This window comes from Pelobates fuscus, chromosome 13 (genome assembly GCF_036172605.1).
Source record: "Pelobates fuscus isolate aPelFus1 chromosome 13, aPelFus1.pri, whole genome shotgun sequence".
Lineage (NCBI taxonomy): Eukaryota > Metazoa > Chordata > Amphibia > Anura > Pelobatidae > Pelobates > Pelobates fuscus.
Genome location: NC_086329.1, coordinates 93,600,171 through 93,672,259, shown reverse-complemented (window position 1 = coordinate 93,672,259; position 72,089 = coordinate 93,600,171). Strand labels below are relative to the sequence as shown.

Below are 72,089 nucleotides of genomic sequence, written 5' to 3'. Positions count from 1 at the left end.
AACCATCATTAGCCAGTTGCACATGTTGGCGTATACAACAGCAAAATGTGGCTCTACTACTGCTTTTTCAAATATGACTTCTACAACACTTTTTAGTTGATACTCTGTGTCTACAGAGAGCTCTTTCACTTGCTTAATTAGGTGCTGGAATGTCTGAGGTGTAATTTTATTTAGAATACTGCGAACTTTGCGAACCAATTCTTGAGCCTTGGCCATAGTCGGATCTTCGTTTGTCCTTTTAATGGGAGGTTTCCAAGCCTTTTCAGATGTATGCGGTTTTACATTCTCAGTTACATGAAGGATTTTGCGAGGTTCCTTACCAGGACCCTGCTGAGACCTCATTTGGCCCATTCCACATGGCAATCTGTAATTATCCTTAGCAGGGTGGATGAAATTTCCAGTTAGAGGTGTACATTTCATGCTGGTAAATCGTGGTCGAAGGTGAGGTCTAATGAGCATTCCTTGGTACAGTTTAGCAATTTCAGACAAGTCCCTTGGCTCCTGTGTAATAGATTTAAATTTAAGTAAAGAATCCCTGTCATAGTGTATCCTTTCTACCTTTGTTTTAATATTTGTCTTCTCTTGGAGTACAGGTACTGGAAGGTCTTGGCTTTTCTTTTGAACGATATCAGCCTCAGCAGGAGGTTCTTTTTGTTTTTCTTCTGACAATGGCTGCTCTTCATGGTCACTGCTCAGACTCGCATGTGTTCCTGGCTGATTATTCTTCATCTCATTTTGTTCTTCCTCAGGGGTGCCCTCTTGAATAATTAGAAGCAACTCCTCTGGCTGAACAGTGGGGCAATCCAAAGTAGTTCCGGAGTGATAAATCACAGTGTCAGAGCTTACTGGCAGCTCCTCTAACATTTTACCAGTGCTTGATTTGGCAGGACAAACTGGGCCCACTAGAAGAATACCTGGATCTTGATCCTTGACAGCTTCCCGAGAATGTAGATTCATAGGCTCAGGTTGACAATCCAAAGTGGACTGTGGCTGACCAAGGTTTACTGGCAGCTCCTCTGTCAATCCACTTGTATGAGGTTCGATAGTAGAAACAGGATATTCTAGAGTAGTGTTGTCTTCTAGATGTTTGATAACCACTGAAGGCTCTAGAGAGGTAGGCTGTAGTAAAATAGGTGTAACTGGGTTCTGAGAATCTAGATTTGCAGGCTCATGTGGAGAATGTAAAGTGGACTGTGGCTGACCAAGGTTCACTGGCAACTCCTCTGTCAATATACTTGTATGAGGTTCGATAGTAGTAACAGGGCATTTTAGAGAAGTGTTGTCTTCTAGATGTGTGATAACCTCTGTAGGCTCTAGAAAGGTAGGCTGTAGTAAAATATCTGTAACTGGGTTCTGAGAATCTAGATTCATAGGCTCAGGTGGAAAATCTAAAGTGGACTGTGGCTGACCAAGGTTTACTGGCAGCTCCTCTGTCAATCCACTTGTATGAGGTTCGATAGTAGAAACAGGGTATTCTAGAGTAGTGTTGTCTTCTAGATGTGTGATAACCACTGTAGGCTCTAGAGAGGTAGGCTGTAGTAAAATAGGTGTAACTGGGTTCTGAGAATCTAGATTTGCAGGCTCATGTGGACAATGTAAAGTGGACTGTGGCTGACCAAGGTTAACTGGCAACTCCTCTGTCAATATACTTGTATGAGGCTCGATAGTAGTAACAGGGCATTCTAGAGAAGTGTTGTCTTCTAGATGTGTGATAACCTCTGTAGGCTCTACAGAGGTAGGCTGTAGTAAAATAACTGTAACTGGGTTCTGAGAATATAGATTTGCAGGCTCAGGTGAACAATGTAAAGTGGACTGTGGCTGACCAAGGTTTACTGGCAACTCCTCTGGCAATCCACTTGTATGAGGTTCAATAGTAGAAACAGAGCATTCTAGAGAAGTGTTGTCTTCTAGATGTGTGATAATCTCTGTAGGCTCTAGAGACCTTGCCTGCAGCAAGTGACAGGGAATATCCTCTAGACCTGTGACCGGTTCAGGCTGTGGAATAATATTGTGTTTATAATACTCTGCAGAATATTTTTTTTCATTTTCCAGTTCTTTTTTGTCCACTTCTTTTTCTTGGACATTAGTAGCCATTTTAGTTGTTTTATATTTCTTTGGGCGTAATGTAGGCTTTACGTTAGATAAAATGAATGGGTCCCTGCAATTAAAAAATAGTAAAAGTTAAAATACGGTCGTAACAATTATGTCCTTTTCTCCCTTTCCATCCATCAGCCCATTCTGTCACTTATCTTATTCCTCTTCAGTTTTCCTCTCACTTTCAGTCCATCGGCTACCCTATCACTCGTTATCTATCAGTCAGTATTGCACAGCTTGTAGTGACACTACCAGATCATTTATGTTACATATATTACATTCTGGTTACACTAATTCCAGTAAATAGTTTACTTTGTACCATTAAAGCTTCTGTTTATATTAAAATACATATTTTATAGAAATTAGGTAATACCTGGTAAGTCACTTGCTGTAGTGCTCCCCAGTGATTTGTGATGTTGGCTCAGAAAGACCATTGACATCTTTCTTTATCTGTGGATCTTCTCTCATTGGTTTCCTGTGTACACAGGCAGCCAGTGAGAGAACCAGGGTATTGGATTACTGAGGACACTGCAGTTTTATTTGGATAACCTTTTTGGATTATGGTTGGTCATTCTGTGTCTCATTAAACACCTAGGTGGCCGAGCATATGTCATTAGATTGTTGGTTTCCCTAGGAGTCACCCTAATATAGTATGGTACATCGAGAATCTTCTCCTCTTTTCCATATCTGACATAGTTATTATAATGTGTAAAGCTTTTGAAGAAAAACACACAAAAAAAACAAAAGGTCAGACTAATTCTTCCAGCACCCAGTGGAGAGGCTAAAATCTCAATTTGTTAAAACAAACATCAACAATAGAAAAAAAAGAAGATGTCTCCCCTTTGATTAATGTGATCACACAGTATTTACCTTTTATCAGGCACAGCAAATTTAGATGTAAGAGAAGGGGGAAGGCAAAGTCTCTTTGTGCGTTTTTGGCAACATTTTTGACTTTCTTCCACAAACCCCTCATTCTGTTCCCGTGGCTCCGATCTCTTCCCTTTCTCAGGATCTGGAGAGATATCCAGATTAGGTGATACCTGGGGGAATATCTGGGGCTCTGCTTTAAGAGGTAGCCTGTTTAGGAAAGAAAGAGTGATTATTGGAGTTTCATATTTCACACGTTTGATGTTATATTTCTGGAATAACTGAGTGTGTTTAGGAAATGATAGAAAAAGCCATTATATATTATAGGTTATTATTTGGGTCATATTGTAATGATTAAATATTCCAATTTGAGATTTGTGATGTTGGCTCAGAAAGAGCATTGACATCTTTCTCTATCTGTGGTTCTTCTCTCATTGGTTTCCTGTGTACACAGACAGCCAGTGAGAGAACCAGGGTATTGGATTACTGAGGACACTGAAGGTTTATTTGGATAACGTTATAGGATTATGGTCGGTCATTCTGTGTCTCATGATACACTTACCTAGGTGGTCGAGCATTTGTCATTAGTTGGTTAGTTTCTCTTGGAGTCACCCGAATATAGTATGGTACATCGGGAATCTTCTCCTCTTTTCCAAATCTGACATAGTTATTATAATGTCTAAAGATTTTGAAGAAAAACACACCAGAAAACAAAGAACTCATTAATAAATTGATGTTATATCTCTGGAATAACAGAATGTGTTTAGGAAATGATAGAAAAAGCCATTATATATTATAGGTTATTATTTGGGTCATATTGTAATGATTAAATATTCCAATTTGAGATTTGTGATGTTGGCTCAGAAAGAGCATTGACATCTTTCTCTATCTGTGGTTCTTCTCTCATTGGTTTCCTGTGTACACAGACAGCCAGTGAGAGAACCAGGGTATTGGATTACTGAGGACACTGAAGGTTTATTTGGATAACGTTATAGGATTATGGTCGGTCATTCTGTGTCTCATGATACACTTACCTAGGTGGTCGAGCATTTGTCATTAGTTGGTTAGTTTCTCTTGGAGTCACCCGAATATAGTATGGTACATCGGGAATCTTCTCCTCTTTTCCAAATCTGACATAGTTATTATAATGTCTAAAGATTTTGAAGAAAAACACACCAGAAAACAAAGAGCTCATTAATAAACTGATGTTATATCTCTGGAATAACAGAATGTGTTTAGGAAATGATAGAAAAAGCCATTATATATTATAGGTTATTATTTGGGTCATATTGTAATGATTAAATATTCCAATTTGAGATTTGTGATGTTGGCTCAGAAAGAGCATTGACATCTTTCTCTATCTGTGGTTCTTCTCTCATTGGTTTCCTGTGTACACAGACAGCCAGTGAGAGAACCAGGGTATTGGATTACTGAGGACACTGAAGGTTTATTTGGATAACGTTATAGGATTATGGTCGGTCATTCTGTGTCTCATGATACACTTACCTAGGTGGTCGAGCATTTGTCATTAGTTGGTTAGTTTCTCTTGGAGTCACCCGAATATAGTATGGTACATCGGGAATCTTCTCCTCTTTTCCAAATCTGACATAGTTATTATAATGTCTAAAGATTTTGAAGAAAAACACACCAGAAAACAAAGAACTCATTAATAAATTGATGTTATATCACTGGAATAACAGAGTGTGTTTAGGAGATGATACAAGAAACCATTAGATATTATGCATTTCTATTTGGGTTGTATTGTAATGATTAAATAATTCAATTTGATGTGTAAAACCTTTGACACGTCTGGACTAATTACATACTGCATTTCATCCCAGGATGGTGCTGTCTATTTGGGGTCTCAAAACACATATGGGGCATTTTTGTGTCAGAAAAACAAATATGTATTCCTGACACTATAGTTCTAATATCACTATTTAGGGCCTCAGCCCCCCTTAAGTAAAGGTTAAATCTCACCTTTTTCCAGCTCCACGCAGGGCTCCTCACATCTGACCCCACCCCCGATCTGCCTTCTTAGTTGACATAATCAGAATTGATGATCTCAGCCAATCCAATGCTTTACCTTAAGAAAGCATTGGATTGACTGAGTTAGTCAATTTTGATTATCTCAGCCAAGGAGGCAGGCTGGGGGCAATGCTGCCATGGCCAATCATAAATTGATGCATCTTGAAGAGGAATGTTCAGTGTCTTCATGCAGAGAGTGGAGACGCTGAATGTCAGTGCTACACACTCTGCAGCACTGCCACAGGAAACACCTATAGTGGCTGTCTGAGTGAATGCCACTAGAGGTGTCCCTAAGGAGCAATGTAAAGACATTTTATACACTAAAAAACCTGCAGGGAAAGACTATAGACACCAGAACCACTACATTAAGCTGTAGTTGTTCTGGTAACTATGGTGTCCCTTTAATTGCAATATATTTTACTTTTTTTTTTAACACCCCTGTATATCATGCCTGCTTATTTATTTAAATTTCCATCACTACAAATGTGCTAGGCTGCACACATTCATGGATTTGTTCATTTTATTATCTCATCTGTTTAGAAAAAATAACTAAAAGGTGAAACTCAAATTCAATTTTAAGCATTTTACCGCTTAGATTACTACCATTCATTTAAAGATAACATTATTAAATCTACTGGGAAGTTCTGTTTACAGAAATGATGCCCATTAACAAACCAAACTTTAATTTAATCTCCATCGAACTCTGATCCCTATCTTCCAATAACCCCATCTAACATACCTGCAGCAACTGTCCACTTACCTGTCCGTAGAAGGCTGTCTTGTGACAGGTTCAGGTTGTAGAATATTATCCTGTTTATGACACTCTGCACAATAATTTCCACTTTCAGCCTTTTTAGTTGTTTTGTATTGTTTTGGAAGTAATTTAGGCTTCACCTTAGAGAATATGAATGGGTCCCTGCAATTACAATAGGAAAAGTTAAAATACGGTTGTAACAATTATGTCCTTTTCTACCTTTCCATCCATCAGCCCATTTTGTCACTTATCTTATTCCTCTTCAGCTTTCCTCTTACTTTCAGTCCATCAGCTACCCTATCACTCGTTATCTATTAGTCATTATTGCACAGCTTGTAGTGACACTATCAGATCATTTATGTTACATATATTACATTCTGGTTACAGTAATTCCAGTAAATAGTTTACTTTGTACCATTAAAGCTTCTGTTTATATTAAAATGCATATCTTATAGAAATTAGGTAATGCCTGGTAAGTCACTTGCTGTAGTGCTCCCCAGTGATTTGTGATGTTGGCTCAGAAAGACCATTGACATCTTTCTCTATCTGTGGTTCTTCTCTCATTGGTTTCCTGTGTACACAGACAGCCAGTGAGAGAACCAGAATATTGCAGTTGTATTTGGATAACCTTATAAGATTATGGTTGGTCATTCTGTGTCTCGTGATACACTTACCTAGGTGGTCGAGCATAACGAATTTCCAAGTTGGATTTTTTTGGAGTCACCCGAATATAGTATGGTACATCGGGTTTCTTCTCCTCTTTTCTATATCTGTCATAGTAGAAAGTATCATAATGCCTAAAGCTTTTGAAGAAAAACACAAAAACAAAAAAGGTCAGGCTAATTCTTACAGCACCAGCCTAGAGGTTATTATCGCAATTTGTTAATGTGATCATATAGTATTTACCTTTTGTCAAGCACAGCAAATTTAGAATAAACAGAAGGGGGAAGGCGACGTCTCTCTGTGCCTTGTTGGCAACATTTTAGAGTTTCTTCCACAAACCCACCATTCTGCTCCCGTGGCTCCCATCTCTTCCCCTTCTCAGTTTCTGGAGAAATATCCAGATTAGTTGATAATTGGGGGAATGTCTGGGGCTCTGCTTTAAGAGGTAGCCTAGTTAGGAAAGAAAAAGTGATTAGTGAAGTCATTTGATGTTTTGTGTTTGAAATAACTGAGCGTGTTTAGGAGATGATAAAGTAAGTCATTATATATTATGCATTGTTATTTGGGTTATATTGTAATGGTTAAATAATTTGATTTAATGTGTAAAACCTGTGAAACTCTTCAAGCAGTGGCGTACATACCGGGGTCGCAGGGGTCGCGGCTGCGACCGGGCCCGGCCCACCAGGGGGCCCGGCCGCCCTGCGACTCGGTATGTATGTCACTGGGCCAGCCTCTTCTCCTGGGGGGCCCAGGAGCCGGCCACCTCCGGGCCCCCCGAGGCTGGCCCTGCTGTCATCCGGCTGGCCGGTACTGCGGGCGCGCGAGGGAGCACTGTCTCCTGGGTGCTTCCTCTTCAGCTCCCTCGCGCACCGCACTGATACCGGAGCCGGAAGATGACGTCATCTTCCGGCTCCGGCATCAGTACGCGGCGCGCGAGGGAGCTGAAGAGGAAGCACTCAGGAGACAGTGCTCCCTCGCGCGCGCGCCAGCCTGCCTGCCCACCGGGTGACCGGCCCCCCAGGAGCCCAGCAGCACCACTGGACCCCAGGGAATCCCCGCAGCTCTCCCACAGGTAAGGAGGCTGGGGGGATTTAAAAAAAAATGTGTTTGTGAGTGTTAGTGTTAGTGAGTGTGTGTTAGAGTGTGAGTGTGTGTTTGTGAGTGTGAGTGTATGTTAGTGAGTATGTGTTAGAGTGTGAGTGTGTGTTAGAGTGTGTTAGTGAGTGTGTGTTAGGGTGTGAGTGTGTGTTTGTGAGTGTGAGTGTATGTTAGTGTTAGTGAGTGTCTGTTAGAGCACGAGTGTGTTTGTGAGTGTGAGTGTATGTTAGTGAGTGTGTGTTTGTGAGTGTATGTTAGTGTTAGTGAGTGTATGTTAATGTGTGTTTGTGAGTGTGAGTGTATGTTAGTGTTAGCGAGTGTGTGTTTTGTGAGTGTGAGTGTATGTTAGTGTGTGTGAGTGTATGTTAGTGTGTGTGAGTGTGTGTGTTAGAGTGTGTGTTAGTGTGTGTGTCTGTTACTGAGTATGTTTGTGTGCATCTGTTAGTGAGTGTGTATGTATGTCACTGAGTGTGTGTCTGTCAGTAAATGTGTGCGTCTGTTCATGAGAGTCTGTGTGTGTGTCTTAAGCACTTACCTTTCTCCAGCGCCGGACTCCCTTGGCGCTGGGAATCTCTCCGCCTCTCAGCTCCGAATACGCATGCGTGGCAAGAGCCACGCGCGCATTCAAACCGCCCATAGGAAAGCATTATTCAATGCTTTCCTATGGACGTTCAGCGTCTTCTCACTGTGATTTTCACAGTGAGAATCGCAGAAAATCCTCTAGCGGCTGTCAATGAGACAGCCACTAGAGGCTGGATTAACCCTCAGTGAAACATAGCCGTTTGTCTGAAACGGCTATGTTTTCAGCTGCAGGGTTAAAACTAGAGACCTGGCACCCAGACCACTTCATTGAGCTGATGTGATCTGGGTGTCTGTAGTGGTCCTTAAAGTGTATGTGTTTATGCATGCACTGGCGTACATACCGCGGTCACACAGGTCGCAGCCCTGCGACCCGGTGCCCGCCGCCATGTGTTGCGGCCCAAGCCCGCATAGCGTAAGCGCGCGCTCGGGGGGGGCCCACGGATCAGTTTTCGCACCGGGGCCCCATGGGTTGTGTGTACGCCACTGTCTTCAAGACTCATTTCATCCCAGGATGGTGCTGTCTGATTATGGACTTAAAACACCTTTATTAATTCCTATATATTTTCCTTTTTTTTTTTGCGCCCCTGTATATAATGCCTGCTTATTTTATATCAATCACTACAAATGTGCTAAGCTAAACACATTCATTGTTGTGTTCATTTTTTTTATCTCATTTGTTAAGAAAATAACTGAAAGGTGAAACTCAAATTCACATTTTAAGGATTTTACTCCTATTCATATAATGACAGAACAATTCAATCTACAGGAAAACTATGTGATTTATAGAAATGATGCCCATTAATAAACCATCCTTTATTCTACTCTTTATCAAACTCTGACCCCCATCTTCTAATATACCTGCAGCCGCTGACCACTTACCTGTCCGTAGAAGGCTGGATGTTTGGCTGTTTTCTGAATTCTTTTTTAGTAGAATTCCTGGGTGGGGGTTGAATACCCCCCAGCCATGAAACCAGGGGACGTTCAATCGTAGAAATAACGTTACCCATTGTCTCTGTAAATCATCTCACTGCAATGAAGCTGCTTGTGAAATGCCAGTATGACCAGCAGTAACAGGATTATGTGTTATCTGGTCAGTGACATCACAATGTGTTATCTGCTCAGTGACATCACAATAGAACCTGATGATCTATGATGTAGGAAAAATGGCTGACTGCATTATGTCTATGGAAATGAAATACAATTGAAAACTAAAATAGCATTTAAATGACAGGCAAATAAACAACCTAATTTTCCAAGATGTGGTTGTGGTTTTAAAGGGATACTCCGGCCACCATAACACCTTCATCACAATGATGTTGTTATGGTGTGATGAGGTCCATGGCACATCTCACTTTAATGTGTTAAACTATTTATAGTTTAACACAAAACACTTTCTCTAACAGTCTGAAGCCTTGGACTGGGTGCGGCTGACAGGGCTAGCGGCCACCTTAGTGTACATCGGCCCAGGGATGCAACCTTAGTGTACATCGGCCACCTTAGTGTACATCGGCCCAGGGATGCAAATTTCCGGATGACCTGTAGGAGTAAAACGCACAGCGCTCTTCTCCTGCCACTCATTTTATGTAGCATGGCCGAGTTCCAGACTCGGGGCATGGGATCGACAGAGCCTGTCTGGCTCCTAGTGGGTCGGCTTTTCTCTAGCGCCGACTTAGGGCGAAGGGTGATGATCCACAGCCACCTGAGTAGTGGGAGTTGGAATTTCTCCATCCTACTATGAGAGCGTTACTGTGCATTGCCATGGCAACGCTCTGATCCTTTCCACTGCGGCGGCGGAAGGAGCTGTCTGCACCTCCTGTGGATGCAGACAAAGAAGCACGCCTTCCACCGAACCACCCGGGAACAGGATGGTAAGCCACAGGGAGTGTTAGATTGTGTGCCTTTTATGTCTGTATGCAGTGGCGTACATATTGAGATTGCAGGAGTCACAGCAGCGACCGGGCCTGTCACTCCAGGGAGCCCGGCCGCCCTGCAGACCCCTGTGACCAGGTACCAGCCACCATGTTTTGTGGCCCCAGCCCGCGCAGCAAACTGCCGGGGCCTCCGTTCAAGGGGTCCATCAGGTGGCCCATGCTATTAGGGCCACCCGATGGATCTGGATTTTCAGGGGGGCCCGGTCTGCGCTGCAGCACTTTAACAGCGCGACCGGGCACCCTGTGATAAGATCACTGCTGGGAGCAAGTGACTGCCTGTCCCTCCAAGCATACACAGAGCCCACGCGGGAGGAAGCAGAGGAGGGAGTCGGAGTGGGAACTCTGACTCCCATCAACCTGAGCCACCACTGGACCCCAGGGAAAGTCCCCCTCTGCACCTAAAAGGTAGGAAACAGGAGGGTGACAAACATTTTGTGTATGTGTGTGTGTGTGTGTGTCTGTATGTATGTATGTGTGCCTTCCTGTTTGTATGTATGTATGTATGTGTCTTGTGTATGTATTTGTGTATCTGTATGTATCTGTCTTTTTGTATGTGTGTGTGCTGTGTGTCTGTCTGTATGTATGCGTGCCTGTCTGTTCGTATGTATGTATATGTCTTTGTATGTATGTGTGTCTTGTGTGTGTGTGCCTGTGTGTATGTGTCTATCTGTATGTGTCTGTGTGTGTGTCTGCCCAGGACATACTTGAAAATGAGAGAAATCTCAATGTATCTTTCCTAGCTAAATATTATGTAAATAAATAATGTGTGCCTTATTGTTTGTATGTATGTGTGTCTTGTGTGTGTGTCTGTCTGTCTGTATGTGTCTGTATGTATGTATTGTATTTTTGCCTGTCTGTTTGTATGTATGTGTCTTTGCATGTATGTGTGTGTCTGAGTTTGTGTCGGTCTGTATGTATGTGTGTCTTGTCTGTATGCATGTATATGTCTGTCTGTATATGTCTATGTGTGTGTGAGTGTCTCTGTGTATGTGTGTGTGCATGTGTCTGTTGGGGGGAGAGGGGGAGAATAAGTGGGGGAATGGGGGGCCCCATGGATCAGTTTCGCACCGGGGCCCCATGGATTGTGTGTACGCCATTGTCTGTATGCCTTTATGGTTGTGTGTCTGATTGTTTGTGTCTATGCGCATGTATGTATTTTTGCCTGTATATCTATGCCTATATGTAAGAGACACAGAAAAGGGACTGGGGAGGGTAAGGCGGGCCGGGCCGCCGAGCAGAGCGGTCGCAGGGAAGATCAGCTCCCGCAATCAAAGACCCTATGAGCCTGCCAACTAGAGTTTACCCACCTACCTTACCCATCACTGCGACGCTCGATGGAAGAGGGCTGCCGGAACCGGGGAGTGGCTTGCTCCCTGAGTTTTAGTCCCCCAGAAGGGAGATCTCAGCCACAACGGACGGGAGCTTTCTTGGCGATGAGATGAGTGGACGGCCGCCGCTCCGCTATCCCCCTTTCCGTTGCCCGACAGACACGCGGCACTGGCGCGGACCCAGCCCTGGTCCCCCCATGGGCCGGGGGGTGATCCCGGCCCCCACCCCAAGGCCGCACCCGGAGACCACGCTGTACCCGGCAGCGGAGAGGGCCCAAAGCCTGAATCTAAGATGGCGGAAGCAGTGTGTGAGGGCGTCGACTCACAGAGCCTGACGCAGACCACTGATCCCTGCCGGACACCTAACAGTGAGTAAGCAGTAAGTGGCCCTCAAGAGACACCTACCCCAAGTGGCAGATGGGAGGAAGGGGGGGAGATGCACAGCGAATAGAAGCACCACAACTACCGACACCGGCACCATGCGCCGAGCTACCACCCCTTTTCTCACAGCCTTGGGGCCAAGCCCTAGACAAAACTCTGCGTCCCCCCCCAGCCACCTAAACAACCTACCAACCAGCACCTCTTGCTAAGCAGCAACCCAAGACCAGCCACAGCAGGACAAACAGCAAGACAATGAAAAACCCATAAAAGAAGCACAACGAGATGCAGCCCACAGCCCCACTCACACAAGCAACTGTCACTGCAAGATGGAACGACAGAGCACTATCTACCACCTGCATACCAACCACCCGGAGCATACCCAGGTTATGGCAGCTTACCGGCTCAATCTTAAGGACTTCCCTATGCCCGACCGAGTCCCTGAGGCCATATCTACCGACACCAGCGGTCATGGGCTGACTAAGAGACACTCGGAGACACTATCCGCACTTTCATCGCCACAGTGTTTATGTCTCCCATGCTATGCTGGGGTAACTGAGCACTCGAGGACTGATATTGCTGGCTTCTGACGACCTCTGCCAAACCCTCATGCAATAAACATGTCTTCCCACATGCACACAACCTGGGGGGTCACGCTTGCACCAAAACGCCTACACGAGGTCCTACACAGGCACACGACACAGCACAAGCCTTGACCACTCTTTGGGACTGAGGGAAGTATGAGACACACAAGGGGGTGTAAGACACACTAAAGGGAAGATGAAACACACTAAAGGGGGTTTAGGACACACAAAAGCTTAAAAGGGGTCAGACATTTAAGAGGGGGGGAAACACTAAAGGAAGTAAGAAATGCAAAAGGGTGGTTAACAAGACACAGAAGCAAAGATGCCTTGATCAGCTCTGACCACTGCAAGGCTGAGAGCGCTAGCATAAACAAAGTGATTTGACTGCTAAATGGCAGAGAATTGAACAGTTACACTGCAGGGACGTGATACACACCAAAACTGCTTCTTTAAGCTAACTTTGTTTTGGTGCCTATAGTATCCCTTTAACTTCAGAAACAATAAAACATGTCTGTTCTGAAAAATGGTGCAAACGTGGTAACGGGGCAGAGTCACCAATACAATGTGCCTGATGGTTTCACTGCTTTCCATAGTGACTGCCCCACTTCTAGTTCTTTAAATCACATTTCAGAACACAACATGATTATACTTTGTTCTGGTTTCCTCTAGTCCAGGCATAGGTAACCTTCGGCACTGCAGATGTTTTGGACTACACCTTCCATGATGCTTTGCCAGCATCATGTGTGTAAGAGCATTATGGGGGATGTAGTCCACAACATCTGGAGAGCCGAAGGTTGCCTATCCCTGCTCTAGTCCAAAGCATTGTGTGCCGTGCTTCGATTGTGTTGAATGTTATTGCCTTTGTTAAATATTTAATAAACATTTAAAAGGAAATGCAGCATGTCACGAACGTGGGCTATTGACCCAGTCGAGACAGTGGGGAGAGAGTGGAAATGAAAGGGTTAATGACACCAGACCCCTGGTTACCTTTTGCTAGTCCCAGCAACCACTAAATTAACGCCTGCAATCCCTTTTACACTACCACTCTAGTACACACTTTACTGCCACCACCAAGACTTTATATCCAGGCGTCTTAGGTTACCCCACACACAGTAGAATTATAGTATCACAACCTTACTTACTGATCAGACATACATAATAAACCCTTTTGGTAACGTGTTTACCTGAGCTTTCCTCGTAAGAGTGAGCTCATAGAGAACAAAGACACAAGCTGATTAAGTAAACATTTAATCTGACAAAAAGGTTTCACAGTACTGTGTACAAAAATACAGAAATAAATGACATACACAAACACAGATAACAAAATGCAAAATATTACATAAAATAAAATCGCAGAAAACACAATACTATTATTATACTATTAAAAAGTAGTTTTTTTGGTCTATTTGGTCTATTATCTAACATTCAGTTGGTTTTTGGTCTATTTTCTAGAATTCGGTTGGTTTTTGGTCTATTTTCTAGCATTCAGTTGGTTTTGGTCTATTTTGTAAGATTCGGTTGGTTTTTGGTCTATTTTCTAGCATTCGGTTGGTTTTGGTCTATTTTCTAGAATGCGGTTGTTTTTTGGTCTATTTTCTAGCATTCAGTTGGTTTTGGTCTATTTTCTAACATTCAGTTGGTTTTTGGTCTATTTTCTAGCATTCAGTTGGTTTTGGTCTATTTTCTAACATTCAGTTGGTTTTTGGTCTATTTTCTAGCATTCAGTTGGTTTTGGTCTATTTTCTAGAATTCTGTAGTGTTTTTTTATCTGTTTTCTAGAATGCGGTTGGTTTTTGGTCTATTTTCTAGCATTCAGTTGGTTTTTGGTCTATTTTCTAACATTCAGTTGGTTTTTGGTCTATTTTCTAGCATTCAGTTGGTTTTGGTCTATTTTCTAGAATTCTGTAGTTTTTTTAAAATCTATTTTCTAGAATGCGGTTGTTTTTTGGTCTATTTTCTAGAATTCTGTAGTGTTTTTTTATCTGTTTTCTAGAATGCGGTTGGTTTTTGGTCTATTTTCTAGCATTCAGTTGGTTTTTGGTCTATTTTCTAGCATTCAGTTGGTTTTGGTCTATTTTCTAGAATTCTGTAGTTTTTTTAAAATCTATTTTCTAGAATGCGGTTGTTTTTTGGTCTATTTTCTAGCATTCCGTTGGTTTTTGGTCTATTTTCTAGCATTCAGTTGGCTTTGGTCTATTTTATAGGAAGTTTGCCCAAGGTTCCCAGATCTTAGAGAAGGTCTGATAGTTCTTTGCTTTTGCATAAGTCATTTCTTCCATCTGCTTTATGTCTTGTATTCTCCCTATCCACTCTCTAATAGATGGTATCTGCGATTGTTTCCAGTATTTGGGTATTAGTTGTGCGGCTGCCATGGCTAGAGAATAGGGTGGCTTTTTCTCTTCGTATACCTGGCGGAGGTAATAAGAATAGGTAGTGTTGTGGTGTGAAAGGAATTTTGCTGTTAGTAAGTATTTGGGTCATGGTGTGTATTCTTTTCCAATATTTTGCTAATGTCGGGCATTGCCACCATATATGGGCATGATGTGCTGTCTCGTGTTGGCATCTCCAGCAGTTCTGTGAGACCGTGTTATTGTAATTTCTGAATCTTTGCTGGGGTGTAGTGCCAACGTGTGATGCGTTTATAGTTGCTTTCTTGGGCTATGATAGAGGTGGATGATTTGTGTGCTGTCTGGAAGATGGAGCTCCAGTCTTTTTGTGAGATGTCCAATTGTAATTCCTCTGCCCATTTCCCAGTAAAGTGTGGTAAGTCTGGGTCTCGTGTTTCCCTAATTACTTTATACATGGTGGAGAGGATCTTTTTCGAGAGTGTGTGGTCTGAGCATAATTGCTCAAAATTGGTTAAAGGTTGCAGTTCCTTTTGTAGAAGGTTACTGCCTTTAATATAGTGTACTAATTGATCGTAATGTAGTCGTTGGTTGCCCGTTGGGAACGCATTGGGTATCAGTTGGTGCAGGCTTTTTAATTTGTTATTCTCAACCATGTCCTTCAGTTGTAGGACTTTGCCAGCATGGTAAATGTCATAAGTTTTCCCTGATTGCCCTCTTTGGAAATTTGGGTTATGTGTAAGAGGGTAGAGAGGGGAGGGGTGAGGGGCAATATTCAAAGTTCTGGTCAATTTAAGCCACACCTGAAGTGTAGTCTTGATTGTTGGGTGGGTATCTAGATGGAGTTGTTGTTGGGCTTGATCGGATAATAGCCATGGGCGTACTTTCAAAGGAATTGCGGAGCATACATTTTCTATAAGTACCCAGTGTTGTGATGGGTTAGCATGGTTCCAGTCATAGATTCTAGTAAGGTGGGTTGCCTTGTGGTATGATTCGATGTCCGGGAGGTTCAGACCCTCCTTGTCCCTACTTTTGATTAAAGTTATGTGGGCTAGTCGTGGGTGGTTATTGGACCAAATGAAGTTAGTGATCGTGGTTTTGACCAATGCGAAGAATTTATTTGGTATCGTGATGGGGAGAGTTTGGAGGAGGTACAGTATGCGTGGTAATATATTCATTTTAACTATGTTGGTTCTGCAGAACCATCCAAAACTTGGTCTATGCCAAGAGTATAGGTCTTTGGTGATATTCGTCACCAAATGACAACCGACAAATGTTTTAAACATATGGACGGTATGGACAATAAAGTTTCTTCAACAAATGGAACGCATATGCGTTCCAGCAATGACCGAAATAGGAAACCGCAAATCGGAAGTTCGTCATCAGTGTGCTGCCGCGAATAGAAGCGTCACGCAAAGGAGACAAACCCGGAACAGGTGAACACTATAGAGTAATCTGGAAGAGGTATAAGAGGACATCAACGGAAAGGTAACTTTAGCAACTGAGGAAGCCTAATCCATAGGCGAAACGCGTCATGCTATTCAAATATCCCACAGTGGAACTTTTGACTTCACCACTTGTAGTGGTTTTTGCAAGAAGGAATCTTGCTTTTTATTTTATTTCATTTTATACTCATTCTGTATTTGATTTGCTGAAATCCCTCTATTAAAAGGAAGATTTGTCTTTATTTATCTGTATGGACATTCCTCTTTTCTGGGGCCAACAAAGCATCACCAATACACGTAAAGGGAGTGGGATCCCTTCCAACTTTCCCACAGGCGTCCAGACTGAGCCATAATTCTCTGGCTCTCTCTTTGTGAGTACCAAATCACGAAACCTGCACTTTATTATCCATGTACTGTATGATATTGCACTAGGTGCTTGTGTATTTATTTTGTTTTACAGTTATCCCATTTGTACTTTTGCCATTTTCTTATACCTCCAACCAAGATACTCCACCTATTGTGTATGTATATGTTTTGCTTTATTTTAGTGTGGGTAGAGAGGTTACCACACGGGTGTTTTTGAGTTACTTGGTATCTTTTGGTTTACACGTTTAGACTCTGTATTTGTATTTTAAATTCGGCCCATCTAGTCTGCCCCATTTTCTAAATACTTTCATTAGTCCCTGGCCTTATCTTATAGTTAGGATAGCCTTATGCCTATCCCACGCATGCTTAAACTCCTTCACTGTGTTAACCTCTACCACTTCAGCTGGAAGGCTATTCCATGCATCCACTACCCTCTCAGTAAAGTAATACTTCCTGATATTATTTTTAAACCTTTGTCCCTCTAATTTAAGACTATGACCTCTTGTTGTGGTAGTTTTTCTTCTTTTAAATATAGTCTCCTCCTTTACTGTGTTGATTCCCTTTATGTATTTAAATGTTTCTATCATATCCCCCCTGTCTCGTCTTTCCCCCAAGCTATGTTACGTTCCTTTAACCTTTCCTGGTAAGTTTTATCCTACAATCCATGAACCAGTTTAGTAGCCCTTCTCTGAACTCTCTCTAAGGTATCAATATCCTTGTGAAGATACGGTCTCCAGTACTGCGTGCAATACTCCAAGTGAGGTCTCACCAGTGTTCTGTACAATGGCATGAGCACTTCCCTCTTTCTACTGCTAATGCCTCTCCCTATACAACCAAGCATTCTGCTAGCATTTCCTGCTGCTCTATTACATTGTCTGCCTACCTTTAAGTCATCAGAAATAATCACCCCTAAATCCCTTTCCTCAGATGTTGAGGTTAGGACTCTATCAAATATTCTGTACTCTGCCCTCTAGTTTACCTAAATCATTAGCCATTTGGCTTATCCCTCCTGGAACATCAACCCTGTTACATATCTTAGTATCATCAGCAAAAAGACATACCTTACCATCAAGACCTTCTGCAATATCACTAATAAAAATATTAAAGAGAATGGGTCCAAGTACAGATCCCTGAGGTACCCCACTGGTGACAAGCCCAAGCTTTGAATATACTCCATTGACTACAACCCTCTGTTGCCTGTCACTCAGCCACTGCCTTCCCATTCAACAATATTGGAATCCAAACGTAAAGATTGCAGTTTATTGATAAGCCTTCTATGTGCAAAAGTGTCAAAAGCCTTACTGAAATCTAGGTAAGCAATGTCTACTGAACCACCCTGATCTATAATTTTAGTTACCCAATCAAAAATATCAATAAGATTAGTTTAGCATGATCTTCCTGAAGTAAACCAATGTTGTCTCTGATCTTGAAATCCATGTGTTTTTAGATGTTCAACAATCCTATCCTTTAACATGGTTTCCATCACTTTCCCCACTACTGAAGTATGGCTTACTGGCCTATAGTTGCCCGACTCCTCCCTATTACCTTTCTTGTGAATGGGCACAACATTCGCCAACTTCCAATCTTCTGGGACTACTACTGTTATGAATGATTGGTTAAATAAATCTGTTAATGGTTTTGCTAGTACACCACTAAGCTCTTTTAAAAGCTTTGGGTGTATTCCATCAGGTCCCATTGACTTATTTGTCTTTACTTTTGACAGTTGAAATAGAACCTCGTCTGTAAACTCACGTGTAATAAATGACTCATTTATCCTTTTTCTTAACTGAGGTCCCTTTCCTTCATTTTCATTCTTATGCTTGCTACCCTTAGGGTCATTGCAAGCTTCCCCCGGTCACTGGGGGGTTGTCCAGGGGGACACCTTTGCACAGGGCCGTATACTGGAGCTTCCCAAGGAAGAGAGGCTGAACTCCCAATGGGGTGATGGGTAAGGACCCTTAAAGTAAGCCATAAAAAATAGTTCTCAGTCTAATCTGTCCTAGGGATAGGACAGGAACAAAAAGACTGAGGGTAGGAGGGGGTACTTATACCCTTATTTTAATTAGTTCCTGTCTAATTAGGGATGGGGAGGCGCTAACCGATTGTTGTGCAGCCATGGATATGGCCAGGAAACACATATACACACACACCAGTAGGAGTACAGGCAGGAGAGTATTGAAGAGAGATTGAAGAGAGTAGTAAACTTTGGACCCATAAAAAGAAAAGAGGTTTTTAAAAACATTATTTAAAATACATTACTTTATTAAAGGAAAACGGGCAATGTTTTTTTTCACTATTTAGTAGATATACCTCCACACACACAAAAAAAGTTGTGTGTTTTATTCTGCACAGCCTCTGCATGCTATCCCCTCTCTCCCAGACACTTTCCGTCTGTGCTGGGGAATACTCCGGTGAATGCCTCTCACTGAGAAGCCTCCGTGCTGAATCCATGCATGCAGCTTTCCAATGCTTCTCAGTGACCTGTAGTACTGCTCATTGAGAATGGGAAAGGCTGGCGTGAGCTAACAGAAGCAGAAGAAAACTTCACAGCTGACAGAGTGAAAGCCAAGAGGTGTTTTGCCATTCATATGTAAAAAACGCCAATTTCTATATCAGGTTGGCACTGCTAGATGTGTCAAGTATTTCATGGTCTCTCTACCAAATGTTCCCTGGTGCTGTTTCAAGTGTTCCAGACAAGTGTTCCCAGTGCCCAAGCAAATTGTACCCAATGTCCCAAGGTCCCCCTGCCAACTGAGCCAAGCTCCACAAAGAAGAGTGACGAGTTCCAACGTGCCAAAGCCAAGTGTTCCATGGTGCCCCTGCAAAATGTGTCAAGTCTTTCTCTCTCCCAGTATAAAAGTATACTAATAAACTAAAACAATATTGAGCTTGTAAAGTCAAAAGTTAACACTGGGTGGCAGCACTGACTGGTTTCCCATACCTGAACTAACCAGGACTAAACCTGCTTGGCTTTTAACATGTAGCAAGATCAATCTAATGTAGACTACAGCAGCCACAAGTAACATTTGTGCTAAGATGCGGCTTCCAAATATGCAAATATTTCCAAGGTGTCACTGTCAAGTGTTCCAATGCACCCCTGCCTCATTTCCCAACTGTTCCAATGTGTTACTGCCAAGTATGGCAATTTTTCCAAGGTGACCAGGCCAACTATGCCAAGTTTTCCAAAGTGGCTCTACCAAGATTGCCATTTTTCCCCAAAGTACTCCTGCCAAATGTACCAATTGTTCCAAGGTGCCCCAGCTAAGTGTGCCAAGATGCTTATTCCAACGTTGCCAAGTCTCTCATGGTGTTAATGCTAAGGGTTCAACGGTTCTTCCCAAGTATGCCAATGTATCCCTGTCAAGTGTGCCAAGTGATCCCAGGCGGTGCTTCCATATGTGCCAAGTATTCCAACATGCAGCTGCCAACTGTGCCAAGGTGCCCATGCCAGGAATACCCAGTATTCCAAAATGCCACTGCCATAAGTTCCAAGATTCTACTGCCAATTATTCCAAGGTGCCCCTTCCAAGTGAGCCAGGCCCCACAAAGAAGGTGACAAGAGGTCCAACGTGCCAAAACCAAGTGTTCCAAGGTGCCCCTGACAATTCTACCAAGTATTCCAAGGTGCAAAGTGTACCAAGTGTACGGTCTTTATCTATCCACCATAAATGTATACTTCTATTTGAAACCATTGGTCTTTTAAAAAAGTAAAACAATAATATTGAGTAGTGATGTCCCGAACAGTTCGCTGGGAACCGTTCGCTGGCGAACATAGCATGTTCGCGGTTGCGAATACGCGCAATGTTCGGTCCGCCCCCTATTCGTCATGGAGGTGGGAGGGTCTGGGAGGGAGGGTCTGCTGCTTATTGGCAGGAATGTGTCTGCTGACTGTGAGGTACAGGGTCAAAGTTTACTCAATGATGACGAATAGGGGGCGGACCGAACATCGCGCGTTCGCCGGCGAACGGTTCCTGGCGAACTGTTCGGGACATCACTAATATTGAGCTTCTAAATCAATAGTTGACATTAGGTGTAAGCACTGACTGGTCTCCCATACCTGAATTAACAAGCACAAGCCCTGCTTGGATTTTTACACGTAGCAAGATTAATCCACTCAAGAGTAGAACAGCTACATGTAACAAAATGCCGGATGCATGGATAAAGAGCTTTGCCTGAAACTGTAATGCTTTTTCAAAAAAAGGAAGTATGAATGAGGAACACAACAGAAACATTTAAATTGGTAACTGCATGGAGACACTGAACTTTCCTTATAGAGATGCATTGATTCAATTCAGCTCTATGAGGAGATGCTGATTGGCCAGGGCTGTGTTTGGCTTGTGATGGCTCTGCCCCTGATCTGCCTCCTTGACAAGCTCAGCCAGTCCTATGGGAAAGCATTGTCATTGACTCAGAGAATCACTTCTGTTGATGTCCACCAAGCAGGCAGATCAGGAGCAGAGGCAGCAGCTGCAGACTTGAATACAAGTATGATTTTACTGTATATATTGCGGCAAGGGGGGGCCAGATTGTGATTTTAACACTATACATGTTTGTGTTCCTGACCCTATAATGTTCCTTTAAGAATTTTCACTTTAGTAAATAGACCTTCCAATGTTACAATGCAAGGTAACACAAGATTAAAGATCGCTATTGTCCATAGTGAAAATGTTTAGAATGCATTCCCCAGCTGAATGCTTGCAAGAACAGCGTGCAATCTACTTATTTTGTTCTATCCAGCTGGCATCCTTCTGATGAGGGATTTAGAAATGAATTGAAAGGGTTCACAGTTCTGCCTTTGCTCTTTGTTATATATATAAACCACTGGTTGAAAGAGAGGTCACAATTTCGGACCTCAGCAGAATTTCACACATAGCAGTGATCATCGTGGTGAGCAATGTGAAAAGCTATCTGAGCTGCCTACTTCAACAGCAAAAACTGCTAATTCAATATATATGCAAATTAAATGTGGATCTATCACCAGAAACAATATAATAGTACGTGTCTAAATGCAATTCAGCTAGATGTAAATGGTAGGTTTGTACCTACCTGTCATTAAGTATTCCAGCCAAACTGGAATGAACCCATTAACTTTTAAATTGTAATTTATTTGGTTGTTCTGTAAGATTTAAGATATAAATCAAACTACATTTTAAGAAATATAAACAAATACATTTGATATAGTTTGACTGTGGGTCCATTCTTTTTTTTTTTTTTTTTAGTGCACTGTATAGACATCGTAAAATTTGCACAAAAACACAAATACAAAAATAAAAAGTTAAAATACTTGAAATCTGTAGTTTTTTTTCATTGGGCTAAAACAATTAAATTATATAGTCTTAATTGGCAGGGCTTCATAATGGGGGTTAGGGAATATGTCTGCTATCCCCCACATAATTATCTTGGGGGACCTGTCCCCCCAAAACCCTGCCCCCCTCTGCTTGCTACACCCATCAGTTTATATTACCAAAATTGAAATATTAATGTTCTATTCACACTTTGCAGACATACTGCGCTGATATTAAAGGAACACTCCAAACACCATAACCACTGCACTACAGTGGTTATGGTACGATGAGTGTCCGGGCTCCCCCTCATTGTAAGAAGTAAACCTATTTTAGAACAGTTTGAATTCTTACTTGGGATCTGCCAGGCCGTGCTACCAGCCTCAACTACAGCAAACAGAACCAGAAGCTCCAAAAATTAAGCACAATTCTTTTAATATAGATTAGACATCGCTAAAATGCAAATACAAATGATCAAATAACCTGCTGGGGTTTTTTAAATGCAGATTCCTAAAATGTCAGCAAAAATCATGACTGTATGTTGGGCATTATCCTCAAACATAGTATTTACAGCTGCCTGGATACACCAAGGGATACGTATTTTAAAGGGGCAGTAAATGCGGCTTGACCATACCCCCTGTATAATCATTCAGCTGTGAGATCCGAGTGAGGACCAGCTCTGGAGCAGTGGAAAAGGAAGTGTTTCTCGTTGTTGTTACACATTTCAATATACAATGCAAGGCACACCGAGGCTACAGATTTTTTTTTTATTGTTGGCAGTGAATGAGTTAACGCACACAAATACACAAACGAGAACCTGCGCACTCGCTCAACTTCTCAACTAAAGTATTTAATGGCAAAGCTAACTCCACCCTCTCCACCCATGACTTGCAGCTACATCATTGGCCACTAGGTGTCACAATTGGCACATAAACATAGCCTTCAGCTATTTCCCAAACCTCAATGAGCCTATGCATAGAATGGGAATATTTAGGTTTAAACAATGATGCAGGAGAACATATTGTAAATGTTGCCCTTCACTTTAACAAAGTTAGGGGCCTGGTTGAGTCCTGGAGGCCCCTAGTTCTATGTGGTTTGGCCGGGAAGTAATAAATCTCCCTATATGGACCACATCACTGAACTCCAATGTCTCTCACCCCTTCCAGGGCTAATTTGTTCCCCTCTCACACTACTTACGGCAGCGCTGTGAGGAAGTGATGTCATGTCAACTCATCCCCAATACTCTAAGGCTGGGTTCTCCAAACTCTGGCCTTCCAGATGTTGCTGAACTACAACTCCCATCATCCTTTGACTGAAAGAAATAGCCAGAGAATCATGGGAGCTGTAGTTTAGCAATATCTGGAGGGCCAGAGTTTGGAGAGCCCTGCTCTACGGGAATCAATGTGTGGGTATCTGTCGGTATGCAGCTTTATGTGTGTGTGTAAGAGTGTTTATCTGTATATGTGCCAGGTAGTATGTGTGTGTGTGCCAGGTAGTGTGTGTGTGTGTGTGTGTGTCTGATGGAGTGTATGTGTGTCATACCTCCCAACTTTTTGTGACACGCAATAACAGGCAGGTCAGCTGGAAACAGAAAGAGGCGTGTGTCAGCCCGCCTCAATCAGGGCAGACCAGCAAGGGGGGGGCTACTGAAGCATTAGTGCACTCAGCATAGTGTGAGCTTATCTAATTATAAGCTCATTATTTCCTGGCTGGGGACAGTTCCCTGTTGGGATGGCAGGGCAGGACAGGACCTTCCATTCGGGCTGTCGCGCCTAAATTGTGACAGGAAGCATGTGTATCTGTATGTTTCACAGTATTTGTGGGTCTCGGCATCTTACACTCTGTAGCTAGTTGTGTCTAGGAGTGTCCGTGTTAGTTTGAGTGTGTGCAAATGTGCATGCTTTTGGGAGAGTGTGGATTATGCACTTCATGCAATGTGTGTGAAAGTAGATACATGGATGTCATATTTATGCAAGTACATACATTCTGTATGTTAATATGTGTCTGCAAGAACCACTCCTTATTATAGAACCTCTCAGACTCATACACACGCACTGAGGAGGAAGTGGCCGGAGGGATGTGTTGTCCTTATGGTCTATGGAGCAGGAGAATAGCAGTTTCACTGTGATGGAGTCTCTTTCCCTGCTTCTTTTAACATTATGCAGTTTGACAGTAAGAAAACCGCAAAGATTTAAAGTCACATTCTGCCTCAATCTACCACCTGGCGGATGGGGATACTTACTAATAAACTCGCATTACCAAGCCGGTTTTACACAGGTAGAACGCCGGTCATTATCTCCTAGCTACCCGATAGCTATAGAAAACTCTTGAGGAGAACAATATCCCTGTATTCCGGGAAAGTGAAGATACTACGCCCCAGTGCAATGCAAATGATAGCACACGGTTGCTTTGAGAAACACTTGATTATATAAAATTTTAGAAATAAATAAAATTAAAATTCTCACATTTGCTTCCCTGTTCATATGTAGGCGACATCTTTCGATGACCAATGATGCACTGTATTCCAAAATCATCTTCTCCAAATATTCATTCTAACTATGTTACAATGTATCAAGCTCATGATTCACAGTATGTATTTCTAAGGCAATATGGAGTTCCTTGTTCACACGACAGGAGGTTTTTGAAATGGAAAAATATAAAAAATTATTAAACCTTTCAGCTTGATATGTTGTATGTGAACGAACGATGAAGCTCATTTAAGCAGGCACCTACCTTCATGCTCCCCTGGGGGACACCACCATCTCCTCAGCCAAAGACACAAAAATGATATTAATGGCACTGAGGAGAACAAACGTGATAATAAGGTGATCAGTAAACACAGTGGAATGGAGATGGAGGTCATAAATTCTGGTCTATGTTTGTTGTAATCAGTTCTATCTTAACTGCTGTGACGGTCACTCCTGCAACTGGTCAGGACCAAATAAGAAACAATGGGGGAAGGGATCTGACACGTCCGATACAGACCTCGGAACTCCAGGATGACCATTTTAATTATATTAGTAATAGTATACCAAACTGAACAGACATGAAAGCCAAACTACATAGTGTGGTAACATTCTGGTTTTCATTTGCAAGCAACATACTGAAGTCTACTGTTTATGGGACAGTTGTGAAACTTTGTGTGGAAGCAGTTATGTAATAACCTACCGTATATTTAAATTTGTCCGTGAGAAGGGTTCCAAGTTGTGGTTTTATGACAAATTTTGACAATCAAATATGTAAAAGGAATGCTGCCCACACTTCAGAAAGCTAAAGTGCTTTATGTGTTTTGAAGAGCGGTGGCCCATCATTTTATAAAAGTGACAACCTTTATATTTCAGTTCTGCTATACCTCCTCAGCTGTGATTCAGCTCGGACAGTGGTACCCAAACCAGCCCTCAGGACCCACCAACAGTCCACGTTTTCTCTGTATCTCTATTGGAATAGAAAAAAAGAAATACATAAATCCTGGAATGTTGGTGGGCCAGGAGGACCGGTTTGGACCCACTGAGCATGGGGGTGTTTATTTCACCAAGTCCAGCGGTGCCCAAAAAGTAGATCCCAAGATTTTTTTAAACTAACCTTTAGTATGTTCATAATGTTCAAAGTCAAAATACACGTTCAGTCGTCCAGTATGAAGCACAATGTTAATATACTTTTTAAAGAAAACTGAGCCTCTCATGAAAAAAAAAAATGGTTAACATAAGTAATAGGTAATTTTCAGTATTTTATTCAGTGGTGTAATTCCAGAGAAGTGACTTTTGATACAGTAAATATATTGCTTTAATTGACCATGATTGGAATTGGAAGATTAGACATACACATAGTTATCAATGCTGTCCAACAGAGTATGTCATATATGATTTGACAGATGGAGGCTGCTGGATGTGCGATGTGGGGCATTGTATATTCCTGCAACAATTACCAGTATGACTCACACAGCTTTCACACAGATCTGCACATGCCTAACACACACATGCACAAACTCTGTATCTCACAATTTCGTGGCCTCCAATGATAGCCATACACAGCCCACAACCTCTGTATACTAAAGGCCATGGGGAAATTGCCACTCTAACTCCTTGCCAGCCCATTCCAAGCCATACAAAAAATATTACAGTAGCCAATATTAATGTGTCTTGGGCAGGAGGAGGTAAGGCTAGAGAAGTCCTTTGTTTGATTGTTAACAGGGACTGTGCGGGGAACAGAGGCATACCTGGGGGATTTGGCAGCTTGGACAGGTCTGTGTGTTGGCATCTCCCTGCAATTGTAAAATGTTAAATGTCGAAACACCATAGCCACTAATGCTTATTGAAGTGCTTATGGTACTACGAGGCTATGGGCGCGGTCCTTCTGGTTTGCGTCAAATTGGTTTCACTCAAGGAACAATAAAAACAAGTAACCCCCGAAACACAAAACAAAAAAGAGATAACCTCAGCATGCAAAAGACTGCTTCCTCTATAATTAAGGTGATATTCTATATGTCACATATATCCAAGAGATTTATACATAACTCAGCCCATTCTTCGATTTTCTGCAGCCCTTCCGATGTAACTTTTATTTTGTGTGTCACCAACTTGACATTTGTATGTAGAGTATCTGTGTGTGAATGAAGCGGGACTGTGTGTAGTGAGAGAGTGCAGGTGAATTTTTGAGTTGCAAGTGTGTGTGATTCTGAATCTATGTTTGTCCTTCCTGATCTCCCCATTTTCAGCATTTATATTTCTCTCCCTATCTACTTCAGCCAGTTCTCCTCTATAGAACTGAACACAATACTCTAGGTGAGATCTTACCAGGGATCTATAAAGTACTATCATTACCTCTCTATATCCTCCTGGAGATCTGCTCTATAGAACTGAACACAATACTCTAGGTGAGATCTTACCAGGGATCTATAAAGTACTATCACTACCTCTCGGTATCCTCCTGGAGATCTGCTCTATAGAACTGAACACAATACTCTAGGTGAGATCTTACCAGGGATCTATAAAGTACTATCCCTACCTCTCTATATCCTCCTGGAGATCTGCTCTATAGAACTGAACACAATACTCTAGGTGAGATCTTACCAGGGATCTATAAAGTACTATCACTACCTCTCTAAATCCTCATGGAGATCTGCTCTATAGAACTGAACACAATACTCTAGATGAGATCTTACCAGGGATCTATAAAGTACTGTCACTACCTCTCTATATCCTCCTGGAGATCTGCTCTATAGAACTGAACACAATACTCTAGATGAGATCTTACCAGGGATCTATAAAGTACTATCACTACCTCTCTATATCCTCCTGGAGATCTGCTCTATAGAACTAAACACAATACTCTAGGTGAGATCTTACCAGGGATCTATAAAGTACTATCACTACCTCTCCATATCCTCCTGGAGATCTGCTTTATAGAACTGAACACAATACTCTAGGTGAGATCTTACCAGGGATCTATAAAGTACCATCACTACCTCTCTATATCCTCCTGGAGATCTGCTCTATAGAACTGAACACAATACTCTAGGTGAGATCTTACCGGGGATCTATAAAGTACTATCACTACCTCTCTATATCCTCCTGGAGATCTGCTCTATAGAACTGAACGCAATACTCTAGGTGAGATCTTACCAGGGATCTATAAAGTACTATCACTACCTCTCTATGTCCTCCTGGAGATCTGCTCTATATAACAGAATAATAAAATCGATATATTAAATGAAAGGTGAAGGACTGGAAGTGAGAATGGAATAAATTCGACATGAAGTTAGGCACAGCCACAAATCTTGATACAGTTTCAGGTGCCAATAAGTTGGGTGAGTGCGTTGGGGTGTTTTAAACAAAACTGAAAGAATGATTTAATCTTCTCGTACAGGGCAAAAGCCAAACTGAGTTCACATTTATTGTCAAAAAGTATTATATATACAAAAAGAAATAATGAAAAATTAACAAACGTTAGTGGCGCTACAAGAATAACTATTTACACCAGCTAATATGCACAATACAAAATGTAAAAGAGTGAAACAATTCACAGACAAAGCAGTGTCCAGGCTAAAAAAAAACCCCATAAAACGAGAAGTTGAAAATAGCATCTGATTTCTTGAATCTCTATATGATAGCAGCAAGTAAGGGTATATTAATTTCAAAAACAGTAGAGTTGCAAGCCTTGACAAGAGGTTCATTTTAATATATAACTAGCCTGAAGGCAGTAAACATATAATTTAACGTGGAGATAAACACAATGTATGTCTATACCTTAGTAGCTATAATCTTAACAGTCACCTGCTACCCCTTTAAATTTTTTCTGTGGGGGTAGCAATGTGACAGAATAGGAGAACTGACTTCAGGAAAGGGAGGGGAGGTTGCTTGCTCTCCCTGTCCTCCAATTCTCTGCTCAGACCGGTATGTCAGTAGCACACAGATCTAATGCCGAGGACGGATTGACAGTGGCAGAGGAACGAAAACCTTAAAAAGCCTTAAATTGAAATCTATACGTTTGCCATCACTTCTGCTAAGTACAACATATAGATAACATTTAATGCTCTTTAATTCTAAACCAGGTTGTATATATCAAGATAGGTACACTGTAAACAACTGCAGATTATTCTATTAACTTTCGAGTAAGTGATACATACATACATATTTGCACAGATTTTTTTTTTTTTAAATGCCAGTCCAATTTTTGGAAAACTACATTTTCAAGGATGTAATAGTGAAAGGGACACTATAGTCACCAAAACAGCTTTAGCTTAATGAAGCAGTTTTGGTGTATAGATCATGCCCCTGCAGACTTACTGTCCAATTCTCTGCCACTTAGGAGTTAAATCACTTTGTTTATGCAACCTCCCTGCATGTGACACACAAACTTCCTAGACACTTCCTGTAAAGGGTCATCTAATGTTTGCACTTGCATTATTACACATTCTGTTTAATTTAGAATTTCTTAGCTCCTGCACAGTTATTAGCTTGCAAGACCCTGCAGGAGCCCCCTGTGTGTAATTAAAGTTCAATTTACAAAGCAGGAGATAAAAACCTTTAAAGTAAGTTATATCTGATTGAAAGTAAAACCATTTTGTTTTCATGCAGGCTGTGTCAATCACAGCCAGAGGATATGTGGTTATGGCTGCATAAACAGAAACAAAAGTGATTTCACTCCTAAATAGCAGAAAATTGAGCAGTGAAACTTCAGAGGCACGATCTATACACCAAAACTGCTTCATTAAGTTAAAGTGGTTTTGGTGACTATAGTGCCCCTTTAATATGCTGCGTAATACCTTGTTGATTCAAGTTGCTCCAAATAGGTTTTTTTTGTTTTGCCAGCGATAATTATGTAACCATGTACATTAAAAAAACAAAACATTGTTATTTATAATAATTATGTGAAATACAAAAGTTAAATGTATTAAAAAATGAAAATAAATCTTTGTTACTGTGAAATTGTAGCAAGAGCGTCTGGGTAATTGGCAATTAATAGGAAGTCTTTGCTTCTAGTAATGAGGAAGCGCTTGCGTAACTGCAGCTGTTTCAATGTTTACTTGTTTTTGACCATCAGAAGCGGGCACTCTCCACCTACTCCTGTACTGGTACTGAGCAAGTTTTGAAGCAATGCCCAATGATCCCCCAAATAATAAAGCTTTTCCCAACAGTTTTCCTGTTTCTAAGTTCTGCTAGCGAAAGAGAGTATTTGTAAAAGACAATTTATTCAACAGATTGCTTCTCGAGGAGATATTGATTCAATACACACGGGTACACAGGGGATGCTGATGGTGAAGTAGATGCTACGTTTTTTTAGATAAGGCTTCAGGTTCGTTTGTCGGTCAGTGTTTCATAAGTGCCCTTTTCCACAGGGCCCAGACCCTACACGATTGGAAAAGAAATATAAAATGATTGGGGGCACAAACAAAGGATAATTTCTTCCCCCAAAATGTTGGCGGAATGAACAAAAATCAAAACATAAAAAAGATCTGCTTAATAAGATTTACAATAGTATAGCGTTCACACTTTATCAAGGGGACACTATAGGCACCCAGACCTATTTAGGTCATTGAAGTGGTCTAGCTGCAATGTCCCTGTACACCTTGGTCCTGCAATGTAAAACATAGCAGTTTTTGAAAAAAATGCAATGTTTCCATTGCAGGACTAGGACCGCCTCTAGCGGCTGCCCATCAGGAAGTCACTAGAGGCACTTCCTGGATTTTACCTGACTATAAATCCCTTAAAAGACCCTGGACGTCATCACATTCTGCATGAGGACATCCAGCATCAGTGAAATCCCCATAGGAAAGCAGTCCTGGAATCTGGAAATTAAGTGTATGGGGTGAGGGGGGAGACCAGAGGGCATCAAGTGTTAAAAATCGAATTTTGTATTCCTAACACTATAGAGTTAACAGTTGGTGCTAATGGTAGTTTTATATGGAAAATGGTCATTAGTTATGGCAGGGGTGGGGAACCTTCGTCCCTCCATATGTTTTGGACTACATCTCCCTTGATGCCTTGCCAGCATTATGGGAGATGTAGTCCAAAACAACCCCAACCCTGAGTTATGGGGATAATTAATCACCTTTATCAGATTAGCTAAAATGAAGTGTCTTTATGTTAGATGTAGCCAACCTGTGTCTTCAGATCGTTGTATTTTTCTTCTCGAAACTCGAATAAACTTTAATTTGGAGAATAAAAACACTCTTGCAATCCTGCCATACCAAAAAAATTATAGGATCAGTAGCTTAAAGGGATCCTATAGTGCCAGGAAAACAAAGTCATTTTCCTGGAACCTAATGCGCATGCGCGGCAATGGTCGCGTGTGCATTACACCGCCCCATAGGAAAGCATTATTCAATGCTTTAATATGGGGAAAATCTGACGCTTGAGGTCCGTGAGGATGTCCAGCGTCAGATAACAGACCAAAAGTCTGTTTGGATTCTGGAAGCCCTCTAGTTCCTGGGGGCAGGCTTGGAACTGCAATGTTTTACATTGCAGCACTAAGTGCAAAAGGGACCCAGCACCCAGACTACTTTAATGAGCTTAAGTGGTCTGGGTGCCTACAGTGTCCCTTTAAGAACGTGTGGGTCTTAAGGGCTTGTGACGGGCCTCGCTGTCTGGACAGCGCCCCCAAAACCCCTGATAGCATTGCATATTTACAAGAGGCTTTACCTAAATACTCCCTCTCGATTTCCCAGTGAAATATGTTCTAAAGTGAAACTACATAACTGGTGATTAAATACAATTATTTTCCACATATTAATAAAGAATGAATTAAAAGTTATACTTACAGTGTACAAGCCTTCGTTTGCCCCTTTCTAGAGGGAAAAGAAAAGAAACATGGTTTAAAATAAACAGATACCAACTAGTCTGCCAACTTGTAACTATTATAACATGTGAGGAGCTTAAACCTGTCTGTAACCTGCACATTAAGTCTACCTATGCAAACATGCATGCATACTTGTCCCCCTCATCTTATCACCCAACTCTTTAAATCGGTGACATGTGGGGGAATATAAGCCTGTTTATATTATGTTTTCGTTGAACAACAAAAAAACAAAAATGAGGCATTACTATATCGGAAATGTAATTCAATGTTATTGCTGTATTAACCCTATATTGCATACCACTCGTACATTTCCCCTTTCTTCATTCTGTAACCCACCTCGCATGCCTTAATAAAAGAAAGATTGACAAAAAAAAAAATAAACAGATACATTTTATAAATTACACTTATTTTATGTGTAAAGCATTACATGTCATGATTCCCTTTAATTCCAGAAGTTTGGTCCTCAAGGGGTTTTAAAGGGACACTATAGTCACCCAGACCACTTCAGCTCAAGGAAGTGGTCTGGGTGCCAGGTCCCTCAGGTTTTAACCCTTCACATGTAAACATAGCAGTTTCAGAGAAACTGTTATGTTTACATTAGGGGTTAATCCAACCCCTAGTGGCTGTCTTCCTGAAATTCGCATCCAGCGTGCAGAATGCCCATAGGAAAGCACTGAGAAATGCTTTCCTATGGACTGTTAGAATGCGCGCACGCGCATTCCACTCCACTCGGGAGCTGACGTCGGAGAGGAGGAGGACAGGTCACCAGTGCCGAGGAAGCCCGGCATTGGATTAAGGTAAGTGGCTGAACGGGTTTTAACCCCTTCAGCCCAGCGGGAGGGGGACCCTGAGGGTCCTCCAAGGGTTATATAGTGTCAGGAAAACGGGTTTGTTTTCCTGACACTATAGCGATCCTTTAAGATCAGCAGTTTTACTGCACTGGATCAATGTACTAAAGGAATTAGTTTAAGGGATGTATCCTCAGAAGAACTAAAATATCAAAGAATGACAGGATTCAGCAACCCGGATTCCAACGTTTTACTCCCAAAACAAAATAAATAGACCTATTGAGACCAACTAGAGTTTGGGGTTTGAGAAATGCTTTGGGGGTCTATAAAGAGGCTTTTGGTGTATGGGAATATGTGCTGCTGTCTTCTGCTGAAAGTGGGAAGGGATGTGAGTAACAAGCTAAAAGCAATGGGAGGAAGTGGTCAGTTAATGCGATCTCCTAAAATAGCTTAGCTTCTTCTTTCACTATTAAGATAATGCTGACCTCACAAGAGGGTGTGGGGAATTATGTTCCATAAAGATACACATACAGGCAATTGTCCAATAGAGTCTTGTTTTACTTTACAAAGTGATTTAACTCCTTTTTTTATTTTATTTTTTAACATCAGATATGTATTCTGCCATATTAATTCAAGGGATAGTGCGTTTTTATTAACTGGCAGGTACTATTATCATAATTTGTTTGTATATATCCTTTTAACTTTTTACCTTATTACCAATTCTCTTCGTTTTATATTACTTAAAAACCTTAACTTTATTTATCGTTAAGGAGGAGACTATATTTAAAAGAAGAAAAACTACCACAACAAGAGGACATAGTCTAAAATTAGAGGGACAAAGGTTTAAAAATAATATCAGGAAGTATTACTTTACTGAGAGGGTAGTGGATGCATGGAATAGCCTTCTAGCTGAAGTGGTAGAGGTTAACACAGTAAAGGAGTTTAAGCATGCATGGGATAGGCATAAGGCTATCCTAACTATAAGATAAGGCCAGGGACTAATGAAAGTATTTAGAGAATTGGGCAGACTAGATGGGCCGAATGGTTCTTATCTGCCGTCACATTCTATGTTTCTATAAGAATCAGTTATCCTTATCTGCAAATCTGTTTGTTTTAAACATATTATAAGACAAACATTTAGTAAGTCTGGTTTTAGTAAACTGATTAAAGGATCACTATAGTGTCAGGAAAACAAACTAGTTTTCCTGACACTATATAATCCTTAGGTCCCCCCCACCCTTGGGACCCCCCTCCCGCTGGGCTGATGGGGTTAACACCCCTTCAGCCACTTACCTTTGTCCAGTTCCCTCGGTGCTGGTGACCTCTCCTCCCCCTCCGACTTTAGCTTCCGAGTGGAGACGAATGCGCATGCAAGGCCAGAGCCGGGCGCGCATTAAAAACGCCCATAGGAAAGCATTTCTCAATGCTTTCCTATGGACGTTCTGCGTGCTCAATGCCACTAGAGGCCGGATTAACCCTGCAATGTAAACATAGCCGTTTCTCTGAAACTGCTATGTTTACATCTGAAGGGTTAAAACCTGGGGGACCTGGCACCCAGACCACTTCATTAAACTAAAGTTGTCTGTGTGACTATAGTGGTCCTTTAACATTAATTTAGAACTTAAATACCTTTATTATTATTATTCATAATATAATCAGTTTACATCAACATTCATACGATACATTCATAGTAAAAATATATATAAAACATAGAGACAAGACAAAGCTTGGCATGAGAACGTATTATCGATATTCCTAAAAAGCATTTGGAATATGACGGGCGGAGAGCATTCCCGGATAGTAAACATTAGTAATATATTATATATTCAATGCTCAGGAAAAATTCTGTATCCGATTTGAATTCTGTTTCAATTAAAAAAAAATATCAAGTATCAAATGTCTCTATGCAAGGGTAGATATCCTACATTTCTTTTTATACTTTAAGTAGATTGCCATCTAATTACGTTTGTACAAAATTATTTAACTCATAAATGGCAGAGAATTGAGCAGTGAGACTGCAGGGGTATAATATATACACGAAAACTGCTTCATTAAGTTAAAGTTGTTTTGGTGAATATAGTGCTTCTTTAAGATTCTGGGTGCTATAATTCTGAATGCAGGGAGGGGAAGCAGCATTAATGCTAAATGTGCAAAAATGTAGTATCAGTTTATTAAATAAGACTGGTTTAACTTCCCTTCTTTAAATAGAAACATAGAATGTGATGGCAGATAAGAACCGTTTGGCCCATCTAGTCTGCCCAATTTTTAAAAATTAAATTAGTTACCTAATAAAAGAAATACAGGTCTATAGGGGGCGCAAGATATGAGGGATCGCAGGAAAGAAGTGCACGGCACTCCCTCCTGCCAGTCGCTCAGTGTAGCGCGGCCGAGCTCCGGTCCGGTCCGCAGTACAGGAGCATTCGTTTTCTGTGCCCGGCTGGGCACTTCCTGTCAGTCTGGCTGGGTACAGGAAACAGAAGCTCCTGTACCGCGGACCGAACTGGACCTCGGCCATGCTACAATAAAAGTAGGGGAGGGAGAGCGTGCACTAAGGGAGGGGGGGGGGGTCTAGGAGAGACCACTAAGAGAGAGAGGGGGGTGGAGGAGAGACCACTATGGGAGGGAGAGGTGGTGGAAGAGAGACCACTATGGGAGGGTGGGGGTGAGGAGAGACCACTAAGGGAGGGGGAGTGGGTGAGGAGAGACCACTAGGGGGAGGGGTGAGGAGTGACCACGAAGAGAGGGAGGGGGGTGGAGGAGAGACCACTAGGGGAGGGGTGGGGGAGAGGAGAGACCACTAGGGAAGGGGTGGGGGGAGAGACCACTAAGGGAGGGAGGGGGGGGTGGGGGGAGAGACCACTAAGGGAGGGAGGGGGGGGTGGAGGAGCATAGACCACTAATGGAGGGAGGGGGGTGGAGGAGCAGAGGCCACTAAGGGTCGGGGGAGAGAAGAGGCCACTAAGGGTCGGGGGAGAGAAGAGGCCACTAAGGGTCGGGGGAGAGAAGAGGCCACTATGGGAGGGGGGGGCAGAGGACAGACCACTAAGGGGGAGGGGGGAAAGGAAAGACCACTAAGAGTGGGAGGAAGGAGAGACAACAAGTGGGGAAGAGAAGAGACCACTGGGGAGAGGGGGGGAGAGGAGAGAAAACTAATGGAAAGGGGGGGAGGAGACAACACTGGGGGGAGGGCAGAGGAGAGCAGAGACTACTAAGGTGGAGGTGGCAAAGGAGAGACCACTAATGGAAAGGGGGGGAGAAGAGGGGAGACCACTAAGGGAAGTGGTAAAGAAGAGTAGTGACCACTAAGGGGCGGGGGAGGGAGTGGAGAGACCACTAATGAGGTGGGGGAGAAGAGAGACCACTAAGGGGCAGGGGAGAGCTCTAAAGGACAGGAGTCAGGGGAGAGCTCTAAGGGGGAGGGGGTAGGAGAGAGCACTAAGGGATGAGGGGAGCACCAATGGATGGGGGGGTAGGAGAGAGCACTAGGAGACAGGAGGGCAGAGATCTAAGTGACAGGAGGGAAGAGCTCTGTAATGGACACCTTCCGTTGACGGATGCTCCTAGCGATTCCTGAGGACTCCAAGCACTGCAGCAGACACCACAACCACCGCAGACTCCACAACCACCGTAGCTTAACTGGAGTCTCGCCGTCTTCCTTCCACCCTGTATGAACCTCCAGCATCCAGGACCGTGTGGGGAAGACCTCTCCTCCAAGGAGAGCGTAACAGGAGCAAGCTCTCAAAAGTGATTAAAGCTCAAAGGAGTATGCAGCGCATAGCAATCCCCAGTGTGATATAGCAGTTCCCTCCAATAACGAGACAAGGCTAAGTTTTGAAGGATCAAGATGAACTCAGGTTTAATGGCACACACTCTGCTTTTATGCAGTGCTCCCCTGCAAGGGAGACGCCCACAGGCAATTAGACATTAACCAACCAGATAACGGTTACATCCCACAGTTTCCCTCCCCTCTGCTTGGGAGATAATTGAGTTTCTTACTGTATCTACTCAATTATCTCCAAGCTAAAACGTATACTTTTTATACATTTTTATAACTCCCTGATTTTACATCACATACGAATAAAACTTATATTTATGTGATCAGCATAACTTGGGAAGAAACATGTGTAAAAAGCACATGAATCCGTCCAGGGGTTAAAAAGTTAGGTTGAGGTCCCTTTATTATCAATTGCAAGCATGGCTTTTCCTGCCCAAACCAGTTCCCACTGGTCTGGCAGTGTCCCTGGGACAACGCCCTGCTGGAGAACAATGGAGCTGGGGGAGGGGAAGAGCCACACTTTCCCAGGGATTCAAAGGGGAATAAAAAGTGTCCAAAAAGTTTCCATACACTGTTTTTAAAAGGGCCAGCACTGTACAATATAAGTCCATAAGCTCAAATACAGTTCTTAAAGGGTAATACATCCCAGGGCCATAGTCGCAGGGCAGGAGGCTAGCAATCAGTCCTCTCCAATGCCCAGTGGCAAATGGCAGTTTGTCACAAGCTCGAAGAGACAGGAGGGCAGCGCACTACGGGAAAGGGGGCCCGGGAGATCAACAAGAACAGGGGAGCTCACTAAGGGGCAGTGGGGCAGGGGAGAGCACTAAGGGATGGGAGGGGAGAGAGGCTGATGAAGGGGGTAAAGAGAAGCATAAAGGGGCTGGTAGGACTCAGTCCCTATTCTACCCCTCTCTCTTTCACACTACACACACACACACACACACACACACACACACACACACACAATGCTTCCTATCCATACACAGAAACACACAATGCATCCCTACAAACACAGAAACACACCATGCTTTCCTTACACAAAGAGAAACACACAATGCAACGCTTACACACAAAGACGATGCATCCCTTGCGCACATACACAGAAACACACAATGTATACCTTAAATACACACACAAACACACACCTTCTCTTACACACACACAGAAAAACAATGCATCTCTTACATACTCAATGCACCTCTTACACACACACACACACACACACACACACACACACTGCATCCCTTACACATGTAAACAGATTCATACAATGCCTCCCTTACACACAACCAGAAAAACACAATACATCCCTTACACGCAAATGTTTCTTTTGCCTAGAGCGGAAAAAATCCTTGGACCGGCCCTGAGTAAACTCATCTTGTCACTGATCTTGAAATCCATGTGTTTTTAGATGTTCAATAATCCTATCTTTTAACATGGTTTCCATTACTTTCCCCACTACTGAAGTAAGGCTTACTGGCCTATAGTTGCCCGACTCCTCTCTATTACCTTTCTTGTGAATGGGCACAACATTCGCTAACTTCCAATCTACTGGGACTACTCATTACTTGTTAATAATGATTGGTTAAATAAATCTGTTAATGGTTTTGCTAGTACACCACTAAGCTCTTTTGATAACTTTCAGTGTATCCCATCAGGTCCCACTGACTTATTTGTCTTTACTTTTGTAGTGGAATGAACCTTTGGCCGTTACACTTTGTTCCTTCTATGGGCTGTCCTTATCTTCCCCATGTTATTTTGTATGTCTTGCTTAATATTTCATGTGTGGGACAGATCACCCTGTCCCTGGATTATCAAGCTATTTACCCTGTTCGCATGGTTGTTCGGTAAATTACATCCACCTCCCATGTTAACAGTATTCTGTTCGGAAACCGAACAAATCACCGAACGCCAGACTACCTACACCCTGTTCCAAATTATTATGCAAATGATATTTTTCTCATTTACCTAAATAATTAATGTAAATAACAGTCAGCATAATTCTCATGTTATCAACTATTAAGAGTACGATTCAAATGTTTTGAACAAACCTCCTAATGAAAACGGCATTTTTTTTAAGCATAAAAAACTTACAATGCACTGTTCCAAATTATTACGCACAGTAAGTTTTAAAACACTTTATAGGTTGTAAAGAACTGAAAATTGTCATTTGTTGTGTTTGCAGCATATTTACTGAAATCAAAAGCTATTTCAATCAAACTTATAACAACATTTTAACTTTTTAAACATTTTAACAGGTCACGTTACATTTTAACAATAGGACCCCTTATTTGATAGTAGCTTCACAAGTCTTGCATCCATTGAACTTGTGAGGTTTTGGACAGTTTCTGCTTGAATTTGTTTGCAAGATGTCAAAATAGCCTCCCATAGCTGCTGTTTGGATGTAAACTGCCTCCCATCCTCATAGATCTCTTGCTTGAGGATGCTCCAAAGGTTCTCAATATGATTGAGGTCAGGGGAGGAGTTAGGCCACACCATGACTTTCTCTCCTTTTATCCCCAAAGCAGCCATTGATGCAGAGGTATTCTTTGCAGCATGAGATGGTGCATTGTCATGCATAAAGATGATTTTATTACAGAAAGCATAGTTCTTCCTTCTGTACCAGGGAAGAAAGTGGTCAGTCAGAAATTCCACATACTTTGCAGAGGTCATCTTTACACCTTCAGGGACCCTAACGGGGCCGACCAGCTCTCTTCCCATGATTCCGGTCCAAAACATGACTCCACCACCGCCTTGCTGACGTCGCAGCCTTGTTGGAACAGGGTGGCCGTCCACTAACCATCCACTACTCCATCCATCTGGACCATCCAGGGTTGCACAGCACTCATCAGCGAACAGGACTGTTTGAAAATTAGTCTTCATGTATTTTTCTGCCCAATGCAGACATTTCTGCTTGTGAGCATTGGTTAGTGGTAGCCCAATAGAAGGTGTATGCACAGTTGCAAGACTCTGGAGGACTCTACACCTTGATGTCCGTGGGACTTCAGAGGCACCAGCAGCTTCAAACATCTGTTTGCTGCAATGTAATGGTATTTTAGCAGCTGCTCTCTTGATCCGATGCATGGATCTGGCAGACATCTTCCTCAATGTGCCTTTATGTGCACAAACCCGTCTGTGCTCTGAATCATCCACAAATCTCTTAATAGTGCGATGATCACGCTTAAGTTTTCGTGAAATATCTAATGTTTTCATTCCTCGTCCAAGGCATTGAACTATTTCCCTCTTTTCGGCAGCAGAGAGATCCTTTTTCTTCCCCATATTGCATGAAAATGGTGCTCTGCTTAGTAATGTGGAACACTCTCCTTTAGTAGTTTTTCCTTAAATTGGGCTCACCTGGCAATCTAATTATCACAGATGTCCAATATTGTTTTCAGTGATCAAAAGAGCCCTGAGACACAATGCCATGCATGAGTTAAACTGAAAAACAAAATACTTAATCTTTGTGACACAAATATAATTTGCATAATAATTTGGAACAAGGTGTATACCCCGGTGGCGTTTCAGTTGCGTTCGTGGGATCTGAGTGCTTTTCAGATATCAAGGGATATAGGACTTGAGGGGGTACCTTTTTGTTAACTGTATGTTTTGGGGTGTTATTACTGTATATATCTTGGACCTGAGAGTTAATATAATTATAATTTTGTCTCGGTCTACTCCCAGGTCCAGTGGGGAAAGCCCCTGGAATATGCATCAGGAAACCACTTGCATGGGTATTCACATAAAAGGCCGTGTGTGGCTCCATTAAAACCAGTTATACCCCTAGAGCCGAGTGTCGTCCAGTTGCTGGGAATGAGATGGGAGATTCCCGGAATACTTTACTACATCTGGCTGATCTATTGGAGTATTTTATTTGTTCCTGAGCCAATCTTGGAGTACCCAGTGGAGGAGAGTCCCTGCTAGGACTAGGGCTCCGCAACAATAGAATCTCTTCCTCTGCAAACTCACATGTAACAAATGACTCCGTCTTTTTTCTAACTGAGGTCCCTTTCCTTCCTTTACAATCCTATGTAATATAGAAGCATTTGTTGGCAGCATTCAAGAGGTCAGAATGAGAGAGACAGGGCACTCTAAAGGGCTTCTCTGCACAGTGCAATCACAGCCTGCAATGCGTTTAAAGGGGCACGCGAAGCACAACGCCTGCTGTAGACTTTATGGTCCCTGGCACTGTTCCCCCTACTTTGTGAGAAAAGCTTCTTAAGCAACTTGGCAAACAGAATCCACTGGCATTTATGACCCAGGCTCTCACTCAGCATAATCACAATGTGGAGGTTATTATCTGAAATTAGTAGTATAAATCCCACCCATATGCAGACACCATACAGGATAGTCAGCCAATGAACACAGTCCAAACTTGATATTGTTATTGAGGAAATGTAACTTGTAAAATCTAACCCATAATCACTTCCTTGGACTATTTTAGAGAACTAATGTCAAATACAGAACTGTCAGCTCAAGTGTTTTATTTAGATTCAAATTCAAAGGCAATTATAATGTTTGGGTTTTAATTATACAGTTTTTTCTGTTTTGTTTTTGCTTAGTTTAAAAAGTGTGGTTAAAAGTAGCCAGCGTCCACAAAAACAAAAAAACTCAGATTGTAGTTATATAGTCAGATTTGTAGTTACATAGGCTGGAAAAGATATTTGAAATTTGTACGACTGCCAAATTGTTACATTGTTGTATTATTTAAATGAAAATGAATGTATGAACAGACTGAACGCTAACTTTAACAGAAGAATTGAATGATTGCACTATAGTGCACGGTGGGCCTGGGTGTAAAGAGCTCTGAGCAGTTTGAGATATAAAGTAGCCGCTGAAATGAGGTCAAATTAGAGTAAACGTCTGTCTTGTGGAGGTTTGTAAGGAAGAAGTGTTAAAAACATCTTCCTGTTCTCAATACAACTCTCATCATATATACAGAGCTACAAGTATAAGGTACACTCAACCAGACACGGATATCTTCAACGCAAAGAGATTCAATATTCTTTGCACATACCATGGTTACATTTTCTAAGAAATGTACAATTGCCTAACTTCTTCTTTTCAGTATATACAGAGCTGCAGGGCTCAATGTTACATGGAGTCTATACAGAGCTGCAGGGTTCAGTGTTACATGGAGTCTATACAGAGCTGCAGGGTTCAGTGTTACATGGAGTCTATACAGAGCTGCAGGGTTCAGTGTTACATGGAGTCTATACAGAACTGCAGGGTTCAGTGTTACATGGAGTCTATACAGAGCTGCATGGTTCAATGTTACATGGAGTCTATACAGAGCTGCAGGGTTCAATGTTACATGGAGTCTATACAGAGCTGCAGGGTTCTATGTTACATGGAGTCTATACAGAGCTGCAGGGTTCAGTGTTACATGGAGTCTATACAGAGCTGCAGGATTCAGTGTTACATGGAGTCTATACAGAGCTGCAGGGTTCAATGTTACATGGAGTCGATACAGAGCTGCAGGGTTCAATGTTACATGGAGTCTATACAGAGCTGCAGGGTTCAATGTTACATTGAGTCTATACAGAGCTGCAGGGTTCAATGTTACATGGAGTCGATACAGAGCTGCAGGGTTCAATGTTACATGGAGTCTATACAGAGCTGCAGGGTTCAATGTTACATGGAGTCTATACAGAGCTGCAGGGTTCAGTGTTACATGGAGTCTATACAGAGCTGCAGGGTTCAATGTTACATGGAGTCTATACAGAGCTGCAGGGTTCAGTGTTACATGGAGTCTATACAGAGCAGCAGGGTTCAATGTTACATGGAGTCTACACAGAGCTGCAGGGTTCAGTGTTACATGGAGTCTATACAGAACTGCAGGGTTCAATGTTACATGGAGTCTATACAGAGCTGCAGGGCTCAATGTTACATGGAGTCTATACAGAGCTGCAGGGTTCGGTGTTACATGGAGTCTATACAGAGCTGCAGGGTTCAGTGTTACATGGAGTCTATACAGAGCTGCAGGGTTCAGTGTTACATGGAGTCTATACAGAGCTGCAGGGTTCAGTGTTACATGGAGTCTATACAGAGCTGCAGGGTTCAGTGTTACATGGAGTCTATACAGAGCTGCATGGTTCAATGTTACATGGAGTCTATACAGAGCTGCAGGGTTCAGTGTTACATGGAGTCTATACAGAGCTGCAGGATTCAGTGTTACATGGAGTCTATACAGAGCTGCAGGGTTCAATGTTACATGGAGTCGATACAGAGCTGCAGGGTTCAATGTTACATGGAGTCGATACAGAGCTGCAGGGTTCAATGTTACATGGAGTCTATACAGAGCTGCAGGGTTCAATGTTACATGGAGTCTATACAGAGCTGCAGGGTTCAATGTTACATGGAGTCTATACAGAGCTGCAGGGTTCAGTGTTACATGGAGTCTATACAGAGCTGCAGGGTTCAGTGTTACATGGAGTCTATACAGAGCTGCAGGGTTCAATGTTACATGGAGTCTATACAGAGCTGCAGGGTTCAGTGTTACATGGAGTCTATACAGAGCTGCAGGGTTCAATGTTACATGGAGTCTACACAGAGCTGCAGGGTTCAGTGTTACATGGAGTCTATACAGAACTGCAGGGTTCAATGTTACATGGAGTCTATACAGAGCTGCAGGGTTCAGTGTTACTGTGGCGAAACCAACCTCGCCACTGGGCCCTGGAGAAGCCTGTTTGCTAGCCTCCTACCTACTGACTATGGCCCCTGGGTTATTTGGGGCATATTGTACTTTATATGGCGGCTACTGGCCCTTTAAGCACAGTGAATGGTATTTTATTGTACTGCTGCTGGCCCTTTAAGAACTGTCCGGGGACATATTGAGAATTTGGGTAACAATACCCTTTAAGACTATGGCCCCTGAAAACGTATGGACTTTTATTTGGTGTGTATGGCCCTTTAAGAACCGGCTGGGGACATCTTGTAACTTTGGTGAACAATGTCCCTTTAAGACTATGTCCCCAGACCTGTAAAATAACTTGTTCCTGGCTTTCCCCCACTTGGTTCAGTAAATAGGGCTTACTGAACCAAGTACCACACAGGCGGACCACCCAGAAGCTAAAGTGTGCAGGCAATTTACCTCCCAGGCTGTGAGGTTACTGCAGGTTAATTGCACGTGGCGGCGGCCATCTTTGTTCAGTCGAACGCGGTCAGCGGTATATGCTAAAGATTTTGTGGAACCAAAATCGGCTACACATTTTGCCGAACACCGCTGACCCTTACCTTCTCCCATACTGAACTTGCAGCTCCAGAGACTAAGTCCCGTTCGAAATGGGACTTAGTCGTTTTTTCGCATGAAATTGACCGGCCGCACAGCATAAAATCTATGGAACTGTTTTGGGCAGGAAATTGTGCTTGCGGCCGGTCATAAAGGACTTCCAGCTAACTTTTGATCCACTGGAGGGATTTGGCTGATTTTTGGAAGGGTGTATGTTTAAAGTGTGCTGATTCTAAATATGTGGTTTTTGGGAAGATTGGATGTATGGATTTAAAGTTATAGCACATGTATAAAAACTGTAGTTTTCCTGGCTGTAATAATTATGTTAACTGGTTATCTGAGGGGAGGGGATGTGTGGGTTGTACCATGTATGTGATTGGTTATTTTATGCCTCCCCCTGGGTGTGGCCTGTATGTGGATTAGTGTAATAAAAGCCAGGCTGGATGAGCCAGTCCAGAGTTCCTGTTTTACCTTCAAAGTGATGTGTCGTCTCATTATTGGGGGGAAGGATTTATTGCATGCTGTTCCAGTTGACTGCTAGGAGTACAAGCCTATTCGTATGGTTCCTATTCAATGGTCTACAGCATTCATACGCTTGGGAGAATTTAAAGGTTTCTCGGATTCGGTGATTATGGTGTCTGCCAGAGTGCTTGGAGTCCTCAGGAAGCGCTAGGAGCATCCATTAACGGAGGTACCGAGTCGGGGTGCCAGGTGATCCGTTACAGTTACATTGAGTCTATACAGAGCTGCAGGGTTCAATGTTACATGGAGTCTATACAGAGCTGCAGGATTCAGTGTTACATGGAGTCTATACAGAGCTGCAGGGTTCAGTGTTACATGGAGTCTATACAGAGCTGCAGGGCTCAATGTTACATGGAGTCCATACAGAGCTGCAGGGTTCAATGTTACATGGAGTCTATACAGAGCTGCAGGGTTCAATGTTACATGGAGTCTATACAGAGCTGCAGGGTTCAGTGTTACATGGAGTCTATACAGAGCTACAGGGTTCAATGTTACATGGAGTCTATAAAGAGCTGCAGGGTTCAGTGTTACATGGAGTCTATACAGAGCTGCAGGGTTCAGTGTTACATGGAGTCTATACAGAGCTGCAGGGTTCGGTGTTACATTGAGTCTATACAGAGCTGCAGGATTCAGTGTTACATGGAGTCTATACAGAGCTGCAGGGTTCAATGTTACATGGAGTCTATACAGAGCTGCAGGGTTCAATGTTACATGGAGTCTATACAGAGCTGCGGGGTTCAGTGTTACATGGAGTCTATACAGAACTGCAGGGTTCAATGTTACATGGAGTCTATACAGAGCTGCAGGGTTCAGTGTTACATTGAGTCTATACAGAGCTGCAGGATTCAGTGTTACATGGAGTCTATACAGAGCTGCAGGGTTCAATGTTACATGGAGTCTATACAGAGCTGCAGGGTTCAATGTTACATGGAGTCTATACAGAGCTGCAGGGTTCAGTGTTACATGGAGTCTATACAGAGCTGCGGGGTTCAGTGTTACATGGAGTCTATACAGAGCTGCAGGGTTCAATGTTACATGGAGTCTATACAGAGCTGCGGGGTTCAGTGTTACATGGAGTCTATACAGAGCTACAGGGTTCAATGTTACATGGAGTCTATAAAGAGCTGCAGGGTTCAGTGTTACATGGAGTCTATACAGAGCTGCAGGGTTCAGTGTTACATGGAGTCTATACAGAGCTGCAGGGTTCGGTGTTACATTGAGTCTATACAGAGCTGCAGGGTTCAGTGTTACATGGAGTCTATACAGAGCTGCAGGGTTCAGTGTTACATGGAGTCTATACAGAGCTACAGGGTTCAATGTTACATGGAGTCTATAAAGAGCTGCAGGGTTCAGTGTTACATGGAGTCTATACAGAGCTGCAGGGTTCAGTGTTACATGGAGTCTATACAGAGCTGCAGGGTTCGGTGTTACATTGAGTCTATACAGAGCTGCAGGGTTCAGTGTTACATGGAGTCTATACAGAGCTGCAGGGTTCAGTGTTACATGGAGTCTATACAGAGCTGCAGGGTTCGGTGTTACATGGAGTCTATACAGAGCTGCAGAGTTCAGTGTTACATGGAGTCTATACAGAGCTGCAGGGTTCAATGTTACATGGAGTCTATACAGAGCTGCAGGGTTCAATGTTACATGGAGTCTATACAGAGCTGCAGGGTTCAATGTTACATGGAGTCTATACAGAGCTGCAGGGTTCAGTGTTACATGGAGTCTATACAGAGCTGCAGGGCTCAAAGTTACATGGAGTCTATACAGAGCTGCAGGGCTCAATGTTACATGGAGTCTATACAGAGCTGCAGGGCTCAATGTTACATGGAGTCTATACAGAGCTGCAGGGCTCAATGTTACATGGAGTCTATACAGAGCTGCAGGGTTCAATGTTACATGGAGTCTATACAGAGCTGCAGGGTTCAATGTTACATGGAGTCTATACAGAGCTGCAGGGTTCTATGTTACATGGAGTCTATACAGAGCTGCAGGGTTCAGTGTTACATGGAGTCTATACAGAGCTGCAGGGTTCAGTGTTACATGGAGTCTATACAGAGCTGCAGGGTTCAGTGTTACATGGAGTCTATACAGAGCTGCAGGGTTCAATGTTACATGGAGTCTATACAGAGCTGCAGGGTTCAGTGTTACATGGAGTCTATACAGAGCTGCAGGGTTCAATGTTACATGGAGTCTATACAGAGCTGCAGGGTTCAGTGTTACATGGAGTCTATACAGAGCTGCAGGGTTCAATGTTACATGGAGTCTATACAGTACTGCAGGGTTCAATGTTACATGGAGTCTATACAGAGCTGCAGGGTTCAATGTTACATGGAGTCTATACAGAGCTGCAGGGTTCAGTGTTACATGGAGTCTATACAGAGCTGCAGGGTTCAGTGTTACATGGAGTCTATACAGAGCTGCAGGGTTCAATGTTACATGGAGTCTATACAGAGCTGCAGGGTTCAATGTTACATGGAGTCTATACAGAGCTGCAGGGTTCAATGTTACATGGAGTCTATCCAGAGCTGCAGGGTTCAGTGTTACATGGAGTCTATACAGAGCTGCAGGGCTCAATGTTACATGGAGTCTATCCAGAGCTGCAGGGTTCAATGTTACATGGAGTCTATACAGAGCTGCAGGGTTCAGTGTTACATGGAGTCTATACAGAGCTGCAGGGTTCAGTGTTACATGGAGTCTATACAGAGCTACAGGGTTCAATGTTACATGGAGTCTATAAAGAGCTGCAGGGTTCAGTGTTACATGGAGTCTATACAGAGCTGCAGGGTTCAATGTTACATGGAGTCTATACAGAGCTGCAGGGTTCTATGTTACATGGAGTCTATACAGAGCTGCAGGGTTCAATGTTACATGGAGTCTATACAGAGCTGCGGGGTTCAGTGTTACATGGAGTCTATACAGAGCTGCAGGGCTCAGTGTTACATGGAGTCTATACAGAGCTGCAGGGCTCAGTGTTACATGGAGTCTATACAGAGCTGCAGGGTTCTATGTTACATGGAGTCTATACAGAGCTGCAGGGCTCAGTGTTACATGGAGTCTATACAGAGCTGCAGGGTTCAATGTTACATGGAGTCTATACAGAGCTGCAGGGTTCAGTGTTACATGGAGTCTATACAGAGCTGCAGGATTCAGTGTTACATGGAGTCTATACAGAGCTGCAGGGTTTGGTGTTACATGGAGTCTATACAGAGCTGCAGGGTTCGGTGTTACATGGAGTCTATACAGAACTGCAGGGTTCGGTGTTACATGGAGTCTATACAGAGCTGCAGGGTTCAATGTTACATGGAGTCTATACAGAGCTGCAGGGTTCAGTGTTACATGGAGTCTATACAGAGCTGCAGGGTTCAATGTTACATGGAGTCTATACAGAGCTGCAGGGTTCAGTGTTACATGGAGTCTATACAGAGCTGCAGGGTTCAATGTTACATGGAGTCTATACAGAGCTGCAGGATTCAGTGTTACATGGAGTCTATACAGAACTGCAGGGTTCAATGTTACATGGAGTCTATACAGAGCTGCAGGATTCAGTGTTACATGGAGTCTATACAGAGCTGCAGGGTTCAATGTTACATGGAGTCTATACAGAGCTGCAGGGTTCAATGTTACATGGAGTCTATACAGAGCTGCGGGGTTCAGTGTTACATGGAGTCTATACAGAGCTGCAGGGTTCAGTGTTACATGGAGTCTATACAGAGCTGCAGGGCTCAGTGTTACATGGAGTCTATACAGAGCTGCAGGGTTCAGTGTTACATGGAGTCTATACAGAGCTGCAGGATTCAATGTTACATGGAGTCTATACAGAGCTGCAGGGTTCAGTGTTACATGGAGTCTATACAGAGCTGCAGGGCTCAGTGTTACATGGAGTCTATACAGAGCTGCAGGGTTCAGTGTTACATGGAGTCTATACAGAGCTGCAGGGTTCAGTGTTACATGGAGTCTATACAGAGCTGCAGGGTTCAGTGTTACATGCTGGCTATAGTCAGGTGCACAGTTCTATAGTTGCTGGATTCAGATTTCAATATTTTATTAATTACATTTGTATGGCGCCAACTTATTCTGCAGGGCTTTAAATTATTATAAAGGGGGAATTTAACAATAAATGAGAGAAGCACTGATTTTGACAGGAATTATAGGTTGATGATGATCCTGCTTGAACAAGCTTACAATCTAGAGTAGGTGGGTTGAAAAAACACAATAGGAAGGGCAGTGTGGGGGATAGTAACCAAACAACAGGGTGGGAAAGTAGCAGATTTGGAAGGTGATAGTGCAGTGTGGTCCCACTAATTAACCTACGAGAGTAAGAGATAGGGTTGAGAAATGACAATATGTGTTGATCTGCTGAGTTCCTTGTTAATACAATGGAGAGCTGAAGGGTCCAATGTTACAATGGCTCCACGTAGAGCAGCACAGTTCAATATTACATGAGACTGAAAGAAAGCAGGGTTTGAGTTCAATGTGTATTAAGCTGCTGAGTCTATGAAGAGTTAATCATTTGACTACAGAGAGCTACAGAGTTCATGGTTTCTGCTGAGTTCCTATTTAAATCAGCTAATTGCACAACTTCCCACCAAAATAAAAGCAGATACCTTCCAGCCATGCTATGCAGCATCTTTAACATGGCCAAAAGATTATTATCCAGTTTGCATATGTGGAGTTCAGCCTGCACTATTCTGAAGTTAATTGCGCATCTTGAGTAACACTCGCACTTCTTAGACCGCTCAGCTACCACAGCGATCCATTCTAGCTCTCTCCTTGCGATTTAAGGAAGACGGAAAACTAATAGTGAGAAATAACACAAGACACTGGTATTTTACATGGTCTTACCTTCATTTCTATAGCTTTATCCCCTCCAATTACATCGTAGATTCTCTTTTCAGGATTATTGAGATGCTGCGGGGAAAAATAGTGTTTATCAAACAGGACAGCAGCTAAAACTATCGCTTGTATTGATGTAAATGTGGATATTCAGCTAAATAACCCTTCTTAATGAGTGAAAACATACACAGGGAATAGAGACCAGCAACAAAGGTCGGATAAGGTATCATTGTCTAATTACAAAGGACTTTGTCCTAAGAACTTACATTTCAAGGCCTTAACCCCTTAGTGACCAGACCGTGTTTCAATTTTCTTACCGTTAAGGACCAGGGCTCTTTTTACATTTCTGCGCTGTGTGTGTTTAGCTGTAATTTTCCTCTTACACATTTACTGTACCAATACACATTATAAACAGTTTTTCTCGCCATTAAATGGTCTTTCTAAAGATACAATTATTTTCATCATATCATATAATTTACTATAAAAAATATATATATAAAATATGATGAAAAAATTTAAAAATACACTTTTATTAACTTTGACTCCCAAAATCTGTTACGCATCTACAACTGCCAAAAACACCAGTGCTAAATATTTTTTAAAATTTTGTCCTGAGTTTGAAATACCCAATGTTAACATGTTCTTATCTTTTATTTGCAATAAGTACAAGTAGAACATTGCTGTTTCAACATATATATATTTTTTAAATGTATCAACAATGCTGCACTGACATTCAGCCTCTCCACACTCTGCATGGATATGCTGAACATTCCTATAGAGATGCATTGATTCAATGTATCTCTATGAGCAGATGCTGATTGGGGAGCACTGAGTAATGGGAAAGCATTGGATTGACTGAGATTGGCAATTTTGATGATCTCAGCCAAGGAGGTGGAGCAGGGGTGGAGCCAGCGCCATTGGACCAAACTGGCACTGGAATAAAGGTGAGTTTTACCATTTTATTTAAGGGGGACAAGAAGGGTCGGGGCCTAAATTGTGTTTTTAACACTATAGATTCAGGAATACATGTTTGTATTCCTGACCCTATAGTGTTCTTTTACAACAGTATTTTTTGTCAATTACTTTACAGTTCAGTGGTCTAAATGTCCAATGGAGTTTACAGCTAAATGGAATAAAGGTAGACTGTTTCAAGGAATTTACAGACAGGTGGTCTAAAGGAATATGGAAGACTTACATCAGTGATTGGGCCAAGGAGCTTACAGTTAAAGGACACACCATAATTCTCTAGGAACATGGTAGGAGATAAATGTTTATCAGCAACAAACATAAGATTGATACGAAGTTTATTTGACATCAGTAATATTAATCCAAAATGTGACATCTATTGACGGATGGAGTTTTGGGGGGGTTAAATGCTGGTGGAAACTGATTTTGAGTGTGTTGTCCCAAGATAATAGAAAGGAAAAAAACAGCAGAGCAGAGGAAAAGAGAAGAGAGATCGATAGCATCAGGGTTATTTCCCAAAGTGATAATTCAAAGTGAATTTAAGGTGAGTTTCAAATTTAAGGGAAAAAGTAGCTGAAATTGAAAAATTCTCTAAGTCAGCTAGTCTGGCCTTAACTTTGAAATTCACATTGATTCCTCGCGCTAGTGAATAAACCTGTATAACACATGGCCGAAAGTTGTTGCACAATAACCTGCAAAGTCACTTGTCTAGTGGTCTTTATGTAGAAAAGCAACCACAGAAAATGGTGGAACTATATTGGTTTGTTATCTTAATGAGCACGTTTAAAATGTAACTACACCATTGGGTATAGAAAGTGCAATAAACTGTGGGAGTGACGTACATCATAAACGTGAGACTCTGCCTTTTTCTTCTCTCTGTTCGTCTTTATCTGTGGTGAAAAAACAAACACAAAAATTAAATTCCGACGTTGGCAATCTGGGACTAGGATTACCTGGAGTTCTTCAATGGAATACTTTATTAATGCATGACATATTGATTATTACATGTACCTGGTGATGTGTGCACTGCGCCGAACTCTATTCCTGCCGTTTACTCTATTTGCAGCCCAATTAATATAATCATAAGATGCATCTCCTGACATTTCTCTTACTGTTGGAGGCTACGTGAAAACGTAGATCTGAGGGTTTGCAGTGAATCTTAGCAGATCGTTAATACTGAACAATACTATTTAAAACGTCTCTACATACACTAGCAGGTTTATTACTGAAAGGGCTAATTGCTGTGAATTCAAAGCGAATTACAATTTATTTTAACATTTTGGGCCAAAATAGCGAGGACAGAAGATACTACAAACTACTACAAAATGCTGCAACGGTCATCTGGTCACACGTCTAACTTCCCTTTATAATGTAATACAGTATACTTAATACAGTGTATCCACTATCCTCTCTAGCCAAAGCCAGGCTGATTCCCAAACTGGATAAGAATGTGAAACTGCTGAAACTGTTCCTATAGACCCACAATTAAACATGAAATACCCAACGGATTACAAGCATTCTTGCCCCACATCACACATCCGCACCATGGCTTTGCTCAAGGTGGACAATCTGTTGTACGGTACTTCTCTATTTCTGTTCTCTCTGGCTGTTACAGTGTATCAGCTGACTTCCAGTAAAATCCAAGTCACTGAGGAGGAGAACAAAAGAGCAGGGAAGGAATGGCTGGCATGGAAAAACTCAGGGGAAGATGGAAGCGAAAAATATAAATTCACAGGGGAAAATGTCATGGAATCACAGAGGGGGAAAATAACACACCAACACTGGACTCCATTTCCCCTGATCTGCGTCCACCACAACAACTACCTCTACCCTGGAAAACGGATATACAAAACCTCAGACTCCGTGAGCACTTACTGTGAACCCTGCTATCCCATCTCATTCAGAGCGGCCGCCCAAATATTGTCTCGCACTAAAATAAGAGATCGGAGAGCTGATATAAATTAAATCTCCAATGATAAGATAGAAACCCATTGCCATAAACTGATCCCATAATATCAGGACACAACAACCACTACTAACCGATGATTATATATGTCATTACAAGCAGGCAGCGGGCTGCAGGTATAATTCAATAGGCAGCAGAATCTAAATGCTATAGAGAGCGTTGTCACTGGTGGCCAATTTTAATGCACACACATTCATGATAATGAAATAAAACATAAAAACCCGAATGTATCTTATGATTTAAACACTACCAACACTATGTCACAGGCACATTATGTCATCGGCCCTACAGGCCCGCTGCAAAAATCATGGAAATGTTTTAAACTACTGCCGTTCCTTGACTTTGGCATCAACATTTAATATAAACATATTTTTGTTATTACAGCTGAATACATCTGCGTGCTTTTGAGTTATATGTATTCTGTACACATGAGATGGTGATATTGCCATTGCTGTTTTTGGTTTTAGCAGAGCATACGGTACATTTCGCTCATCAACATCTTCAGTAACCATCACCGATGCAGACCAATAACCTGCCAGAGCTCACCCCTTGAAAAATGTGTTTTGTTTTTTTTAAATGCTAATACTGATTGTTTTATAAGCCTGTTATGTCCATAAATACTAATATACACAATTATAAGTGCAATTTATTATTTCTCTAAGAGATTCGTAGTCATTACAGGATTCTGATATTATACACATGAGTGTTTAACGTGTGACGCTTCATTTGATTAGTGACTGAGCTTTTAGTACCAACCAGCATTATCAATGTGCCCCTGGTAATATGCATTGCTCTCACCTTCAGGTGGCAGTAGAGAGCTGTGAGGATAATACCATAGAGAAAAAGGATGGCATCTAGAATGTAACAGATCTCTGGTTCCTGCATTGCTGCTGCCTTAACAAAGAAATAAAGAAACAATCATTTTTTTTTACATTGGTTGGACAGTCGCAAACATTGATATGGTTAGTAAAAAATAATCAGCCACAATTTAAAAAATAAATGTAATGGTTTGTTATGGTGCTATGAGTCTGTGTGTGCTACGTGTGAACAGACTCCCAGCACTCTCAGCTTATTATTACAGCTTAAAGGAACATCACAGGGTCAGGAACATAAACCTGTATTCCTGACTCTCTTTACATTAAAGAGCCCTCTAAAAGGTGTTTTACTCACGTTTTCTCCCACGCAGGTCTCGCCGCGCCTGTCTCTGCATGACCCTGGCTCTGTGGCAGAGAACATCATATTTGATGATCTCAGCCAATTGGAGGATATTGCGCTTGCGCATTCGCAGGCAAAACTTGCTGCACCAATTAGCATCTCTCAGTAAAGATGCTAGGAATCAATGCATCTCTATTGGCGCGTTCAGTGACTCCATGCAGAGCGTGGAGATGCTGAACACCAGTACTGCACACTGTACAGCACTGACACAGGAAGCACCTCTAGTGGTCTTCAGAGTGACTGCCTTTAGAGGATTTACTAGGCAGCAATGTAAACACTGCCTTTTCTCTGAACAGGCAGTACTTACACTAAAAATCCTGTGGGGACAGGTTATAGACACCAGAACAACTACATTAAGCTGTAGTTTTTCTGGTGAGTATAGTGTTCCTTTAAGCTTGGATAGATTTATACTGATAAAGCAGAAGTGTTATTTCCTCATTATCAGTGTAGAGGGTCTAGGCAACTCTACACTGTTTTTGTCAAAGCACACCAAAAGAGCTTTAGAGGAAACAAGCCTACAGTACCATAGTCACTCCAATAAACAGTAGAAGTGATGATGCTAAAAAAAATGTATTTTTGAGTTATTAAATATTAAAATTGTATAAATGCAGTCATGGAAATTAAATTAATGTTTTTGGATAATATGCTATTTTTTTTTCTTTATTAATCATAACACCGCAAAAAGCATTACAGAGACAAGCTCTCAACATGGATGAATAAAAAACAAAAAAAAATTTGCACGAAAACAAAAACAATATTATATAAAGGAAATATTCAAATTGTTATGCGTGTATATAACCATTGTTCCTATGATTAAAGACCTAAGGGGCTGAAAAGCATTAGGAGTTTTGTGTTTTGATGCCAATAAACTTTTTTGAACACCCTTGTCTCGGTTGTTAATTTTTTCGCGTTGTCATTAGGCCTCTCTCCATGCTGTAAGTGAGTGGAGCTTTGTCTCTCTTTAACAAATAGATTATGTATACTTTAAGTTCCATCTACATACAAATGGCGTACTATTGTTGATTCCTGTATGCCTGGGCCAACTATTGCAATAAAAGAAAATAAAAATGTAAAGTTATTTTAATAGCGTAAGGATTTTTTTGTTGTTGCTTTTTTTTTCGTACATAAATGTTTCGTGTAAAATAAATAAAATTGAAAACAAAAACAAAACATTTGCAATTGCATTTTGAAATTTAAAAAAAAAACTTGAAAAAAAACACAAAAACAAAAGTAAAAACAAATGTTAAAAGTAAAAAAAACACACACACATCTGATAGCAGCATCTTAGAGAGACAGACCCACAACATCCGACAAGAGACAAAAAACACAGAGATTAGCTTCACAATGCATAAACATATATACGAGTTGAGAAAGAAAAAAAGGGCAAGTTTACACAGGGATTAAAATCGGACACAGAGAGATGATAAATGAGATCTGATTTGATCACTTGAAGATAAGTCTTCGACATGATTTCACAAGTTCACTGAGCTGTCATGTGTTCTGAGTGTACTTACATAGTGAATGTGAATTGTTGGGTATTGGACAGGGAATATTAGGCTAAAAAAAGTCACATTGGAAAAATCTCCACCCCAACTATGTTACTAGTTCAGATACCTTGGCCTAAATGTTTACATTTCCTACCCAATTTCCAATAATTAAAGTTTAGAGTATTATTTTCGAGTCCATTTTAAAGACTGTAAAAAATTATATTCAGATTAAATACACTTCAAAAAAAATTTAAAGTAATTTTGAAATAATTGCAAAACCTACAGAGAGCATATTGGACAGCGTGGCCCTCTTTTATCTTACTCTCGTTTAATTGTGCAGAATGTTATCTTGCGATAAAATGCAATATGCACGAGAGATAACCATTGGAGACTGGCATATTTTTTTTATGCTAAACCAGAGATCCCCATAGAAGAGCTTAAGAATCATTACAATTCCAGATTTAAAATCAATATCTCCACTGAAATATACTTGTCAAATGCTTAATTAATTGACCCTATCGGACATTATTTGGTTACGCAATCAGCTAGCGGACAAACAGTTAAAAAAAGAACTCCCAAAAAAATAAATGATATCTATATATATTATGATATATATTAAAATAAATAGCATTATAAGAATTGATCATTGAGTTTCTGTTTAAAGGTTACACCCTCACATAGCCGCCTATGGTGTGATTAGAATAGAAGGGACTTCTATTGCCGGCTGCCTCGTGGTTAATATGAGTCTGGGGACCACCGAGTGTGCCAATTTATTTATTTTTAATAAAAAATTCCTTGCTGGCAGTTTGCATCGCCAGAGGCCACATATTATGGATTTCTGTAGTTTCACTGGTAAAAACATGTGAATTTATTTTGCAAACATGCCTTACACTGGAAATGCAGTATTAGGTATTTTGTTAGTGTTTAATAGATATCTGAATTTTATACTTAATACAGAATTCCAACAAATTATCTAAAGTTTTTGTTTTATTATATTTTTTCTTTTTTTTTTGAATACACAGTATTTTTCCAATATGGATGCAAACATTTCTTGCAATTAAGCGCATTTAGCTGTATATGTTGCATTTAACAAATAACCGATTTGTAACTCCGTGAAAATCGCTGTGTTTTGAGACTTCAGTAAACAATTCTCAAAACAGCGTGTGAATTTCTTGGATGGAAATTCCCTAGAACAGTTATTAATCACCACACACTCTGCAATATCTGTCCCTCTTAAAGAGGTCTCTACAATGGTGTTGAAATACCACCAGTAAGCAAACAGAATTAACCTGAACGTTACATGATCACATATTGCTTCTAAATTGAACACAAAAATACTTTTTTTTTTTGCCAATTAAAACAATAATAACTAATAAATATGTTGTAACAACAAATCTATACCGTTATTTATGTAGTAAAAATAGTCTGATTTAATAAAATGCTATTTTTGTACATTGACCTTTATGGAATATTTTTGGATACGATTTTCAGGTGATTTCATATTTTTGGATATAGGTTTACAATTAAATTTCAATATTACAAAATATATATATTTTTTTTATAATATATTCATATCTGTGATGTTCCTCTGTAAACTGTCGTGACATCTTTGTTTACACACAAATATGACATAAAAAAATAAATATATAGTGATATTTTTTTAAAAAATCTAATATTTTTAAAAATATTAAATAATTTGAAAAGTGTATCCGAAAATGTCAAATCATTTGACAAACTTAACCTAAAAAATTTAAATCGAGGCCACTGTTGAGAAAATAAATGACATATTAGTTCAGATATCAATCTAGTCTAATATGTTCAGCTCCAGATAAAATGATAAAAAAATGTGTTTCTAGAATCATGGACAGCCTGTCCTACAGTAATTAAAATCCACCCATGAGTCACACTAATTTGAATAGATTATAGATAATACGTAATAAAAATAATTTTAAAAAAAGTTTTGTAGTGTAGTTTTAGTAGTACAATATAACGTATATCCATTATTCATTTTCCCTTGAGAATATTTTAATATTTTAAGATTCAAACTGGAAATATTCTTCAAACAGCTAGTCTTGACTTAAATTTTACATTCTCATTTTGGTAAATAAACAGTTTAATAATCTCACCAATCCAAAACACGCACAGACACCTGTATACACATATGCGTTCACCAACACACACAAATAAGAACCTAAAATGTCTAACTGTAACGCTATACAGCAGAACTGTATTTCATTGTTCAACATTAGGAATATTCCAATTTCTGTATGTCCGTATATTTTTACCCTTTCCAATTCAGGTACTGTTTTAATATGTTTGAATAATCAGAAAATGCGGTATTCGCTAAATTTTGCATTTTTAGAGGTACTAGATGCAGACTGGGGTACAAATAGCCAGTGTTGCGATAATCTGCTCAATATGACCAATTCTACCCAATATTTTAGTGGTTTTGGCAAATTAAGTAATTTTCAAATGGCGACAATGGTGTTACCTTAAAACTCAAATCACGGACATTATATTCATTTTTAGGAGAAAGAAAATCTACTGGACAAACAAATAAATAAATTAAAGCGTTAGTTTGTTAGACCAGGAATTTAAGATTTTATTCTAAAACAGCCGGACTAAGAAAAACAAGCTTAAAAATGTATCCAATTTGTCTATTTTAGTTCCTCTAAACCTGTCGATTTTCCTTAATTTCTCATTAAGCAAATAAGCCTGTCTGAAAATATAACCAGGCTCAGACTACACACATTTTACATTGCTATTTAAAACAAAACACATCAAAAAAACAAAAAACAAGAAAACCAATAGTTAATATTTTTAGCATAAAATGACAGAAATTGTAATGCTTTTATTAAGACTAGGACGTACTGGGAAATAAGCTATCAGTGTGGCCAATCAGATATCCTACCTGTTGATTTTAATATTTGAAGGATGTGTAGGTAACACAGGTCTCCCCGCTGCTGTAGTTAGAATCGAGTCACGAAAACCCCGGGGAGTAGGTGCCCTGGTCAACTTCTTCCTGTCCTTCAGAGAATTTGCCGGTTCTGGGTGCGTGACACATCTTATGTCCAAAACCACAGGAAGCATCGTCTCTATCTGCCCAACCCCTCACTTGCAGTTCCTCACACTAAACTACACATAGAAGGGACTTTTTAAAATAGGTTTCTTTTTTTCTCTCTTACAGAGCTTTGAACTGGATTCTGTTTTAAATAAATAAAAAAATAAAAAAATCTTTAAGGGTTACTGTAAGCGCCATAAGCAATTTGGCACGCTGTAGTGGTTATGGTTCCAGCAGTCCTCTCGGTGAACGGTCATATTACAAAAGTTTAATTTGTTTATTTGATGCCCGTTTTTTTTACAAAAAAAACAAATGTATATTGAAGATTTTACAAATTACATCATAATCCAGTTCAGAAAAGGCAAAGTTAGGGCAAATATTGGAAATGAAGAATAGGAGTTCAATCTTTAAATGTTTACTCTTTGCTGGCTGCTAGGTACATATGATAGAGCTTATTTTTAATAACGATTGACAGGTAGCGAAGATGGAGGTAACCACTTGCAGTATAAAGAGGTGAGGATTTCTACATTTAAAGGGACACTGTAGTCACCAAAACAACTTTAGCTTAAAGGACCACTATAGGCACCCAGACCACTTCAGCTTAACCCCTTAAGGACACATGACATGTGTGACATTTCATGATTCCCTTTTATTCCTGAAGTTTGGTCCTTAAGGGGTTAATGAAGTGGTCTGGGTGCCAGGTCCATCTAGGGTTAACCCTGCCTGCTGTAAACATAGCAGTTTCAGAGAGACTGCTATGTTTACCTATGGGTTAATCCAGCCTCTAGTGGCTGTCTCATTGACAGCCGCTGGAGGCGCTTCCGAGCTTCTCACTGTGATAATCACAGTGAGAAGACGCCAGCGTCCATAGGAAAGCATTGAGAATGCTTTCCTATGGACTGATTGAATGCGCATTCAGCCGATGACGTCCGAAGTAAGATTTTAACCCCTTCCTCCAACTTCAGCCCGGCGGGAGGGGGGACCTATTAATACTATAGTGCCAGACAAACAAGTTTGTTTTCCTGGCACTTTAGTGGTCCTTTAATGAAGCAGTTTTGGTGAACAGATCATGCCCTTGCAGTTTTACTGCAAAATTCACTGTCATTTAGGAGTTCAATTACTTAGTTTATGCAGCCCTAGCCAGACCTCCCTGCATGTGACTTGCACAGCCTTCGTAAACGCTTCCTGTAAAAAGTCATCTAATGTTTACACTTCCTTTATTGCAAACTCTGTTTAATTTAGAATTTTCTATCTCCTGTTCTGTTAATAGCTTGCTAGACCTTACAGGAGCCTCCTGTATGTAATTACAGTTCAATTCACAGAGCTGGAGATAAAAAAACAAACAAAAAAACATTTAAAGCAAGTTACATCCGATTGAAAATGAAACCATTTTTTTCGTGCAGGCTGTGTCAGTCACAGCCAGGGATGGTGTGGCTAGGGCTACATAAACAGAAACAAAAGTGAATGGCACTAAATTAAGCAGTGATACTTCAGGGGCATGATCTATACATCAAAACTGCTTCATTAAGCTGAAGTTGTTTTGGTGACTTTTAGTGTCCCTTTATTTTTTTTCCCTTCACACCTCACATGTATATATATATATATATATATATATATATATATATATATATATATATATATATATATATATGTATTTGTTTAATAGAGATAAACAGAATATTTAAAAAAAAAAAAAGCTACAGTTCCTCTTTAAGAATAGCTTGACACTTACCTGTCTCTGTTGAGCACTTCCAGTCCAGCCAGTCTGAACTAGTTGCAATTTATAGTTTAGCATTACCTTATTAACTCAAACCAAATTGGGATAATATTTACTGGCTGAAATCTGCAGGAAAAGTAAGAGCGGCGTTTGTTTTAGAAGCATGCTCACGTTATGAAACAAATCTATTAACAGAACTGTTGGGACTTCAAAGCATTTCACGTTTTACGCCAAAATTGACAAGTTAAAAATAAATAAATAAATCAGACAGTAATGTTGGTCAGCTATTTATAATAAACTTTGAAATTTTCTTTGAACTGACAATTCCCAAAAAGATTTTTGGTAAATGGTAAAAAGATTTTGTATAGGTCATCAAAAATGGCCAATGTGTAGATTTGATGTGCCAATAAAGGCACAAAGACAACAAAGTATACATTTAACTTACCATAAATAGCTTGATATTGCTCACAAGGAGGTTGTATCAGTGGTATACATTTAAATGATCAATTAACTCCTCTCTCTATAAATCTTAGAGATAAACTCTAGCCAGTCTAGTCAAAAGTACATAGTTACAGGAAAATGATAAGTTATAGCAAAATGTCTTAGTTCTACGAGGGGAAAATTACCCTGAACAAACTCCCTCCCCCCCCAAAAACAAAATTTCCCAAAAACATACCCTGTCTATTTTTTAAACTTGACAATTGCTTCAAATACTTTTAACTTGTGCCTTCCTCAGGCCTTATAAATAACTGTAGGTAGTTCACAACAGCTTGATGAATTTCATTTTAAATATTCTTTATTTTTGCAGTGCAAAAAAACATACACCCTTATGGATACATGAGTATAAAGCTACTGTACTGTTTTTGATAACATGCAAAGAAGGCACATAGAGTTAGAGAAAATAATAACAGACTAGGAACGTTGAGCAAGATTTTTCAGGCCAGTAAGCCTTATTTCAGTAGTGGGGAAAGTGATGGAAACCATGTTAAAGGATAGGATTGTTGAATATCTAAAAACACATGGATTTCAAGATCAGAGACAACATGGGTTTACTTCAGGGAGATCATGCCAAACTAATCTTATTGATTTTTTTTGATTGGGTAACTAAAATAATAGATCAGGGTGGTGCAGTAGACATTGCTTACCTAGATTTCAGTAAGGCTTTTGACACTGTTGCACATAGAAGGCTTATCAATAAACTGCAATCTTTAAGTTTGGATTCTATGAGGTTTGAATGTTGCAATCGAAGTGAAACATAAATAAATAAACACAAGCAAATTTTCAATCAAAATGTTTATTTAATAACTTTAGTGATACACGTTGGAGAATGGCCGTGGACCTTTGTTACGGATTTCATAATTCCAAATAAACCATAACCATATGAATAATAATAAACCATAACTTTTAAAACCAACATATTAAATAACCACTTTCCGAGGCTTCGCCCCCCTCCAAAGCCAGGAGCCATAAATATCTCTTCAACCAAATCCACCAAACCCACCCGCCTGTGCTGACCAGGAGGGCGACTTACATCCCAACGCCACCGAGGTTCTGGGCTACCAAACTCGGTGGCCCCCCAACGCCCACGGCCATCTCTAACATGGATTGAATCTCCAAATTAAAAATATCCAAACCAATATCCGACAAGTGAACTTCGTCGCCCCTATAAAAGCCAGCGCAATTGCCCTCAATATCCCTATGCCTATATGAGGTCATTCCTAGGGTTGGTAAAAAAAATTCCAACGCTCTATTTACTTTCCTACGTACCCTTTCCAATGGTTTCAAAAAAAAAAAAAAACTTACTTTTAACCAGCAATGCCTTGGGATAATCTCCGACCAGATGAACCGAGCATCTGGAAATATTTGTGTTATACATACCAAATCATACCAAATCATTTTTAATCTCTTTTATCAAGTTGGCCGATTTTGTTAAGCCAATATCATTCCCTCCCAAATGAACTATTACCACCTCTGGATAGGGAAAACAACATACATTGTTGTATAATTTCAAATAATTGAGACCACTTGGCCCCACGAATTCCTTTCCAAAAGACTTCATTGCTTTCTAATCCGAGATTTTCACCATATGACCGTTCTTTTGCCCTCTTCTGGGCCCAAAATATAAACGAATGACCAATTACCCAGGCAATCGCCGGCTTCTTATTACCTATCAAAAGAAGATTATTAACATATATGCCAATGTTCATATACATCTATAAAATTTAATAACATGGAGCCGATATAAAAAAAAAAAAATATATATATATATATTTTTGTGTATCAAATGAGGCCTAACGTATAATTGAAATCTATTAGGCTCCCATCTTCCCAACCTTTGAATCATTCTATCACTTAAACCACACCTTGCTGCTTCTGTTGCCGCTCCAATTCTAAAAGAATGAGATGAATAATGCTCCTTGCCTAAATTTAACTTGTCTATGTATAACTTAAAGACCTTTGTAAATTGGAACTTAGTCAAAGGAATGGTGTCCCTATGCATGAAAAATGGGCCTTCAACCCTTGGTCTAATTGACAAGTAATTTTCGGTCACCTTAACCGGACACAAAAAAGAACCTTGGATCTCCAGCAATGTTAACCAGGGCCGGATTAAGAGCCCAGTGGGCCTGGTGCTGATAATTATGATGGGCCTAATTACAAAATCTTATTGACCAAAAAAACTAAAACAGTCCTACCTCCTAAGCGTCATGTATCTGATGGAGATGATGCTGTAGGGAAACTCATAGGATGCAACTATGAGAAAACACATACCCTTTGCTAATCTCATGCTTTCATCTTTCAAGTAAACCCATACCCCCTAACAGCAGTGTCCAGTAAAGCAGGAAGTCTATGGATGCGGTAAAAGGGTGGGCTACTGACACAAATCACATAACCAGAACGGCCGAAAGGGCGAACATACACAAACAGGGGGAATGTCTGTGTCCCTATGTCTCCCAGTCCCTTAGTCAGGGCTGCCATCAGAAATTTTGGGGCCCCTGACAAAGCACAAGGTCTGGGCCCCTCCACCCCTCCCCCTCCCTCCCGGGCCCGCCCACGCCCTACCTAGTCCACTGACAATGATGCGGGACTGAATGTGGTGTGTATAGTGTAAGTGAATTAGAATGTGTGTAATGGATGTAGTGTTTGTGTGCATTAGACACTGTTTGTGCAGTGAATGCAGAGTGTGTTAGTGTAGCGGATGCAGTGTGTATAGTGAACGCAGAGTGTGTTTGAGTAGTGGATGTAGTGTGTGTACAGTGATGTAGTGTGTGTTTGTGTAGTGGATGTAGTGTTTGTATGTACTAGATGAAATGTGTTTAGTGGATGCAGTGTCTGTAGTTGATGTAGTGTGTGTATTAGACGCAGTGTCTGTGTATAGTGAATGCAGAGTGTTTCAATTTGTGGTGGATGTAGTGTGTGTACTGTGAATACAGGATGTTTGTGTAGTGGATGCTGTGTGTGTCAGTATAGTGAATCCAGAGTGTGTGCATAGTTTAGTGAATGCAGAGTGTGTGTTAGTGTGTAATGAATGCAGAGTGTGTGTTAGTGTGTAGTGAATGCAGAGTTTGTCAGTGTAATGAATGTAGTGTGTGTGTTAGTGCAGTGAATGCAGAGTGTTTGTAAATGTGTAGCGGATGCAGAGTGTGTGTTAGTGTAGTGAATGCAGAGAGTGTTTGAGTAGTGGATGTAGTGTGTGTACAGTGATGTAGTGTGTGTTTGTGTAGTGGATGTAGTGTTTGTATGTAATAGATTAAATGTGTTTAGTGGATGCAGTGTCTGTAGTGGATGTAGTGTGTGTATTAGACGCAGTGTCTGTGTATAGTGAATGCAGAGTGTTTCAATTTGTGGTGGATGTAGTGTGTGTACTGTGAATACAGGATGTTTGTGTAGTGGATGCTGTGTGTACAGTTAATGCAGAGTGTAGGTTAGTGTAGTGAATGCAGAGTGTGTGTCAGTATAGTGAATCCAGAGTGTGTGCATAGTTTAGTGAATGCAGAGTGTGTGTTAGTGTGTAGTGAATGCAGAGTGTGTCAGTGTAATGAATGTAGTGTGTCTGTAAATTTGTAGTGAATGCAGAGTGTGTGTTAATGTGTAGTGAATGCAGAGAGTGTGTTAATGTGTAGTGAATGCAGAGAGTGTGTTAGTGTAGTGAATGCAGAGAGTGTGTTAGTGTAGTGAATGCAGAGAGTGTGTTAGTGTGTAGCGGATGCAGAGTCTGTGTTAGTGTAGTGAATGCAGAGTGTTAATGTGTAGTGAATGCAGAGAGTGTGTTAGTGTGTAGCGGATGCAGAGTGTGTGTTAGTGTAGTGAATGCAGAGTGTGTTAGTGTGTAGCGGATGCAGAGTGTGTGTTAGTGTAGTGAATGCAGAGTGTGGTAATGTGTAGCGAATGCAGTGTGTGTCAGTATAGTGGATGCAGTGAGTGTGTTAGTGTGTAGTGTATGCAGAGTGCATGTTGTATTAGTGAATGCAGTGTGTGTATTGTATTAGTGTATGCACTGTGTGTGTTAGTGTATGCAGTGTGTGTTGTATTAGTGAATGCAGTGTGTGTATTGTATTAGTGTATGCACTGTGTGTGTTAGTGTATGCAGTGTGTGTTGTATTAGTGTATGCAGTGTGTGTGTTTGTGTATGCGGTGTGTGTTGTATTAGTGTATGCAGTGTGTGTTGTGTCAGTGTATGCAGAGTGTGTTGTGTTAGTGTATGCAGTGTGTGTTGTGTTAGTGTATGCAGTGTGTGTTGTGTTAGTGTATGCAGTGTGTGTTGTGTTAGTGTATGCAGTGTGTGTTGTGTTAGTGTATGCAGTGTGTGTTGTGTTAGTGTATGCAGTGTGTGTTGTGTTGACTATGCAGTGTGTGTGTTGTGTCAGTGTATGCAGAGTGTGTGTGTTGTGTCAGTGGATGCAGTGTGTGTGTGTTGTGTTAGTGTATGCAGTGTGTGTTGTTAGTGTATGCAGTGTGTGTTGTTAGTGTATGTGGTGTGTGTGTTGTGTCAGTGTATGCAGAGTGTGTGTTGTGTTAGTGTATGCAGTGTGTGTTGTGCTAGTGTATGTGGTGTGTGTGTTGTGTCAGTGTATGCAGTGTGTGTGTGTGTTGTGTTAGTGTATGCAGTGTGTGTGTGTTGTGTTAGTGTATGCAGTGTGTGTGTGTTGTGTTAGTGTATGTAGTGTGTGTGTGTGTTGTGTCAGTGTATGTAGTGTGTGTTGTGTTAGTGTATATAATGTGTGTGTGTTGTGTCAGTGTATGTAGTGTGTGTGTGTGTGTGTGTTGTGTTAGTGTATATAGTGTGTGTTGTGTCAGTGTATGTAGTGTGTGTGTGTGTGTGTGTGTGTGTTGTGTCAGTGTATGTAGTGTGTGTGTTGTGTCAGTGTATGTAGTGTGTGTGTGTGTTGTGTCAGTGTATGTAGTGTGTGTGTGTGTTGTGTCAGTGTATGTAGTGTGTGTGTGTTGTGTCAGTGTATGTAGTGTGTGTGTGTGTGTTGTGTCAGTGTATGTAGTGTGTGTGTGTGTGTGTGTGTTGTGTCAGTGTATGTAGTGTGTGTGTGTGTTGTGTCAGTGTATGTAGTGTGTGTGTGTGTGTTGTGTCAGTGTATGTAGTGTGTGTGTTGTGTCAGTGTATGTAGTGTGTGTGTTGTGTCAGTGTATGTAGTGTGTGTGTTGTGTCAGTGTATGTAGTGTGTGTGTTGTGTCAGTGTATGTAGTGTGTGTGTTGTGTCAGTGTATGTAGTGTGTGTGTTGTGTCAGTGTATGTAGTGTGTGTGTGTAAATGTCTAATGAGGAGGGGGAGGGGGGGCATTTTAACATTATTTTAAAAAAAAATTAATTAATTAAATTGTTTCTCCCCCCTCCCTGCTTACCTGTGTCTAGGGAGGGGGGAGATTCCATCCCCGGTGGTCCGGTGGCATGGTGGGGCCCCCCGGGTTCCCTGTTACCGCAGAGGGGGCCCAGGCAGCACACTGCTTCTCCTCTTCTCTCCTCCAATAACTCTCGCGAGACCCGCGGAGCGTTGCCATGGCAACCGGGTCTCGCAAGCGTTATTAGCAGGGAGGAGATATGAAGAAGCAGTGTGCTGCCTGGGCCCCCTCTGCGGTAACAGGGAGCCGGGGGCCCGGGGCTGCACACATAGATAGCGATATTCGCTATCTATGTGTGCAGAGAAAGAAAGTGGGGCCCGAGCAGTCCGGGCCCCCCAGGGCCGCCGGGCCCGTGACAACTGTCACGGTTGTCACCCCCTGATGGCGGCCCTGCCCTTAGTGTTTGTGTCCTCATGTCTCCCAGTGTCCCCATGTCACTAGGGGACATTGAGAGACATTGGGACACTGGGAGACATGGGGACACAGATACTAGGGAACACTGGGAGACCTGGGAAATCTGAGACTCTTGGGGACACTGGGTGACAGACACGAGGGGACACGGGGAGACATGGGGCACTGAGACACTGTGATATATAGGAGACACTGGAGACTTGATAAAAACCTGGGTACAGGTCAAAATGTTGCGGTGTCCAATAAACCTGCTTAAAGCTATCACAGTGAGTGCCTGAGATTTTTTTCTTTTATACTAAGGGACACAGAGACACTACGGCACAGAGACAGGGGCGTATTAGCCGCGAGGCAAACAAGGCATTTGCCTTGGGCGGCATTTTCCAGGGGGCGGCAAAAAACGCCGCCCCCAAATGCCCAAGGCAAATGTCTTGTTAGCCTTGCGGCTAACAGACATGCTGGGCTGGTTGCTGGGCGGCCGGCGAGGGAGCTCTTCCCCTGAGCTCTCTGCTCAGCTCCCTCGCGTGCCGCCCGCAGAGTGAGACTGGGAGCCGGAATATGACGTCATATTCCGGCTCCGCCTCCCAGCCTCACTCTGCGGGTGGCGCGCGAGGGAGCTGAGCAGAGAGCTCAGGGGAAGAGCTCCCTCGCCGGCCGCCCAGCCTGCCCGCCAGTGCCGTCCTGCAGCCACTGGACCACCAGGGAATGGGAGAACCCCCCCACCCCCAGCATTCCCAAAGGTAGGGGGGGGGGGAGTAAATAAAAAAAAAATGTGTTAATGTGAGTGTGTGTGTCTGATAGTGTGTGTGTATGTATGTGTGTGTCTGTTAGTGTGTGTGTCTGTTAGTGTGTGTGTCTGTGACTGTGTGTGTGTCTGTGACTGTGTGTGTCTGACTGTGTGTGTCTGACTGTGTGTGTCTGACTGTGTGTGTCTGACTGTGTGTGTCTGACTGTGTGTGTCTGACTGTGTGTGTCTGACTGTGTGTGTCTGACTGTGTGTCCGACAGTGTGTCCGACAGTGTGTCTGTTAGTGTGTGTGTCTGTTAGTGTGTGTCCGACTGTGTGTGTTTGTTAGTGTGTGTGTCTCACTGTGTGTGTCTGTTAGTGTGTGTGTGTGTCCGACTGTGTGTGTTTGTTAGTGTGTGTGTGTGTCAGACTGTGTGTGTTTGTTAGTGTGTGTGTCTCACTGTGTGTGTCTGTTAGTGTGTGTGTGTCCGACTGTGTGTTTGTTAGTGTGTGTGTCTGACTGTGTGTGTTTGTTAGTGTGTGTGTGTCCGACTGTGTGTGTTTGTTAGTGTGTGTGTCCGACTGTGTGTGTTTGTTAGTGTGTGTGTCCGACTGTGTGTGTTTGTTAGTGTGTGTGTCTCACTGTGTGTGTCTGTTAGTGTGTGTGTCCGACTGTGTGTGTTTGTTAGTGTGTGTCCGACTGTGTGTCCGACTGTGTGTGTCTGACTGTGTGTGTCTGTTAGCTAGTGTATGCGTATCTGTCAGTGAATGTGTGTGTATTTAGAAGGCGGGGCAGGGGGGAAGGGGTGGCGCGCGCGGGGGGGTGTCTGAGTTTTGTCCTGCCTAGGGCAGCACAAAACCAAGATACACCACTGCACAGAGACACTACGGGCACTGAGAGACATGGGGCACTGAGACACTGATACATAGGGGACATTGGAGACTTGATAAAGACCTGGGTACAGGTCGAAATGTTGCGGTGTCCAATAAACCTGCCTAAATCTATCACAGTGATTGCCTGAGATTTTTTCTTTTATACTAGGGGGCACTGAGACACTAGGAGACATGGGGAAACAGAGACATTGGGATACTAGGGGACTTTGGGAGTTTAGGGAACACTGAGACACTAGGGACACTGGCACACTACAGACATTGAGAGACACCAGGGACACATGGGGATACTGAGATACTAGGGACACTGGTTGGGAGACATGGGGACACTGCCATGTCTCCTGTGTCTCAAAGTCGCCCAGTGTCCCCATGCCTCTGTGTCCCCATGTCACCCAGTGTCCCCTAGTGTTTGTATACCCATGTCTCCCAGTGTCCCTTAGAGTCTGTGTCCTCATGTCTCCCAGTGTCCTGATGTCACTTGGACACTAGGGGACACTTAGAGACATGGGGACACTGAGACACTAGGGACAGTGGCTGGGAGACATGGGGACACAGACTAGGGGCCACTGGGAGACATGGGGCCACTGTGTCCCTAGTGTCTCAGGGTCATGGGCGTCCGAATGGGGGGTAAAGGGGGGTACTTGGACGCCCGCCCCACTCCTCCCCCCGGATTTTTCAGCTTGTGCTGCTATTTTTCGTTTTAGTGTGAGAATACAGTGCAATACCAGCGCTGGCCAGTAGGTGGCAATGTGAATGGAGAAAGGCAGGAAGCTAAAGCTTATCCCTGCCTCTCTCTCTCATGACTGAAACCGCAGGGGAGCAGCACATGGGCAGCCTACAGAGCAGGTAAGTGAGGGATGGGGGTGGGGGAGACCGCATAGAGGAAGGTAAAGTAGAAGGAGCAGAAAGGTTCTGCAAGGGGCAGGAGGGGTCAGCAAGGAATAGAAAGGGGCAGCAAGAAGCAGGAAGGCATCGAAAGGTTTTCAAGGAGCAGGAGGGTAAAGTAGAAGGAGCAGCAATGAGCAGGAGGGGTCAGCAAGGAGTAGAACGGGTCTGCAAGAGGCAGGAGGAGTCAGCAAGGAATAGGAAGGGGCAGCAGGAAGAGGTAGGGACGGTCTGCAAGGAGCAGGAGGGGTCACCAAGGAGTAGGAAGGGTCTGCAAGGAGCAAGAGGGGTCAGCAAGGAGTAGGAAGAGGCAGCAAGGAGTAGGAAGAGGCAGGAAGGGGCAGCAAGGAGCAGGAAGGGGCAGCAAGGAGTAGGAAGAGACAGCAAGGAGTAGGAAGAGGTAGCAAGGAGTAGGAAGAGGGAGCAGGAAGGGTCTGCAAGGAGCAGGAAGGGGCAGCATGGAGTAGGAAGGGGCAGCATTGAGTAGGAAGGGGCAGCAAGGAGCAGGAGGGGTCAGCAAGGAGTAGAAAGGGTCTTCAAGGGGCAGGAGGGGTCAGCAAGGAGTAGTAAGGGTCTGCTAGGAGTAGGAAGGGGCAGCACAGAGAAAGAAGGGGCAGAAAGGAGTAGGAAGGGTCTGCAAGGAGCAGGAAGGGTCTGCAAGGAGCAGGAAGGGGCAGCAAGGAGCAGGAAGGGGCAGGAAGAATCAGAAGGAACAGAAAGGATCAGCAAGGGGCTGCAAGAAGCTGGAAGGGGCAGAAAGAAGCAGGAAGGGCAGTAAGAAGCAGGAAGGGTCTGCAAGAAGCAGGGAGGGCCATCAAGGAGCAGGAAGAGCCATCAAGGAGCAGAAAGGGATCAGAAAGAGAAAGGAGCAGAAGGGAGCAAAATAAGCAGAAAGTAGAAGAAAGGTAAAGGAGCAGAAGGAGCCTCAGAAGACAAAGAAGACTGTGTCAAATGAAGGAGAAGAAAATGAGATTGGAGCACTTCATTCTGGACACCGCATCATAAGGCGTAGGTACCTGGGCCTGGCAGGGAAACTTTGGACCTTCTCATCTCCCAAGGTAAAAACAAACAATATCAGTGTTAATGTGTTCACTTTTATTTACTGAGTGTCAGGAAACACAGAGGGCTACTGGGTAGGGGTGCCGCTGATTGGCTAGATGGGTCAGCTAGCACTCTAAGCCAATCAGTAGCTCCCCATTCATAAAAACGAAAAACATTTTTATGAATCGGGAACTAGCGATTGACAAAGCACAAGGTCTGGGCCCCCATGCACACCCTATCCCCCCGCCTGGTCCTCCCACGAGTCCGCCCACAGGACTCCTACCTAGTCTGCTGCAAATGATGCAGGACTGAATGTGGTGTGTATAGTGTAAGTGAATTAGAATGTGTGTAATGGATGTAGTGTTTGTGTGCATTAGACACTGTTTGTGCAGTGAATGCAGAGTGTGTTAGTGTAGCGGATGCAGTGTGTATAGTGAACGCAGAGTGTGTTTGAGTAGTGGATGTAGTGTGTGTACAGTGATGTAGTGTGTGTTTGTGTAGTGGATGTAGTGTTTGTATGTACTAGATGAAATGTGTTTAGTGGATGCAGTGTCTGTAGTTGATGTAGTGTGTGTATTAGACGCAGTGTCTGTGTATAGTGAATGCAGAGTGTTTCAATTTGTGGTGGATGTAGTGTGTGTACTGTGAATACAGGATGTTTGTGTAGTGGATGCTGTGTGTGTCAGTATAGTGAATCCAGAGTGTGTGCATAGTTTAGTGAATGCAGAGTGTGTGTTAGTGTGTAATGAATGCAGAGTGTGTGTTAGTGTGTAGTGAATGCAGAGTTTGTCAGTGTAATGAATGTAGTGTGTGTGTTAGTGCAGTGAATGCAGAGTGTTTGTAAATGTGTAGCGGATGCAGAGTGTGTGTTAGTGTAGTGAATGCAGAGAGTGTTTGAGTAGTGGATGTAGTGTGTGTACAGTGATGTAGTGTGTGTTTGTGTAGTGGATGTAGTGTTTGTATGTAATAGATTAAATGTGTTTAGTGGATGCAGTGTCTGTAGTGGATGTAGTGTGTGTATTAGACGCAGTGTCTGTGTATAGTGAATGCAGAGTGTTTCAATTTGTGGTGGATGTAGTGTGTGTACTGTGAATACAGGATGTTTGTGTAGTGGATGCTGTGTGTACAGTTAATGCAGAGTGTAGGTTAGTGTAGTGAATGCAGAGTGTGTGTCAGTATAGTGAATCCAGAGTGTGTGCATAGTTTAGTGAATGCAGAGTGTGTGTTAGTGTGTAGTGAATGCAGAGTGTGTCAGTGTAATGAATGTAGTGTGTCTGTAAATTTGTAGTGAATGCAGAGTGTGTGTTAATGTGTAGTGAATGCAGAGAGTGTGTTAATGTGTAGTGAATGCAGAGAGTGTGTTAGTGTAGTGAATGCAGAGAGTGTGTTAGTGTAGTGAATGCAGAGAGTGTGTTAGTGTGTAGCGGATGCAGAGTCTGTGTTAGTGTAGTGAATGCAGAGTGTTAATGTGTAGTGAATGCAGAGAGTGTGTTAGTGTGTAGCGGATGCAGAGTGTGTGTTAGTGTAGTGAATGCAGAGTGTGTTAGTGTGTAGCGGATGCAGAGTGTGTGTTAGTGTAGTGAATGCAGAGTGTGGTAATGTGTAGCGAATGCAGTGTGTGTCAGTATAGTGGATGCAGTGAGTGTGTTAGTGTGTAGTGTATGCAGAGTGCATGTTGTATTAGTGAATGCAGTGTGTGTATTGTATTAGTGTATGCACTGTGTGTGTTAGTGTATGCAGTGTGTGTTGTATTAGTGAATGCAGTGTGTGTATTGTATTAGTGTATGCACTGTGTGTGTTAGTGTATGCAGTGTGTGTTGTATTAGTGTATGCAGTGTGTGTGTTTGTGTATGCGGTGTGTGTTGTATTAGTGTATGCAGTGTGTGTTGTGTCAGTGTATGCAGAGTGTGTTGTGTTAGTGTATGCAGTGTGTGTTGTGTTAGTGTATGCAGTGTGTGTTGTGTTAGTGTATGCAGTGTGTGTTGTGTTAGTGTATGCAGTGTGTGTTGTGTTAGTGTATGCAGTGTGTGTTGTGTTAGTGTATGCAGTGTGTGTTGTGTTGACTATGCAGTGTGTGTGTTGTGTCAGTGTATGCAGAGTGTGTGTGTTGTGTCAGTGGATGCAGTGTGTGTGTGTTGTGTTAGTGTATGCAGTGTGTGTTGTTAGTGTATGCAGTGTGTGTTGTTAGTGTATGTGGTGTGTGTGTTGTGTCAGTGTATGCAGAGTGTGTGTTGTGTTAGTGTATGCAGTGTGTGTTGTGCTAGTGTATGTGGTGTGTGTGTTGTGTCAGTGTATGCAGTGTGTGTGTGTGTTGTGTTAGTGTATGCAGTGTGTGTGTGTTGTGTTAGTGTATGCAGTGTGTGTGTGTTGTGTTAGTGTATGTAGTGTGTGTGTGTGTTGTGTCAGTGTATGTAGTGTGTGTTGTGTTAGTGTATATAATGTGTGTGTGTTGTGTCAGTGTATGTAGTGTGTGTGTGTGTGTGTGTTGTGTTAGTGTATATAGTGTGTGTTGTGTCAGTGTATGTAGTGTGTGTGTGTGTGTGTGTGTGTGTGTTGTGTCAGTGTATGTAGTGTGTGTGTTGTGTCAGTGTATGTAGTGTGTGTGTGTGTTGTGTCAGTGTATGTAGTGTGTGTGTGTGTTGTGTCAGTGTATGTAGTGTGTGTGTGTTGTGTCAGTGTATGTAGTGTGTGTGTGTGTGTTGTGTCAGTGTATGTAGTGTGTGTGTGTGTGTGTGTGTGTTGTGTCAGTGTATGTAGTGTGTGTGTTGTGTCAGTGTATGTAGTGTGTGTGTGTGTTGTGTCAGTGTATGTAGTGTGTGTGTGTGTTGTGTCAGTGTATGTAGTGTGTGTGTTGTGTCAGTGTATGTAGTGTGTGTGTTGTGTCAGTGTATGTAGTGTGTGTGTTGTGTCAGTGTATGTAGTGTGTGTGTTGTGTCAGTGTATGTAGTGTGTGTGTTGTGTCAGTGTATGTAGTGTGTGTGTGTTGTGTCAGTGTATGTAGTGTGTGTGTGTAAATGTCTAATGAGGAGGGGGAGGGGGGGCATTTTAACATTATTTAAAAAAAAAATTAATTAATTAAATTGTTTCTCCCCCCTCCCTGCTTACCTGTGTCTAGGGAGGGGGGAGATTCCATCCCCGGTGGTCCGGTGGCATGGTGGGGCCCCCCGGGTTCCCTGTTACCGCAGAGGGGGCCCAGGCAGCACACTGCTTCTCCTCTTCTCTCCTCCAATAACTCTCGCGAGACCCGCGGAGCGTTGCCATGGCAACCGGGTCTCGCAAGCGTTATTAGCAGGGAGGAGATATGAAGAAGCAGTGTGCTGCCTGGGCCCCCTCTGCGGTAACAGGGAGCCGGGGGCCCGGGGCTGCACACATAGATAGCGATATTCGCTATCTATGTGTGCAGAGAAAGAAAGTGGGGCCCGAGCAGTCCGGGCCCCCCAGGGCCGCCGGGCCCGTGACAACTGTCACGGTTGTCACCCCCTGATGGCGGCCCTGCCCTTAGTGTTTGTGTCCTCATGTCTCCCAGTGTCCCCATGTCACTAGGGGACATTGAGAGACATTGGGACACTGGGAGACATGGGGACACAGATACTAGGGAACACTGGGAGACCTGGGAAATCTGAGACTCTTGGGGACACTGGGTGACAGACACGAGGGGACACGGGGAGACATGGGGCACTGAGACA

General features: G+C 42.1%; 1 protein-coding gene across 1 annotated transcript; it reads right to left on the bottom strand.

Annotated features, from left to right (window-relative positions):
• Positions 1-28,264: 28,264 nt before the first annotated feature.
• FCER1G (Fc epsilon receptor Ig) lies at positions 28,265-56,871 on the bottom strand. The gene is made up of 6 exons (XM_063440295.1): positions 56,737-56,871; positions 51,922-52,017; positions 50,000-50,047; positions 48,201-48,266; positions 31,005-31,031; positions 28,265-29,592 (listed from the first exon to the last, which is right to left on the bottom strand). Exons 2-6 carry the CDS (start codon positions 52,006-52,008, stop codon positions 29,536-29,538), a joined length of 285 nt encoding a protein of 94 aa, XP_063296365.1. The 5' UTR covers positions 52,009-52,017; positions 56,737-56,871; the 3' UTR covers positions 28,265-29,535.
• Between the last annotated feature and the right edge of the window lie 15,218 nt (positions 56,872-72,089).

Bases quoted from the DNA above. Each gene is read 5' to 3' on its own strand.
- FCER1G (XM_063440295.1), bottom strand. From the start codon at position 52,008: ATGCAGGAACCAGAGATCTGTTACATTCTAGATGCCATCCTTTTTCTC. The intron at 50,048-51,921 runs GTGAGAGCAATG...TTTTCACCACAG, and splicing joins CTCTCTACTGCCACCTGAAG to ATAAAGACGAACAGAGAGAA. The intron at 29,593-31,004 runs GTAAGTATAACT...CCAATCGTGTAG, and splicing joins CAAACGAAGGCTTGTACACT to GGTCTGGGCCCTGTGGAAAA.